This window comes from Hibiscus syriacus, unplaced genomic scaffold (assembly GCF_006381635.1).
Source record: "Hibiscus syriacus cultivar Baekdansim isolate YM2019G1 unplaced genomic scaffold, ASM638163v2 tig00112649_pilon, whole genome shotgun sequence".
NCBI classification, from domain to species: domain Eukaryota; kingdom Viridiplantae; phylum Streptophyta; class Magnoliopsida; order Malvales; family Malvaceae; genus Hibiscus; species Hibiscus syriacus.
The window spans coordinates 724,155-785,249 of NW_024063376.1; the positions used below are offsets into that span (position 1 = coordinate 724,155).

The 61,095-nt window shown below is 35.1% G+C and overlaps 1 protein-coding gene and 2 pseudogenes across 1 annotated transcript; all 3 read left to right on the plus strand.

Moving 5' to 3' along the window:
- Nucleotides 1–20,800: 20,800 nt before the first annotated feature.
- Nucleotides 20,801–26,731, plus strand: LOC120182399 (annotated as a pseudogene).
- A 4,269-nt stretch (nucleotides 26,732–31,000) lies between these two features.
- Nucleotides 31,001–33,763, plus strand: LOC120182411 (proteoglycan 4-like). Its single transcript, XM_039187396.1, has 5 exons — nucleotides 31,001–32,234; nucleotides 32,356–32,535; nucleotides 32,651–32,785; nucleotides 32,976–33,417; nucleotides 33,511–33,763. Exons 1-5 carry the CDS (start codon nucleotides 31,029–31,031, stop codon nucleotides 33,675–33,677), a joined length of 2,130 nt encoding a protein of 709 aa, XP_039043327.1. The 5' UTR covers nucleotides 31,001–31,028; the 3' UTR covers nucleotides 33,678–33,763.
- A 10,235-nt stretch (nucleotides 33,764–43,998) lies between these two features.
- Nucleotides 43,999–45,828, plus strand: LOC120182424 (annotated as a pseudogene).
- Nucleotides 45,829–61,095: the final 15,267 nt, after the last annotated feature.

The following is a 61,095-nucleotide window of genomic DNA, read 5'->3' on the forward strand; positions in this document are numbered from 1 at the left end:
GGATGCCAAAAAGGGTGAACGTACAAAGTGTCGATATATTTTCAAAGAGTGTCGATCCAAAAGGGTTGCACGCATAAAGTTTCGATACATTTATTAAAAGTGTCAATCCCAAAAACATCAAAACCCCATAATTATAATGTAATAGGTAATTTTGTAATATAACCGGTATACATATACCAGTTTTATGAGAGAATAGGTCTATAACATATATCGACACTTCTTAATATTGTGTCGATAATTTTTGTCCAGAATGGATGCCAAAAAGGGTGAACGCATAAAGTGTCGATACATTTTCAAAAAGTGTCAATCCCGAAAACATCGAAACCCATAATTATAATGTAATAGGTAATATATCGGTTTTATGAGAGAATATGTCTATAACATGCATCGACACTATATATATTTGTGTTGATACTTTTTGTACAGAATGGATGCCAAAAAGGATGAACGCACAAAATGTCGATATATTTTCAAAGAGTGTTGATCCTAAAAACATTGAAACCCATAATTATAATGTAATAGGTAATTTTGTAATATAACCGGTATAAATATACTGATTTTATGAGAGAATAGGTCTACAACATGTATCAACACTTTTTAATATTGTATCGATACTTTATGTCCAGAATGGATGCCAAAAAGGGTGAACGCACAAAGTGACAATACATTTTCAAAAGTTTCAATCCCAAAAATATCGAAACCCATAATTATAATGTAATAGGTAATTTTTAATATAACTAGTATAAATATACCGTTTTATAAGAGAATAGGTCTACAACATGTAGCGACATTTTTTTTGATTCGATACTTATGATATATGGAGATCGTTGTCATTCCATTCCGTCTTCGAAAAAATCAGTTGATGTAGGCTGTTTGCTTGTATTCAAACTGAGCTTGACTTGAGGACATGTTAGTTTGTTATGTCCCTCACCGTTGCAGTACCCACATCGCCTAATTTTCTTCTCGACCTTGTTCTTCGGTACTTCTTTTCGCTTGCGTTGTTTTTGTTGAGGGTCACGAACGTTGTTTACTACAATGCTCTGGTTGACTGAATCATTCAAACCAAACGAGTTTTCTAATTCTTCTATTAGTCTTTTCATCTCATCTCTTGCGGTTTTGAAAGACTCGTCTGTCTTTGATGCAATGTAGCATAACCTACTTGACGTTGAACATAGAGCAATGAACCTTGCCATTTGCATCACTTTTTGAGACACATTCAAGTCAACATAACTGGGTGCAGAAGCCTTCGCATCATTAGTCAACCTACTTTGAATCAAAGTCCCGGAAAAATATGTGTAATCCAAGTGCTTCAAAATGTGAAGTTGTGGCGACACGGAAGTCCAACGGTCTCGAAGTTTTTGTAGGAGCAAATTAGGGTTTTCGTATGAGAATCAAAACTAATTTCAAATTTCCTATTTTTTTCTTTGTACTTTGACAAAATATAATGTTGACATTCATCTGATAAGGACTGAATCTCTACCTCAATCCGGTACAATATCTCCCATAGAAGTTCATCTTGGAACGCACGAAAAGATTCGCGGGTAAAAATCACAGTAGCATGGCTTTCAAGGTCGACCAATTTTGTAATCTGGAAAGGCTTCGTATGGGAACTTAAGTAATCCGCTTTCAACTCGTTCATACGTATTCTACTAATTCCATCTTCAATTGCACGAACAAAATCTAAATATGTCTTCTTGTGTTTCAGTGCAATCGCTAGTGAACCATTCATAGACTCGCACATTTGTGTTGAGCGAATATTGGCAAAGAAATGACCGGTTAGATATGTTTGTGCCCATAAGTGTCGTGTATTTCCCTTCTCAATCACCCATGGATGCTTTTCGACGTTGAATTTTGAAACAACCGAACGCCATTGAATATCAAATTCCTCGGTTGTCCACCAGGAAGCCATGCATTTTGAGAATGCTGCTGTAAATTTTGGGTCACCAATATTAGCTTGTGCATTGCGAGAAAGATGCCAACAATATAATATGTGCTTAGCATAAGGGATAACATATTTGATAGCCCTCTGCATTGTCCTATCCCCATCGGTGACAACTGAAATATGTGATTTACTCATCATGGCTTCTAAAAAATTTTGTAGCACCCACTTGAAAGATTGAGACGTCTCGTCAGCGATTATGGAAGTGACAAACACAATTGTGTTATGGTGATGATTGACACCGACAATAGGCTTAATTGGTCGACCATACAAATTATCTTTGTACGTTGTGTCGAACGCAATTACATCACCGAAGCATATGTAATCCGATCTCGATGTAGAATCCGGCCAAATAAGATTATACAATTTCCCTGATTCGTCTACCGAGTATGTCATAAAAAACCCGGGATCATCATGTTTCTTATAATCAAAGTAGGCAATAAGCGTATTCACATCCCCATTGACGATTTCCTTTGCTTTACCTCTTTGAAGTGCATTGTAGAGGTCTTTATGTGTAAATCCAACATTATGATAGCCCCCTGCTTGCTGAGTTAAATAGTTCATTACGTGTGACGTGCCAACACCGACCTCTTTCAATATTGTTGCCTCATCGATATCAGCCTTACTTACAGCTCTATTAGAACGCATAAATGGTGTCATAGTAGGTGTGCACAATCCATGATTATGTTCCTGATAAGACTTACTTATAACCCACTAATCGTTTGTATTTGTTGTTGTAACTACGACTCTAGCCTTACATCCTGTTCTTGTGACTGGCGTATGAGTACGTTGACAATCAACGGTATTGACTTTTGATACTCGAAACCCTTCTTTGGAATAACAAAATTCTTGTGTCTTCACATTTTCTTCCACGTCAAGTCGTGTTGTTCCCTTACGTGAACTAAACCCATGTTCCCGTTTAAATCCCTTGTAAAAGTACCAAGCTTGATCACGTGAACAGAAGAGTTGACCAACCAATCTGTCAGATTCATCAACATTATATACTTCATGGCATTCCTCGGTTGGCTTAACATTTTCTGCATCAGTATGATCCATGGCAAAAATTTTGTTGTGCAAGTTCAGTGGTCCCGGAGTTGATGGAGATATAAGTAAAGGTTCATTGAACATGTTTCAGTCGTGTTGCTTTCAATAGGATGTGGTATTGGTAGTGGTAGTTAAAGGGTGGGTACAATATTAAATTCGCAGTACATATTTAGGTATGTACAATAACTACCTAAATATTTGTCGATACATTTTATACAAGTATCGACCCAAAAAATATCAAAACCAATAATTATAATGTAATAGGTAAATTAACAATGTAACCGGTATAAATATATCGGTTAATTAGAAAACAGGTCAATATAATGTATCGGCACTTGTGGAATTTGTGTTGATACTTATTGTCCATGATGAATGCACAAACAAGGTGCACGCATAAAGTGTCGATACATTTATTAAAAGTATCGATCCCAAAAACATCGAAACAGATAATTATAATGTATTAGGTAAATTTACAATGTAACTGATATAAATATACCCGTTTTATGATAAAATAGGTCAGCTTAAAGTATCGACACTTGCTAAATTTGTATTGATACTTTTGGTCCAGAATGAATGCCAAAAAGGGTGCAACCATAAAGTGTCGATACATTTATAAAAATTATCCATCTTAGAAACATCGAAACCTATAAGTATAATGTAATAGGTAAATTTTCAATGTAACGGGTATAAATATACCGGTTTTAAGAGAGAATAGGTCTAAATAATGTATCGACACTTTGTTAGTTTGTGTCGATACTTTTTTCCAGAATGAAATATGAATGCCCAACCAGGTGCAAGCATAAAATGTCGATACATTTAAAATTGTGTTGATCTAAAAAACATAGAAACCAATAATAATAATGTAATAGGTAAATTTGCAATGTTACCGGTATAAATATACCAGTTTACTTCGAAAATAGGTCAATATAAGCGCTATCTATTACATTATATAAGAGCTACCTAATATGTTATTGTACTTGATAATATTTCCGGTTAAATGCCTATTTTATTATATAAGCGCTACCTATTACATTATATAAGCGCTACCTAATATGTTATTGTACTTGATAATATTTCCGGTTAAATGATATAACATTACCGATCAAAATTTTAATCGGTCACTTGTTTAACTGGTTACGCCGTTTTTTAGTCATTTTTTAACCGCCGCACAGCATAACTTCCCTTATGTTTTCCCTTTTAATAGTTGCTTTAAACAAACACCAATCAAAGAGTGACACGTGTCATTCTCTAATTGGTCATAAATAATTAAATATAAATAATATTAATCATAATATTATTTATTTTATTTTTAAAGATTCTGACGTGGTTGAGCCACATCATCATGATCTTCTACATAGACATGCCACATTAGCTTCTACGTCCATGAGTGCTTGCTCCGTCAGCATCTGGCGTTGACCGTCAGTTAATTAACCGTTTCCATCCATCAAGGGTGATTTTTGACTCAAACTTAAACGTTCAGTGGTCAAATGTTCAAAAAAAACAATATGGGCAAGTTTGACACTACTGTCAAACGTTAGGGTTATTTTGTTGCATTATGCCTATATATAATATGTATGGTGAATGTTGTGATAATATGATCATGCATGTATATAATGTATACACTATACTTATATATATATATATATATATAATGTTATGCATACATTATAAGTATATAATTATATAAATATATAATATATATAACTATACATTATACTTATAAGTATATAATATAAGTATAAAGTATAATATATAAGTATATATATATATAAGTATATATGTATGATGTGTGCATATATATTATTATTAAACATAAGTGACTAAAATAAAAGATTCTAAAATTAATATTCATATTTAATAATTGTGCACACTAAAGAAAGAAGGGAATATTAAAAGTAAGAGAAAATAACCTCAGTGACCAAAAATCCCATATAATATACGATTTTAACCAACTTTTTCCGGATTTGCCAAAATGACCAACAAAATCGCAATGCGATCGCTAATTCGCAACGCGATCTCCATTATCGCAAATCAGTTTCCAGATTCGCAACGCGATTATGACTATCGCAATGCGATTTTCCAATTTCGCGTTACGATTTTCCCAATTCGCATTGCGAATAAGTAAATCGCAACGCGAATTTGGAAAATCGCAATGCGATACTGACTATCGCAACGCGATACTGACTTTCGCAATGCGATACTGAATTTCGTAACGCGATTCTGACTTTCGCAACGAGATAATACATAATCGCAATGCGATTTTCAAAGCGCCATTATTATAGAAACACGTATTTTATTTTCAAATTCCAAACACGAATATTAATATATTGGAACACTGAACCGTCCACAGTATATCCCGTAATCGCAACTCATAACCTAAAACCTAAAATCACAACTCAGTCCCATCTCCATCTCTCACTCTCTCACCCATCTCCAACGAAATCCGTCCCCATCTCTGGCGAAATCCGTCTATCTCCATCTCTCAGAGCCACCCTCACAATCAGAAATGGAAAATCAACCAAATCAATCAACGAGGGTTAGTTTTTTTAATTATTTTCTTTTTGAAATTTTTTGTATTATTATTAGGTTTTTCATATTGAAATTGATGATAGGGTTAGTTTACTGGTAATTTCAATAATAGATTAACAATTTCACTTAGATTGCTTATTAAATCAACCGAGAAACGCAACGCGAAATGAAAATCGCAACGATAAAATCGCAACGCGATTTTATTCTCTCGTTGCGATAGTCAAATTCGCGTTGCGATTTTCATTTTCGTGTTGCGATTTTCATTTTCAGAAACTATTCTTCTTCTGCAAATTGAAACTTGAATGAATTGCATTACTTCAACCAAAAAACAAAGACAAATAAGAAATTCACAGTGTTGCAAATTTAAGTTTGAAGAATAAACTACTACTCTTTATGTTTATTATTGTTTTTGGTATATCTTCACATTGTAGTTTTGGGTATATCTAACTTAGTATGTTTATTGTTTTTGTAGAACTTTTATTCGGCTCAATTGACCTTAAGAAATAAAGTCAGCCTGGCCAAACAATTGCGTTGAAGCTTTCACATGCACAAAGAAAAATGTTTGAGGATACTTGCTTCGGGCCATGGCTGAAAGTACAACATCCCGGTGGAGATGCGATGTTGACACACCTGTTTCTTCAAACCATGACTAGGGATCTACCAGATACTATACAACGTCGTGATGAGGAGATATGGTTTGATTTTCCACCGGCGTATACGTGTTTTGGGCGGGAGGAGTTTTGCATAATCACCGGTCTACGCTTCGGACACGATGATGTAGGTCGGTACACTAGACACATTACCCGCCCATCATGGTTATCCCGGGTTTTTCCTGAGCTGGAGAGGTCGAATCTACACGTGGAAGACCTGACGAGATTATTGAATAAGAAAGATGGTTTTACTCGGATGGATGACGTCGATGTTGTCCGAGTATGCCTTCTAATACTTTTGCATGTCGACTTTTTAGGTAGAGAGGCCAGACAACCTATTCCGAATGATCTAATCAAATTGGTAAAAGACCTAAATGCGTGGAACCTGTTTCCGTGGGGCTTGTATTTATGGAAAGCTACATGGAATAAGTTATCGTCTGCCTTGGATGATCGAAAAAGTTTGCATGGCGATGGTTCCAAATACACTTTGACAGGCTTTATTTGGGCCTTTAAGGTAAGAATTTTTATATAATGTTTCCAAAATTATAAGTAATTATTTAACAATTACTAATGTTTGTTATTATATTGTTTGTAGATTTGGATATTTGAGGCCTTTCCCGCCATGAAGACATATGCAATAAAAACTTCAAATGATATTCCCAGGGTTATTTCCTGGAAGAGGAAACAGACCTTGCAATGGGAAGATTTACTACGGTATACGACAATAAATAATGTAAGTTAACATAAATACTACCATATGTTTATAAACAAGTTATTACTAGTACACGTTTAACTTTGTTTGAGCTTTTATATTGTTAGGAGGCCAACACTTCATTACAGAGGCTGACACCCACGGAAGCTGACCCGATCGACCCGACTATACACCTCCACAACGACAGCCATCACCTATTATGTCACATCATTGAGCCTCTTCTCCACCATCACTGCAAGATAGGCGACCGGAAAAGATGCCACGACGTTTATCTCCCTGTTCTCCACCTCCACGGGATGAGTTAGGGGAGTTACGTGATGAGGTCAATGCCTTGCGTGAGGAGGTCGGTACTTTACGCAAAGACGATGGTGCATGGCGTGTTGAGGTGTCTACTTTACGCGGTGAGGTAGCCGCTCTACGTGAGATGGTAGCATCGTTGCAGAATGAGGTTCATACTCTACGCAACGAGGTAAGTTAAGATTTTCATATTTAACTGATGATAATTTACTCGTAATTCACTTAGATTAACCATTTCACTTAGATTGCTTAATAATTCATTCGGTTATGCCAATACTGTTAAAATGTTTTTGTTAGTATTTGTTTTTGGTTTTGTTTTTGTCTTTTGGTTGAAGTAATGCAATCCATTCAAGTTTTAAATTTGCAGAAGAAGAATAGTTTACTTTCGCAACACGAAACTTACTTTCGCAACGCGGAAATGACTATCGCAACGCGAAATGAAAATCGCAATGCAAAATGAAAATCGCAACGACAAAATCGCAACGCGAAATGAAAATCGCAATGCGATTTGTGTTTCGCGTTGCGATTTTGTCGTTGCGATTTTCATTTCGCATTGCGATTTTGTCATTGCGATTTTCATTTCGCATTGCGATTTTGTCGTTGCGATTTTCATTTCGCATTGCGATTTTCATTTCGCGTTGCGATAGCCATTTCCGCGTTGCGATAGTCATTTTCGCGTTGCGAAAGTAAGTTTCGTGTTGCGAAAGTAAACTATTCTTCTTCTGGAATATTTATATATGTTGTCCTTTTAAATGTTTATATAAGTGCTTACTTCTGGAATGTTATCTGATGCATTTTGTGAACTATGATAGAATAATGACTTGGGTGAATTCAATGCAAGTTTGAAACATATTTGTCTTTGTTTTCACTGTTTAAATATTATGTCTGTTTATTTACTGATTTTTGTATTTAATTATTTAGCGGCCCGATAAGGTGGATGCTTTACGTCGGGTTTTTCTTTCACGACAGAGTTCACGCATCAGACGGCGTGCACGTGCTATTAAGTCTCCGTACACCCCAATAGTGCGAAGACACCGCAAGAAGAAGCCCGACTCGCCTGCTATCCCTCAAGAGTCCACTTCTATCGTTGAAGAGGCCCCTATCATTCCTCGAGAGTCCCCTCCCACCGTTCAAGAGGCCACTGTCATCGTTGAAGAGGTCCCTCCCACCATTCAAGAGCCCGATTCACATGGCGTCATATGTAGGATTCTTGAGAAACCCTTTGACGTGCCGGACATGATGGATTCAAGTTGGCTCTCGTATGAGTTACCGGCCAGTACCATACCGGTATTTGAAGTGGAGAGGAGACAACTACTGGACACAATTCTGGATAACACCCTTTGGGCTAAGACCGCAGTTGATTTTTATCTACATGAGCGGAGCCAGGGGTGTTTCACTGACATATGCAAGCTCAACGATGATATCTATTTGTTGCTTGATCGGTCTTGGTGGGGCGTATTATTAGGGGTCGAAGACAATGGCTATTTTGATGGAGGGGTAAGTCTTATATTTTTCTTATATTTCAATTTGATTATTTTTTTTAAATTTATGTAAGTTACTAATATATGTCTTTTTTTGTAAAATAGCATATCGATGCGTGGGTGTCACGTCTTCTAATAATTAGGAAACTTAAGGAAAATAAAAGAAATACACGATATACAATTATGCCGACGTCTTTTAACGCCGTTCACTTGAAGAATCAACGAGATGAATCATTTGCGTTGGGCAATGGACAAGCTAAATTTATCCTGCATGGTGGGAGGTCGATAAGGTTAGTATTTATTTTAGATTGAGTTTAAAGGTATTCATAAATAAGTGCGCAAATGAATGAATTATTACTTATGATTGCAGGTGTTATCCCTGTTTTGGAACGTAAACATTGGCTTCTCGTCGAGCTTCAGCTCTCATCCCTTAAGGCAATAGTATATGACAGCATGATAAATTACATATCATTGGTTGATTTAAGAGATATTATTAAGGGATGGAGCTCTCATTTGGCTAAATTCTTGGATGCGATAAATTATTGGACTCGTTCTGGAAACAAGAAGCCAAAGAAGCTCAATATTACAGTTAGCAGAGACGAGACCGCACCACAACAAACGAAAGGACCCAGAGGGGATTGTGGTCCTCTCGTATGCTTGGCGTTGGATCGTTTGATCACAGGAAGTATAAAGTATCTACCTCCCACCGATAGAGATAGAGCTGCAGTAGGCTTGTGGTTTCGGCATTATATGGCTAGATCGATATATACGAGACGCTGCCTACCTGTATCCGCGTTATAAAAATGTCCATAAACAATTGGTAAGTTTATAGGCTTGTGGTTTGAAAATGTTTGGTTAAGTACCTAGAATTCAATAATTTGCTGTTTGTAGGTTTTAGATGTGTAGAAAGTGTTGTTTGAGCAAATGTTTGGTTTCTGCAGGTTAATCTCAGAAGTGAGCTGCGTGAAAATGATGTATGGCTGCAAAAGTTGATTCAATAGTAGATGAGGAAATAAGAATTATTGCTTATTTTTTGTTTAATTGATTTGTAAAAGATGATTTGTAAAATTTGATTTGTTTAATTGATGTGAACATAATTCTTATTTGTGCTTGTTTAATTGACTGAAATGTAATGGTTGATTTTGTTGATTTCAATCTGCATTATGTTGAAGGCAAAAATGACTATCGCAATGCGAAATGAAAATCGCAACGAGAGAATCGCAACGCGAAATGAAAATCGCAACGAGATAATCGCGTTGCGAAATGAAAATCGCAATGACAAAATCGCAACGTAAAGCTAAATTCGCAACGCGAAACTAAAATCGCGTTGCGATTTTCATTTTTTCAAACTCAAGTTACTAATACATGCCTAACTGAAAATGTTAAAAGTTCACACATAAAATCTACATAATACAACATTTGCATTTAAAAATCACCTAAGTTAACAGTCCCAAAAAGTGAAGCCAGTTGTGATTGGGATTTTAAAGATGATTGCGATTTTGATTGCCTTTTGCTTGACACCATATGAGCTTTGGATTTTGATGAGGATCCATATTTTGGTAGAGGAAAAGATGATTGTGATGGCACTGGTGATCCACATGTCAACCTTGTATGACCACTTTCCTTGCACCGACTACATGTCGATCTCTTCTTCTCTTCACCTATAGACGGTATAGGATCGTGACTTTTTGGTCGGCCAGGTAGCCTTCTGTCCATGGCTATCGTAATGCGATTTTCCAATTTCGCATTGCGATTTTCCCAATTCGCAATGCGAATAAGTAAATCGCAATGCGAATTTGGAAAATCGCAATGTGATACTGACTATCGCAACGCGATAATACAAAATCGCAACGCGATACTGACTTTCGCAACGCGATTCTGACTTTCGCAACGCGATTCTGACTTTCGCAACGAGATTCTGACTATCGCAACGAGATAATACAGAATTTTTTGGGTATATATCTACGCAGCAGCAACAACTCATAACCTAAATCCCTAAATTGCAACTCATTCCATCTCCATCTATCACTCTCTCCGGTGACATCTATTCCTATATCCGTTCCTACATCCTTCCCCATCCGGCAACAGGTCTTAGTTTCGCATCTCGTTTGTTTAGTAAATTAATTTACAACCATGAAATCATCTAATGTTGATCATGTTTGGATAGATTTGTGTTTTGGAGGGTCATGGGAGAATGTTCATGGTGTTTTACAATATATGCCTTTACCCATGAATCTTCAACTAAAACTGTCATTAAAAAAGTTAACTTATGAAACTCTAATGTTACGTGTTTCAAAGAAATTGAATTTAGAGCCCCTAAGTGGATTTAGGCTATCTTATCAGAGAAATGGTAAAGTTTATTTGTTAACCGACAATGAAGATGTTGAACGATTCATTGCTTACATTAGTGTTTCAAGTGATGATGTTACATTGTATGTTGTTGAACCTAGAAGTAGTATTGTTGGGTCAGTAGCGGGTAGTAATCAACTAAGTTTTTCTCAAAACCCACAACATTTCTCTAATCCAAATCTCAATCAACTTTCAGCACAAAATTCCGGTTTTCGTATTGACCAATTAGACGATGATGAGCCAACAGAAAAAATTGTGAGTACTAGTCAGTATTTGAAATTTGGTCTTAGTCAATACCCGGACTTTAATATTGGTCAATACTCGGAATTTGATGATGTTTCAGAAGAATAAACAGACCCTGCGTGTAATGATTTTGATATTGGTCAATACCCGAATTTTGATGATGAAACAGCCGTTGCCGAGGAAGATGTTGATGATAATGAGGAGGAAGTTACGACTGTGAATGAACATGTTGAACATCCATTCTGTAATTCATATAATCCTGAAGAAGAAAAAGTCCTCGAAGAAAAGAAAATGCCACGGGAGTATAACTGGAATATGCCAGAATTACTTCAGATACCGGAAGAAGAGTTGGTAAAGAAAGCAGTTGATTGTTACACAAAAGTTATTCGTATCAAGAAAGATGATTGTTTTGATACAAAGGAAGACTTGAAGATAGCTTTGTATATGAAATGTGTGGAAGATGGCTATCAACTAAAAGTTAACAAATCAAGTAAAGATAGTTTCGAAACAAGGTGTATGATTGACAAAAACTGTACGTGGCATATGATTGCAAAGAGGATAAAAGATTGCGAAATGTTTCAAGTTAGGACTTTTATTGATAAACATACATGTTCAAGAACCCAAGTTTTTCCTCACCATAGACAGGCAAACAAAAAGGTGTTGGGTGGTTTTCTGGCTGAGTTAATGTTTTTGAATGGCAGGGTATATCGGGGACATGAAATTATAACTGACATGAATGCTCGGTTCAAGATTAGTATCATATTCTCAAGCTTGGAGAGCCAAATGTTATGCCTTGGAATTGTTGAGGGGTCGTCAGAAGCATCGTTGCCCAACTGCCGGCTTATTGTCACAATTTAAAGCTGAAAAATCCTGGGTCGGTAACTCATATCAAAACAGATAGAGATGGATGCTTTGAGTTGCTGTTTATCGCCATTGGTGCTGCGGTTAGTAAATCAATATAATTCTATTGACTCATTTTTGTTAGTTACATGCATTTCACATTTAAATGATTATATTTCTTATGTATATTATTTTGTAGATTCGTTCGTTTATTACTTGCATTCGTCCAGTTATTATAGTTGACGGAGCACATTTGAAAGGTCTATACCTTGGAGTCAACTTATTAGCAGTAGCCATAGATGCTAATAATGGGATATTGCCAATAGCTTACGGGGTGGCAAATCTGAAACCTCTGATTCATGGACATGGTTTATGGGGCATCTTAGGGATTGCATAGGTCCTATTAGCAATCTGACAATCATATCCGATAGGGCAAACTCAATTGACAACGCTGTTAGAAGGTGTTTCCCAGATGCTTTTCATGGACTTTGTGGTGTCATTTGTATAGAAATCTAAAATCAAGGTCTGCTGGTATAAAAATCATAAATGGACATACTGGAAGGTTGTAAAAGCTTATCGGGAAGTGGATTTAATAAGCATATAAACTGTTTAAGACGGTTTTGCCTCAGTGTGCTCAAACACTAGAAGATGTCGGGTTTGAAAGATGGTCAAGAGTACATCAACTTGGAGCAAGATATGGTTTCATGACATCTAATAGTGCAGAATCAATAAATGCTCTAAGTCGTCATTCCCGGAAATTACCCATTACTATGTTAATAGAGTTTTTCCGAGCCTCTATTCAACAGTGGTACTACAAGAAAAGGAACCATGCAGGTATTATTTCTTTAAATTCGTAACTATCATATATTTTACTAAGTATTATTATTTAAATTTACAGGAACATTGGAACATCGTGTTACACCATGGACAGAAAAAAAGATAACGAAACGTGTTGTGAAGTCAACGTCATGGAGAGTTAAACCGTGTTCAAACACTTTGTTTAAAGTAATGGATAATAACTTAAATGGGCTTATCGATCTAAATACAAAGACGTGTAGTTGTATGAAATGGAAAACATTTGGTTATCCGTGTGGCCATGTTCAAACGCTATGGATTGCTACACTACAGAAGTATATCGACAGACTTATGGCGAGATTGTCTACCCTATTCCACATCCTTCTGAGTGGGACATACCAGATGACTTACAAACAGTTTTGCCACCAGCCATGGACAGAAGGCTACCTGGCCGACCAAAACGACACGATCGTATACCGTCTAAGGGTGAAGAGAAGAAGAGATCGACATGTAGTCGGTGCAAGGAAAGTGGTCATACAAGGTTGACATGTGGTTCACCAGTACCATCACAATCATCTTTTCCTCTACCAAAATGGATCCTCATCAAATCCAAAGCTCATATGGTGTCAAGCAAAAGGCAATCAAAATCGCAATCATCTTCAAAATCCCAATCACAACCGGCTTCACCTTTTGGGACTGTTAACTTAGGTGATTTTTAAATGCAAACGTTGTATTATGTGTATTTTATGTGTGCACTTTTAACATTTTCAGTTAGGCATGTATTATTAACTTGAGTTTGAACATTGCTATGATCTGTTCAGTTGTTATCACTTATTAGACATTCATTTGACTATCGCAACAGGGAAATCGCAACGCGAAAATGACTATCGCAACGCGAAAATGGCTATCGCAACGCGAAAATGCCTATCGCAACGAGAAAATCGCAATGCGAAATGAAAATCGCATTGCGATTTTCTCGTTGCGATTTTCATTTCGCATTGCGATTCTCTCATTGCGATAGTCAGTTTCGTGTTGCGACAGTCTGTTTTGCCTTCAACATAATGCAGATTGAAAATCAACAAATCAACTATTACATTTCAATCAATTAAACAAGCACAAATAAGAATTATGTACACATCAATTAAACAAATCAACATTTACAAATCATTTTTTACAAAACAATATAACAATCAAAAAATAATAATAATTCTTATTTCCTCATCAATTATTGAATCAATGAATCAACTTTTGCACCCGTACATTCATTTCACGCAGCTCACTTAAGGATTAACCTGCAGAAACCAAACATTTGCTCAAACAAGACTTCCTACACATCTAAAACCTACAAATAGCAAATTATTGAATTCTAGGTACTTAACCAAACATTTTCAAACCAAAAGGAGTATATATGTTAACAAAACTTGCATTTGACTTACCAATTAACAATGGATACTTTCATAACGCGGATGCAGGTAGGCAGCGTCTCGAATATATCGCTCTAGCCATATAATGCTGAAACCACAAGCCTACTGCAGCTATATCTCTATCGGTGGGAGGTAGAAACTCTGTGCTTCCAGTCTTCAAACGCGCCAAGCACATGCATACGAGAGAACCACAATCCCCTCTGGCTCCCGGCGATTATTGTGGCGCGGTCTCGTCTCTGACAACTGTGGCATTGAACTTCTTTGGCTTCTTGTGTCCAGAATGAGTCCAATAATTAATCCCATCCAAGAATTTAGCCAAATGAGAGCTCCATCCCTTGATAATATCTCTCAAATCGGACAGTGATATGTAATTTATAATGCTGTCATATACTATTATCTTCAGGGATGGGAGCTGAAGTTGGACGAGAAGCCAATGACGACGTTCCAAAACAGGGATAAACACCTGCAATCATAAGTAATAATTCATTTATTTGCGCACTTATTTATGAACACCTTTAAAAAATTTTAAAAATAAACACTAACCTTATCGACCGCCCACCATGCAGGATAAAGTTTAGCTTGTCCATTGCCCAACGAAAATGATTCATCTCGTTGATTCTTCAAGTGAACTGCGTGAAAAGCCGCCGGCATTATTGTATATCGCGAATTTTTTTTATTTTTCCTAAGCTTCCTTATTATTAGAAGACGTGACACCCACGCATCGATATGTGTTTTACAAAAAAAGACATATTACTGAATTACATTAATTTTTAAAAAAATTAATCAAAATCATATATAAGACAAATATAAGACTTACTTCCCCATCGAAATAGCCACTGTCTTCAACCCCTAATAACACACCCCACCAAGACCGATTAAGCAACAAATACATCTCATCGTTGAGTTTGCTTATGTCAGTGTAACACCCTTGGCTCCGCTCATGTAGATAAAAATCAACTGCGGTCTTAGCCCAAAGGGTATTATCCAGAATTGTTTCCGGTAGTTGTCTCCTCTCCACTTCAGATACCGGAAGGGTACTAGCCGGTAACTAATACGAGAGCCAACTCTCATCCATCATGTCCGGCAACGGTGGGGGTTTCTCAATAATTCGATATATTACCCCATGTGAATCGGGCTCTGGAATGGTGGGAGGGACCTCTTCAACGATGACAATGGCCTCATGAACGGTGGGGGGGACTCTTGAGGGATGATAGGGGCCTCTTGAACGATTGGAGGGGACTCTTGAGGGATGACAGGTGAGTCGGGCTTCTTCTTGCGGAGTCTTCGCACCATTGGGGTGAACTGAGACGTAATAGCACGTGCATGCCGCGTGAACTCCGTCGTGCAAGGAAAACCCGACGTAAAGCATCCACCTTATCGGGCCGCTAAAAAAAATTAATACAAAAATCAGTAAATAAACAGACATGATAATTAAACAGTGAAAACAAAGACAAATATGTTGAACATCCATTCTGTAATTCATATAATCCTGAAGAAGAAAAAGTCCTCGAAGAAAAGAAAATGCCACGAGAGTATAACTGGAATATGCCAGAATTACTTCAGATACCGGAAGAAGAGTTGGTAAAGAAAGCAGTTGATTGTTACACAAAAGTTATTCGTATCAAGAAAGATGATTGTTTTGATACAAAGGAAGACTTGAAGATAGCTTTGTATACGAAATGTGTGGAAGATGGCTATCAACTAAAAGTTAACAAATCAAGCAAAGATCGTTTCGAAACAAGGTGTATGATTGACAAAAACTGTACGTGGCGTATGATTGCAAAGAGGATAAAAGATTGCGAATGTTTCAAGTTAGGACTTTTATTGATAAACATACATGTTCAAGAAACCAAGTTTTTCCTCACCATAGACAGGCAACAAAAGGTGTTGGGTGGTTTTCTGGCTGAGTTAATGTTTTTTGAATGGCAGGGTATATCGGGGACATGAAATTATGACTGACATGAATGCTCGGTTCAAGATTAGTATATCATATTCTCAAGCTTGGAGAGCCAAATGTTATGCCTTGGAATTGTTGAGGGGGTCGCCAGAAGCATCGTTTGCCCAACTGTCGGCTTATTGTCACAATTTAAAGCTGAAAAATCCTGGATCGGTAACTCATATCAAAACAGATAGAGATGGACGCTTTGAGTTGCTGTTTATCGCCATTGGTGCTGCGGTTAGTAAATCAATATAATTATGTTGACTCATTTTTGTTAGTTACATGCATTTCACATTTAAATGATTATATTTCTTATGTATATTATTTTGTAGATTCGTTCGTTTATTACTTGCATGCGCCCAGTTATTATAGTTGACGGAGCACATTTGAAAGGTCGATACCTTGGAGTCAACTTATTAGCAGTAGCCATGGATGCTAATAATGGGATATTGCCAATAGCTTACGGGGTTGGCAAATCTGAAACCTCTGATTCATGGACATGGTTTATGGGGCATCTTAGGGATTGCATAGGTCCTATTAGCAATCTGACAATCATATCCGATAGGACAAACTCAATTGACAACGCTGTTAGAAGGTGTTTCCCAGATGCTTTTCATGGACTTTGTGGTGTTCATTTGTACAGTAATCTAAAATCAAGGTCTGCTGGTATAAAAAATCACAAATGGACATACTGGAAGGCTGTAAAAGCTTATCGTGAAGTGGATTTTAATAAGCATATAAACTGTTTAAGACGTGTTTTGCCTCAGTGTGCTCAAACACTAGAAGATGTCGGGTTTGAAAGATGGTCAAGAGTACATCAACTTGGAGCAAGATATGGTTTCATGACGTCTAATAGTGCATAAATAATCAACGCTCTAAGTCGTCATTCCCGGAAATTACCCATTACTATGTTAATGGAGTTTTTTCGAGCCTCTATTCAACAGTGGTACTACAAGAAAAGAAACCATGCAGGTATTATTTCTTTAAATTCGTAACTTATCATATATTTTACTAAGTATTATTTAATTAAATTTACAGGAACATTGGAACATCGTGTTACACCATGGACATAAAAAAAGATAACGAAACATGTTGTGAAGTCAACGTCATGGAGAGTTGAACCATGTTCAAACACTTTGTTTGAAGTACTGGATAATAACTTAAATGGGCTTGTCGATCTAAATGCAAAGACGTGTAGTTGTATGAAATGGAAAACATTTGGTTATCTGTGTGGCCATGTTATAAAAGTTTCTCTTCATCTAAACCAAGATGATTCAAGCACATACGCTATGGATTGCTACACTACAGAAGTATATCGACAGACTTATGGCGAGATTGTCTACCCTATTCCACATCCTTCTGAGTGGGACATACAAGATGACTTACAAACAGTTTTGCCACTAGCCATGGACAGAAGGCTACCTGGCCGACCAAAAAGTCACGATCGTATACCGTCTAAGGGTGAAGAGAAGAAGAGATCGACATGTAGTCGGTGCAAGGAAAGTGGTCATACAAGGTTGACATGTGGTTCACCAGTGCCATCAAAATCATCTTTTCCTCTACCAAAATATGGATCCTCATCAAAATCCAAAGCTCATATGGTGTCAAGCAAAAGGCAATCAAAATCACAATCATCTTCAAAATCCCAATCACAACCGGCTTCACCTTTTGGGACTGTTAACTTAGGTGATTTTTAAATGCAAACGTTGTATTATGTGTATTTTATGTGTGCACTTTTAACATTTTCAGTTAGGCATGTATTATTAACTTGAGTTTGAACATTGCTATGATCTGTTTAATTGTTATCACTTATTAGATATTCATTTGACTATCGCAACAGGGAAATCGCAACGCGAAAATGACTATCGCAACGCGAAAATGGCTATCGCAACGCGAAAATGCCTATCGCAACGAGAAAATCGCAATGCGAAATGAAAATTGCATTGCGATTTTCTCGTTGCGATTTTCATTTCGCATTGCGATTCTCTCGTTGCGATAGTCAGTTTCGTGTTGCGACAGTCTGTTTTGCCTTCAACATAATGCATATTGAAAATCAACAAATCAACTATTACATTTCAATCAATTAAACAAGCACAAATAAGAATTATGTACACATCAATTAAACAAATCAACATTTACAAATCATTTTTTACAAATCAATTAAACAATCAAAAAATAATAATAATTCTTATTTCCTCATCAATTATTGAATCAATGAATCAACTTTTGCACCCGTACATTCATTTCACGCAGCTCACTTAAGGATTAACCTGCAGAAACCAAACATTTGCTCAAACAAGACTTCCTACACATCTAAAACCTACAAACAGTAAATTATTGAATTCTAGGTACTTAACCAAACATTTTCAAACCAAAAGGAGTATATATGTTAACAAAACTTGCATTTGACTTACCAATTAACAATGGATACTTTCATAACGCGGATGCAGGTAGGGCAGCGTCTCGAATATATCGCTCTAGCCATATAATGTCGAAACCACAAGCCTACTGCAGCTCTATCTCTATCGGTGGGAGGTAGAAACTCTGTGCTTCCCGTCGTCAAACGCACCAAGCACATGCATACGAGAGGACCATAATCCCCTCTGGCTCCCGACGATTGTTGTTGCGCGGTCTCGTCTCTGACAACTGTGACATTGAACTTCTTTGGCTTCTTGTGTCCAGAATGAGTCCAATAATTAATCCCATCCAAGAATTTAGCCAAATGAGAGCTCCATCCCTTGATAATATCTCTCAAATCGGACAGTGATATGTAATTTATCATGCTGTCATATACTATTATCTTCAGGGATGGGAGCTGAAGTTGGACGAGAAGCCAATGACGACGTTCCAAAATAGGGATAAACACCTGCAATCATAAGTAATAATTCATTTATTTGCGCACTTATTTATGAACACCTTTAAAAAATTTAAAAAATAAACACTAACCTTATCGACCTCCCACCATGCAGGATAAAGTTTAGCTTGTCCATTGCCCAACGAAAATGATTCATCTCGTTGATTCTTCAAGTGAACTGCGTGAAAAGCCGCCGGCATTATTGTATATCGCGAATTTTTTTTATTTTTCCTAAGCTTCCTTATTATTAGAAGACGTGACACCCACGCATCGATATGTTGTTTTACAAAAAAAGACATATAATTAGTGAATTACATTAATTTTTAAAAAAACTAATCAAAATCATATATAAGACAAATATAAGACTTACCTCCCCATCGAAATAGCCACTGTCTTCAACCCCTAATAACACACCCCACCAAGACCGATTAAGCAACAAATACATCTCATCGTTGAGTTTGCTTATGTCAGTGTAACACCCTTGGCTCCGCTCATGTAGATAAAAATCAACTGCGGTCTTAGCCCAAAGGGTATTATCCAGAATTGTTTCCGGTAGTTGTCTCCTCTCCACTTCAGATACCGGAAGGGTACAAGCCGGTAACTAATACGAGAGCCAACTCTCATCCATCATGTTCGGCAACGGTGGGGGTTTCTCAATAATTCGATATATTACCCCATGTGAATCGGGCTCTAGAATGGTGGGAGAGACCTCTTCAACGATGACAGTGGCCTCTTGAACGGTGGGGGGACTCTTGAGGGATGATAGGGGCCTCTTGAACGATTGGAGGGGACTCTTGAGGGATGACAGGTGAGTCGGGCTTCGTCTTGCGGAGTCTTCGCACCATTGGGGTGAACGGAGACGTAATAGCACGTGCACGCCGCGTGAACTCCGTCGTGCAAGGAAAACCCGACGTAAAGCATCCACCTTATCGGGCCGCTAAAAAAATTAATACAAAAATCAGTAAATAAACAGACATGATATTTAAACAGTGAAAACAAAGACAAATATGTTTTAAACTTGCATTGAATTCACCCAAGTCATTATTCTATCATAGTTCACAAAATGCATCAGATAACATTCCAGAAGTAAGCACTTATATAAACATTTAAAAGGACAACATATATAAAAATTCCAGAAGAAGAATAGTTTACTTTCGCAACACGAAACTTACTTTCGCAATGCGAAAATGACTATCGCAACGCGGAAATGGCTATCGCAACGCGAAATGAAAATCGCAACGACAAAATCGCAACGCGAAATGAAAATCGCAATGCGATTTGTGTTTCGCGTTGCGATTTTGTTGTTGCGATTTTTATTTCGCATTGCGATTTTGTCGTTGCGATTTTCATTTCGTATTGCGATTTTCATTTCGCGTTGTGATAGCCATTTCCGCGTTGCGATAGTCATTTTCGCATTGCGAAAGTAAGTTTCATGTTGCGAAAGTAAACTATTCTTCTTTTGCAAATTGAAAACTTGAATTGATTGCATTACTTCAACCAAAAGACAAAACAAAACCAAAAACAAATACTAACAAAAACAGTTTAGTAGTATTGGCAGCAACCGAATGAATTTATTAAGCAATCTAAGTGAAATGGTTAATCTAAGTGAAATTACGAGTAAATTTATCATCAAGTTAAATATGAAAAATCTTAAACTTACCTCGTTGCGTAGAGTATGAACCTCATTCTGCAATGATGCTACCATCTCACGTAGAGCGGCTACCTCACCGCGTAAAGTAGACACCTCAACACGCCATGCAACATCGTCTTTGCGTAAAGTACCGACCTCCTCACGCAAGGCATTGACCTCATCACGTAACTCCCCTAACTCATCCCGTGGAGGTGGAGGTGGAGAAAAGGGAGATAAACGTCGTGGCATCTTTGCCGGTCGCCTATCTCGCGGTGATGGTGGAGAAGAGGCTCGATGATGTGACAGAATAGGTGATGGCTGTCGTTGTGGAGGTGTATAGTCGAGTCGAACGGGTGATGGCTCTGGTGAGGTGATAGCTCTGGGTGAGGTGATGGCTCCCGAAGTGGAGGCTGCTCATCATCCGTGCCCTCAAAAAAAATGCTTACTAGCTTGCCACCAATCAGTGGCAAGCTCAGCTTCCGTGGGTGTCAGCCTCTGTAATGGATTGTTGGCCTCCTAACAATATAAAAGCTCAAACAAAGTTAAACGTGCACTAGTAATAACTTGTTTATAAACATATGGTAGTATTTATGTTAACTTACATTATTTATTGTCGTATACCGTAGTAAATCTTCCCATTGCAAGGTCCGTTTCCTCTTCCAGGAAATAGCCCTGGGAATATCATTTGAAGTTTTTATTGCATATGTCTTCATGGCGGGAAAGGCCTCAAATATCCAAATCTACAAACAATATATAACAAACATTAGTAATTGTTAAATAATTACTTATAATTTTGGAAACATTATATAAAAATTCTTACCTTAAAGGCCCAAATAAAGCCTGTCAAAGTGTATTTGGAACCATCGCCATGCAAACTTTTTCGATCATCCAAGGCAGACGATAACTTATTCCATGTAGCTTTCCATAAATATGAGCCCCACGGAAACAGGTTCCACGCATTTAGGTCTTCTACCAATTTGATTAGATCATTCGGAATAGGTTGTCTGGCCTCTCTGCCTAAAAAGTCGGCATGCAAAAGTATTAGAAGGCATACTCGGACAACATCGACGTCATCCATCCGAGTAAAACCATCTTTCTTATTCAATAATATCGTCAGGTCTTCCACGTGTAGATTCGGCCTCTCCAGCTCAGGAAAAACTCGGGATAACCATGATGGGCGAGTAATGTGTCTAGTGTACCGACCTACATCATCTTGTCCGAAGCGTAGACCGGTGATTAAGCAAAACTCCTCCTGCCCAAAACACGTATATGCCGGTGGAAAATCAAACCATATCTCTTTATCACGACGTTGTATAGTATCTGGTAGATCCCTAGTCATGGTTTGAAGAAACAGGTGTGTCAACATCGCATCTCCACCGGGATGTTGTACTTTCAGCCATGGCCCGAAGCAAGTATCCTCAAACATTTTTCTTTGTGCAGGTGAAAGCTTCGACGCAATTGTTTTGGCCAGGCTGACTTTATTTCTTAAGGTCAATTGAGCCGAATAAAAGTTCTACAAAAACAATAAACATACTAAGTTAGATATACCCAAAACTACACTGTGAAGATATATCAAAAACAATAATAAACATAAAGAGTAGTAGTTTATTCTTCAAACTTAAATTTGCAACACTGTGAATTTCTTATTTGTCTTTGTTTTTTGGTTGAAGTAATGCAATTCATTCAAGTTTCAATTTGCAGAGGAAGAATAGTTTCTGAAAATGAAAATCGCAACACGAAAATGACAATCGCAACGCGAATTTGACTATCGCAACGAGAGAATAAAATCGCATTGCGATTTTGTCGTTGCGATTTTCATTTCGCGTTGCGATTCTCGGTTGATTTAATAAGCAATCTAAGTGAAATGGTTAATCTATTATTGAAATTACTAGTAAACTAACCCTATCATCAATTTCAATATGAAAAACCTAATAATAATGCAAAAATTTCAAAAAGAAAATAATTAAAAAAACTAACCCTCGGTGGTTGATTTGGTTGATTTTCCATTTCTGATTGTGAGGGTGGCTCTGAGAGATGGAGATAGACGGATTTCGCCGGAGATGGGGACGGATTTCGTCGGAGATGGGTGAGAGAGTTAGAGATGGAGATGGGACTGAGTTGTGATTTTAGGTTTTAGGTTATGAGTTGTGATTACGGGATATACTGTGGACGGTTCAGTGTTCCAATATATTAATATTCGTGTTTGGAATTTGAAAATAAAATACGCGTTGTTATACTAATGGCGCTTTGAAAATCGCATTGCGATTATGTATTATCTCGTTGCGAAAGTCAGAATCGCATTGCGAAAGTCAGTATCGCGTTGCGATTTTGTATTATCGCGTTGCGATAGTCAGTATCGCATTGCGATTTTCCAAATTCGCATTGCGATTTACTTATTCGCATTGCGAATTGGGAAAATCGCAACGCGAAATTGGAAAATCGCATTGCGATAGTCATAATCGCGTTGCGAATCTGGAAACTGATTTGTGATAATGGAGATCGCGTTGCGAATTAGCGATCGCATTGCGATTTTGTTGGTCATTTTGGCAAATCCGGAAAAAGTTGGTTAAAATCGTATATTATATGGGATTTTTGGTCACTGAGGTTATTTTCTCTAAAAGTAATTAGAATGTATACAATACTAAATTGCATTGTATTAAAAAATTCAATAAAATATTTCATTAAACATAAGTGACTAAAATAAAAGATTCTAAAATTAATATTCATATTTAATAATTGTGCACATTAAAGAAAGAAGGGAAGATTAAAAGTAATTAGGAATTAAAAATAGATTTATAATTGCATTGTAATTAGAATGTATACAGTACTAAATTGCATTGAATTGAAAAATTCAAGAAAAGATTTATAATTAGACCATGACTAAAATGAAAGAAATTAAAAACCAAATAACAAAATAGAAAATCCACTGATTGTTAGAGGACTGCATTTCTAATTAACTCAAAAATCTATTGGGAATTAAAAAATACGCTAACATTTGGCGAAAAAAATAAAATTCCCCTCTTCCCTTTTCTATATTCCCAAAAAAAAAAATCAAATTTTCTCTCTTCTCTCTTCTAAATTCTCAAAAAATCAATTTTTCATATTCTAAATTTTGACAAAAAAATCTAATTTTGTCAAAATTTGGTAATTCATCTTCTAAATTTATAAACAATCAATTTTTTCCTCAGAACCAATCTTGCTTTTAAAAAGTTCTCCCACCACTCATGTGTATATACATATATAAAAGTTTATTATTTATTTTAAATTGATGATTAAATTTTAAAAAAATTAAAATTTTCAATCTCAAGTTAAATTATATTTAAATTATTAATTAATTAATTAATACTATAAATAAAATCAACTTATAAATATTTAAATTAATTTTATATAATCTAATAAAACCATTTATACTAACTTTTAAAGAGTAATCATATTAATTAAAAAAATATCAGAACTAACAATTTGTTTTAACTTTTAAAAGTAATCATATTAATTATCATAATTTATTATAAATTCAAAATCTCACAACTTCATCAATTGTAACTTATAAGTCAAGTAAATATTATTTTAATTTAATAATGATCATTTACAGACTGAGTCAATTACAGATCAGGTTTATTATAGGTCAAGTTGATAACAGGTCGAGTAATATCAGTTATTTATTGGGTTAATATCGGGTTCAGGTTCATATAAGATCGGGTGCAAGTCGGGTTCGGTTATCGCATTATCAGTTTCAATTCAGGTTCAGGTCGTTCTCAGTTCGGGTGCAGGTCATAAATTTCCAGGTTCAACTCGGATTAAAGTCAACACAATTCAGACTCGAATAGATTTCGAATTACTACCACCTCAAATTATAAACAATTTTGAATCAAATCAGTTTTAATTAATTTTACAAGTCAGTCAAATTTTTACATCCAAAACGATTCATGGAGAGTGGTCAATGGCTGACTAGTTTTCTCATGCCTAATGATCTCATCTTTGATAACTTCAAAGAATTTAATCATGTTTTATCTAAACCAATTTCAACAATTGAATTAGAACTGAATTTTGGATTTCAATCGAATTTGGATTAGATTTTAATAATAAACCTTGGGAACATTTTAGCACTGTTCAATTTCATTTTTCTGTTATTTAAAGTTTAAACCTTGGGAATCTGTTGTAAATCAATTTATAGATTTTGTTGCTACCAGTCATTTGACCGTCAAAACCGCCATACATCCGGTTCATTACCTTTAACAGAGCCGGCTGGCAACACCATGAACCAAGGGGGTGTCGCCCCCGCCAATGGTGGCTCGGGAACAGGCTCAGTCGATGTTCTGATCCAACAATCCCGAAGGCTTCCGGATTTTCTTCAAAGCGTTAATCTCAAGTACGTAAAAATTGGGTACCACTACCTGATTTCCAATCTTGTAACTCTGTTTTATCCCTCTGATCGCTGCAATATTGATCCAAATTTCTCAAATGAATCTTGACGATTTGCACCGGCTATGGCTTCACCTTCAGTACAATCTAGTCAGCATAATCATTTGCTCTGCTATTCTAGTCTTCGGGTTAACAGTCCATTATGACCCGACCCCGACCCGTCTATCCAGTAGATTATTCTTGTTACCGTGCTCCTGACCATCTTAAAGCTCCATATGGTCATTTCTTGGAGCACTCAAGGTAGACAGGTGATTTTGATGAATCTTCCCTCGAGTTCCAGCGCAAGATTTTGGAGCGCTCGGGGCTGGGAGAAGAGACTTATGTGCCTCAAGCAATGCATAATATTCCTCCGACGCCGTCAATGATGGCGGCGAGGGAAGAAGCCGAGAAAGTTATGTATGGGGCTTTAGATATTCTTTTCCGGAACACGAATGTCACCCCCAAGGATATCGGTATTCTTGTTGTAAACTGTAGTTTGTTTAATCCGACACCTTCGCTGTCCTCCATGATTGTGAACAAGTATAAGCTAAGGCGTAATATAAGGAGTTTTAATCTAGGTGGAATGGGGTGTAGTGCTGGATTGATCGCTGTTGATCTTGCTAAGGATTTGTTGCAGCTGCATAGGAATACGTACGCTGTTGTTGTGAGTACTGAGAACATTACTCAGAGTTGGTATTTTGGGAATAAGAAGTCTATGTTAATACGCAATTGCTTGTTTCGAGTCGGGGGATCGGCGGTTTTTCTCTCGAACAAGTCGAAGGATCGGAAGCTAGCTAAGTATAAGCTTATTCTTGTGGTTAGGACTCATAAAGGAGCGGACGATAAGGCATTTAGGTGCGTGTATCAGGAACAGGATGAAGCAGGGAAGACCGGTGTTTCACTGTCTAAAGATTTGATGGCGATCGCCGGAGGTGCACTTAAGTCGAATATCACAACCTTGGGTCCTCTCATATTGCCGATCAGCGAGCAGCTTTTGTTTTTCACAACTTTGATAGTGAAGAAATTGTTCAATGCAAGTGTCAAACCTTATATCCCAGATTTCAAGTTGGCATTTGATCATTTCTGTATACATGCTGGTGGGAGGGCTGTGATCGACGAGCTGGAGAAGAATCTGCAGCTGCTACCGATATATGTGGAGGCTTCTAGAATGACTCTCGATCGTTTCGGAAACACTTCTTCGAGCTCCATTTGGTATGAATTGGCGTTCATCGAGGCTAAAGGGAGGATTCGGAATCGCAACCGTGTGTGACAAATTGCATTCGGAAGTGGCTTCAAATGTAATAGTGCAGTCTGGCAAGCACTTCGGAACGTACAGCAATCTAGTAATGGTCCCTGGGAAGACTGCATTGATAAGTATCCTGTGAAATTAAGCTCCTAGCCGGTAACATTTTGAGTTAGATTCTATATTTAGATGGCGTATTTCATCGGGAGCCAAATCCTTCATCTGCTTCTTGATGTGTATTTTTTCGTCAGTCAAATTTGGGATACCATTGTGTTTCATCTTTCGCAGTTCCTGCATATTTGGAGTTGTATCATGTAGATTTGCTCGTTTTGTACCATAATTCTCAATGTATTTCCATGTTACATATATCACTGATGTATAATACCTTTGTGATGTTGCTAAAAGTGGAAAAGGACCACAATGGCAATAATTGATCAATTATCCATGTTCTCTTGCTGCTCAAAACAAGTATTCATTTCGAAGCAATTTTATGTGCCCATGTACGATTAATGGTGAAATCAGAGTAAACTTACAGTAAGCAGGAGCCGGCGCTCTGTGCACCAACCATGTGGCTACAGCAGTAGCAATGACCTAACCACGCATAAAATACCGAAGTTCACCAGTTTCTCATTCAGTACTCAATGTGAACTGAAAATTTTGATGAAAAGAGGAAGGCTAGTGGCTTGTTCCAGCTATAACAGAATGGCACCAACAGCAAAAGTACTTATATTGCTTGATTTAACTCCTACTCAAGTTAATGCTGTACTTGTAATCAAAATAAAGATATAACCAACACTAAAGATTGAAGAATTCTTTTGGAAAATGTTGTCATAATGTGTAACTTTCATCATATGACTCCCACCATATGACTGAGAAGTATGCGTAACTTTCATCGGATAACTTAAAGTTATTATCCCATGTTGAGCGTAAGCATTGAAATGTCTTTGTCAATGCAGAGACTGTTCTACCTATCAATTGAGCTCCTCTAAGAAGGAGATTGGTTGCCTCTATCTTGAGAATGAGAACGTTAAAATACCTGATCTATTGAATAAAATCGAGAGATAACCATTAAATTTTTCACCACGAATCTCGGATCAAATCATTTTATGTCATTCTCTAGACCCGGTGGGACAAATATTATACCTATAGAGGTCACCCTAGAAACTACAAAATCCTCGTTACCCAAGACCTTTGGATAGACTCATGTACTTACCGAAATTTTCAAAGAATCCACATCCTCCAACACAAGAGTATCATAGTCTCCGGGCTAATTACAATGCATAGATAAGACCTCTAATAAACTCACATAATTTACCAAAATGAAATCTAAAATATGATAATCAAATTTATTTAACTTGTTAATATATGAATAGCCATAATAACCTTGTGCCTCACACACCAATTAAAGTTACTATATATACGAAACCTTTCATTCTCTCTGTTTTTTTCCTGCTCCTTCATTCTCATCTTCTCCTTTATGCATTCATCTCTTTCATAGAGAATCGACCAACAGTTGTCTCTTCCTCGATCACGACTATCTATCTAAATTAGAAGAGGTGAATCATCAACGATTGACGAGATAAACTTATTTCCATCGATATAACTAAATTTGTATAAATATAAAATATTGAAATAAAAATATTAACTAATAAAATTCATGAAAGGAAAATATACACACAATTCCAAGATCTTCATCTCTATAATATTTATCCCACAGAAGATAAAAAGGAATGACAAATAGTTTTGTATAAAAGAAAGGATATTGTTCAACTAATGATGAATGTGAATACAACATTGTAAAACAACGATCACTATGTTGTATCTATCGACAACTTTATTTAAATCTAATTACCAGAACCAACCGGGAAAATAGCAGACTTGAAAAGTAAAGCAAAAATGTATGGTCCAAATTTAGTGGACGAGAACTGAAAATGCATGAGCCATTAGTAGTATGGCTTGCTAATTTTCCGGCGCTGAGGCAACTTCGGCCTCGGGAGAATCTGCCTCTGTCCCACCTTCCCCACTGGGCATATCTGCTACTAACCCACCTTGGTCAATGAGCATTCCTGGTGCCAGATCTTGTGGAACTGGACCACCCTCGTCGGCGGACATTCCTGGTGCGATATCTTGTGGAATCAACCCACCTTCGTCGATGGTTGTGCCTGTTTCAGGTGCGAGATCTTGTGGAATCAACCCACCCTCGTCAATGGCTGTTTCAGGTGCGAGATCTTCTGAAGTTAACCCACCGTTGTCGATTAGGGTAGGTGATCCGGGTCCAAAAGGCCTTGGACTTGACGGTGGAATCAACCCAACTTCGTCAATGGTAGTTTCTTGTCCTCCAGTACTGTCTGAATCCGCCACACCTTCTTCAAGCGGCACAAGTCTTGAGGGTCCAAAAGCCCTAGGAAACGATGGTACCGGTGAGTCCTCCGCTTTTTCTAAAGAATTCGCTAGGCGTTCTCCAGTGGCGTCTGAGAACTCTGAAGTATTCTGGTTTCCGTTGTCCACTTCATCTTCTCCTACGGTGGGCTGGATCGATAGAAGCAGCATCGATGAGAAGAAAAGAACTAAAGCAATCTTTGCCATTTTTTTGCATGAAAAGAAGGATCGTTAACCAAAAAAAAAACTAAAACAGATGTGGATGTCCGCGATTAAAGATTGATATTTTTGGGTTAATTTATAGCTTTCGTGGGTGACAAGACATACGGTACGGACATCTTTCTCTCCACCATAGTCGGAGTGAGATCGTGTTTTAAGGTTTTCCTTGGTTGGGAACTAATTCACATTATGTATAAATGCTAACTAATTACATTTTAATTTTATATTAATGTGGTTGGATGTACACTGAAAACACAAAACCAACACAATAATGACAACTTTCTCAATATAAATGTCTCCAGACACTTTAGTTAGGACAATGTATGTCTTGATACATTAATCTTATCCATCTTGGAATTATAACATAATCTTAGGTTGCACGAACCAACTTATCTCAATGTTAAAAGAAATGTTGTTGTTCCTAGAGATCACGGGTTCGAGCACCAATAACTACAAGACTGATTGAGCGTTCATTGTCAAATGGTTAAGAGTATATAGAACAGATAATACTTTGTAATCACCTTTAGCTTAATAAATAAAAATATGATGAATAGTTGGGGGATTATTTTTTAACTTTTAATAGTTAAAAGACTCAATAACATAATATACTATTGTCGGGGTTCATTTGTGTACTTTACCCTTATTTATTTAAGGGTTTAGTTTAAAGATGTTTCTAAGAATTTAGTTCAATTTTTATGTCAGGAATTTAAAAGCATAAAAATAATTAAAATAATATTAACGTAAAATAAGGTATACATAGGAGTATAAATGAACAGAGCATTCGGTGAACTGTTCGTGAACCATTCATATTATGTTCGTTAGTTAAGCTATATAAACAAGTATGAACAATTTTTTATGTTCATTTAATAAACGAACGAACACGAACAAAAGTGTGTTCGGTTCGTTTATGTTCACGAACAAATTCGTTTAACCACATATATCCTAAACCTATCTCTGCAATATAAACCCCAAGAATTATAGAGATCTCACAAAGGATTACATCTTTCTCCAAGGTAAATCTCTCTCTATTCTATATGCTAGGCATATTCTCTATTTATAAAATTAAATATTTGATTATCAATAAATAAAATTCTCGACCTAAATAAATATTTACTTATTCAATACACTCAATTAACAAATAATATTCAATCACTAAAATTACAATAAAATCTAAGTTAATTATTAATTATAATTTAAATCAAAATATAAAATTTTAATATTCTAAAATCATATATATAATATATATATTTATTTTGTATTCAACAAATCAATTATTCAGTCAATAAAATATAATAAATAATTTGTGCATAGTTTAGTTCAGTCAGATGACATTATAAGATTGAAATCCACGGTTTTGACATGGTTGTGGAGGTTGCTAGTTGTACTGCAAATCATGTCATATGTTGTTGCAAGGAGTGCTGCTACCAGCCGCAGCTGTTAAAACAATGTATATACATGGATTGGCAAAGGACATTTTAAAATATTTTTTGTTTAAATGTAATAAAAAAATATTATTATTTACTATAACAATGCACTTTTTAAAGTGTATATATGTAGTCCTGTTGCTCTCGAGTTGGTTTATATTTAAAGGAATTCTTTACTTGATGTATTCAATTTCAGACGATCTGTTGGTTTGTTCCTTGCCTTGATGTTGGGACTGGAAACCAAAGTCTGAAACTTCCTCTAGAGCTTGTCTCTTTTAAAATGAAGTATTACCATGCGCTGCAAGTATAAACTGGGGAAGCTTTTTAAGAAAAGAATAACACAATTCCAGGTCTTAGAGAAACAGAGAAATGGAACATATCAAGTCACAAAACTAGATGCTATCCCTATCAGACAAGACATATCTTTGTAAAGATTGCTGAATGTTTCATAAAATAATATTGTCCCTTCACAAATGAAACAAGAAAGTTGAGAATGTAAATCTGAAGAAAGTGACGAGTGTCCTTTTCAAGTCATAGGATTCAAAACCTATATATGCAGCCATTGTATCTTGTGTGAGTATTCATCACCCAAAACCCTCATCGTTTTCCATATCTGTTGTTTTTTCACTGTTAAATATGGGAGAACAGAGGCAATTTTTCCGTTTCCGATTGCCTTGGCTGTCTGCAGCTCCTGCTCCCCGTCCTGTACCTACTCCTCGTCCTGCTGCTGAACCACAACCGCGACCTGCCGCTCAAACACAAGCCTCTTCCCGGCCGACTGTTACCATCCCGATCCAACGTCCACCGTTTCGGCCGGCGGGGATCACCCCAGCACAGACTAAGCCCACACAGGTTCAGACTGAGCCACAACCTCAACCTGCAGCCCCTTCCCGGCCGACCGTTACTGTCCCGGTCCAACGTCCACCATTTCGGCCTGCAGGGATCACCCCAGCGAAGCCTACTCCCACTCAGGTTCAAGCACCACCACAAAAGACTGAACCTCAGCCAGTACCATCTCGTGCCCCCATACCGGCAAGGGCTGCCTCTCTGTCTCCATCCCGTGATGGAGAATCCGCTTTTAAACCATTTGGTGTTGCTGGAAAGCCTTCAGAAGAATCAACCCAACCGAAAGAAGTCGCACCGATCACTGGAGCTGTTAAAGAAACGCCAACAGCAGCAGTAAAGCCCAAGGAAATGGAAGAAGGAAAGAAGGTTGCCGAAGAGCGCAGTAAAGGTTCAACGCATGAAGAGCCAACGGTTACTACTAAACTTCTTTCGGCAGCGGCGGAAGCCGGAAAGAAAACCAGAGAGCTATTGGGGGCTGCAAAGGAAAAAGGGAAGAGACACCCGAGAAAAGAAGACGGTGAAAGAAAGACATGGACAACCTCAAGCACCGACGAAAAACAAATAAAAAGTGTGAGTTCAGCATATCCTAAAGATCGTAGCAGGCCGAGTGATTCTGGTGAAAAACATGTGGATTCTAAAGATGAACAAGTTCCCCTCCACAAAGAGATCAGGGAAGATGTTTCCAAGTTTGTTCGTAAGCTGGTCACCGGGAAACCAAAGCTGACTACAGATGAAAAACCGGTGAGTGTTATAACGCTAGCTGGGGAGAATAGTGGTGCATCTTTTCGATGTGATTCTTCAAGTGACGGAGAAGAAAGCTCAAGGGGAAGGAAGACTATGGATTCAATGATCAAAGAAAGTGCAGCACCCAAAGCATATGTCAATAGTAACACACAGAGCATCAACAATTCAATTATGTTGGAAAGTTCTCTAGAGGGGAGAAATCCTGGCGTTCATCTGGACTTTTTCAATGATGCAAAGGCTGAACCACCACAGGTGAATTTCAATAATTTTTACCATTAAAAAATAAAAAAATTGATAAATTACTATTAATGCTCCCTTTCAATTCTCATCACTTTACTGGCTCGAGTTTCTGTTGCTGAAGCATTCTTCGATAGCTGGAAAGAGCAAGGTTTTAATCATTGGAGGCACCGGATACATCGGGAAGTTCATAGTTGAAGCCAGTGTAAAACAAGGTCATCCCACTTTCGCTTTAGTAAGAGAGAGTTCCGTTTCAGATCCCGTTAAAGGAAAGCTTGTTGAAAACTTCAAGAACTTAGGGGTCCAACTGTTGTACGTAAGTATTTTTCAGTTCTTGTGATGTTAAACACGAACATGCAGCCATGCCTGACAAATCTTCTGGTGGTGGTCTTATTTTGTTAGTTTGATGTTGTTTGTGGGAATGCATGTAGGGGGATCTCCATGATCATGAGACTTTGGTTAAGGCTATTAAGCAAGTTGATGTGGTGATATCCGCTGTAGGTGAAATGCAGTTGAAAGATGAAGCTAAGATCATTGCTGCCATTAAAGAAGCTGGGAATGTCAAGGTTAGTGTTTCCCACTTAACTTACTCTGATTGTTAACTATGTAGAACACTAGTAAGATTATTATAATGTATGCATATCAGGCATTTGTTTGGTGGTCTTTGATGAAACCATTTGTTGTGTCAACATGCAGAGTGCTGTTTATTTTCAAATTCTTCATTCCATTCTAATGGATTTTAGTTTGCTTGATCAGAGATTTTTCCCTTCGAATTTCGGAAACGATGTGGACAGGGTTCATGCCGTTGAACCGGCGAAAACAGCATTAGCTACCAAGGCTCAAATCCGCCGTGCTATCGAGGCTGAGGGAATCCCTTACACTTATGTGGTCAGTAACTGCTTTGCAGGCTATTTTCTTCCCGGTTTGGCACAGCCAGGAGCCACTGCTCCCCCACGAGAGAAGGTGGTTATCCCGGGAAATGGTTATCCTAAAGCTGTTTTCAACTATGAAGGCGATATCGGCACATACACAATCAAAGCTGTTGACGACCCCAGAACATTAAACAAGATCCTATACATTAAGCCTCCTAAAAACACCTACTCGTTCAATGAGCTTGTTGCTTTGTGGGAGAAAATGATTGGCAAAACACTCGACAAAACTTATGTTCCTGAGGACCAATTTGTCAAACAGATCCAAGGTTGATGAAATCCACTGCTCTTTTTGCTTATTCAAAACTACTGCTAATCAAATGTTCTAATTCTTGTTGTTCCGTTTTCATCGATTCTTGCAGAGGCTCCATTTCCAAACAATGTTTTATTGGCAATCCAACATTCAGTCTTTGTGAAGGGTGATCAAACCAACTTCGAGATCGAACCGTCATTCGGAGTTGAAGCTTCCGAGCTGTACCCCGATCTGAAATATACAACCGTGGAGGAATATCTCAGCCGTTTTGTTTGAGAAAGAAATTGAATCATTAATCTTTGTCATTGAACTAATACTATCAATAATGAAATAAACCATCACCAACTGGTATATGCCTGTACTAGTAAGGTTCTTGCTATCATCACAGCAGGATGTGAACCATGCTGTTTTAAATTACTATATTATGAAGAGCATCTCTTTGTTTACTTGCTTATATAATTTCCATACGAGCATGGAATTTGCTTCACCTGTTTACCTACCTCCAGTTATCAACTTTCAAAAGAAGGTAACATTCAGAAAATAAATAAATAAATATGTAGAATTTTGTGCAGTGGGACTCTGTGTACAAGGTTAAGGAATCTGAAGGTTAGCTTTTTTTCATATTCTTTTACATGTTTTTCTTTCATGAAATGGCTTGAAATTCCCATTGAATTTAGTTGAACCTGATAAAAAAAACCATTGCTTTTCGAAATACATCACAGCTTTCAAATTCCTGAAGCCAGCTCCATTTCATGTGTTGATTTGTATCTGCTGCTGCTGCTGTTTCCAATCGACTCACAGACATGGTTCCATTGCTTACTCTTTTCACTCCATATTCAATCATTTTCCTATCCTTTATCCCCTCAGTTCTCTGAACTGCAGAATATACAACAAAAGAAGTCAACAAAACATTACAACACATGTATGTATGTAAGTAAGAAGTTTTCAGCTCTTACAACTAAATTCAAAGCTGGGTTTGGAGGACTGTGACCAGAGAACAAGTGTAGGAATAATAATCGGAAGAGCATCCCAGAAGAAGAATATGAAAACAAAGGTTCTTTCACTCATTTTTTCCAGGGAAAATAAGTCTAAATCTTTCTTTCTGAGAGGGAAATATAGGGAGGGGGGGAATAAATCCTTTAACAAATTAGCTGGCCATGTTTAAGGAACTTTGTTAACATACAACTTAATACTATAATATTCAAATTGTATTACTATTGTTCTCTTAATAAACTAATCAAAGTTGAGTACAAAACATCAAACTTGTGGAGAATATGCGGATTAGTTGTTGTTATTTAAGATCATGATTAGGCATCCATCTGTCATTTCGATATTATCTCACTCAGCTTACATAAACTGCCATTTATAACCTGATAATTGGCTACTTATATAATTTAAAAGCCTTGAATATTGACATATCAATGCTCAAGAGATTCCTGCTTCCTCACTGATGGCAATGTAACAATATTGGGTCAATGGCCTCGGCAACCCCTACTAGAATTGGGCCATTACTGCACACCCAGTAGCTAATAAACCAGAGTTGGCTGCCCCACTCTCTGAAATCGAAGCATCATTTGATTCATTTCTCCATTTCCAGATTTGATTCCCAATCCGGAAATACTCCGAACTCACTTCTTATTCATCGATCAGACCTTTTTTTTTTTTGAAAAAAAAAATGGGAACTCTTGAAAAAGCTATGTACACTGTCGGATTTTGGATTCGCGAGAACGGCCCGGCAATGGATCGCCTCGGTTGCATTCTCCAAGGGATCTACTTTATTTTTCAAGAGCAACGTGAGTTTTATCCATTTCCCTATGTTGTTGAATTTTCTCACTCTCTTAAATATTTACACTGCCGAGTCAAATGTTGTTTCTTCGAAGTTATTTGTGCTTAGGGCTGTAAATGAGACGAGACAGATCGCGAGCTATTCGAGATTGACTCGATCAAAGTTCGATAAATACTCGGATCGAATGGACTTGACTCGAGCTCGACTCGAGTTCTTAACGAGCTGAAATGAGATACTCGATATTCGACTCGAAAAGCTCGTGAGCAGCTCGAAAATATAATATATTAAGATTTTATTTTTTTAGAAATAAATTATTAATAATATTAATATTTATGTATTGATTTTTTTATAAAAAAAAATACAGTAAGATTTCTTGTATTTAAGGTTCATGTTCGAGTTTGAGTTTGAGGCTTCAATCGAGTTAAGTTTAATAATTTTTTTTCATTTCGAGCTTTTTCGAACTGCTCACGAGCTTCAGTTTAGGATTTCGAGTTCGAGTCGAGCTTGAAAATTTTAAGCTCGCGAGTTTTCGAGTCGAGTCGAGCTTAATTTCAAAGTTTTCGAGTCGAGTCGAGCTCAGCAATACTCGAGCTCGACTCGGCTCGTTTACACCCCTATTTGTGCTTATCGACCAATTATCATCTCTTAACAAGGATCTATCAAGACTCAAATTTATTCACCATGTCGACCTAACGACAACCATCATAATCTTAGATCTGAAACCATCACATATAAAGAGTTAATATATAAACCTTTATGCACCCTAAGAAAATGGATTATTCTTCTGATCCATTCACTCACTTCCACAGAGATTTCATCTTCATCTATTTATCACTTACACCATTGACTTATCTTCATATTACTATTGACTGCAATTCTACGCCTAAATTAGGAGTGAACCGTCATCGACCGACGTAACCATGTTATTCTCATTAATAATTTGGTGCGGTGAACGTGAAACCCTTCCTGACATAAAAAAATGATCAAAATGAACTGCAAACAATCTTCGCTACATCCACCCCAATCGATGGGAGGAATGGTTAGTGTAATCATAGGGGGTCTTGGTATAGGTCACCTTCAGCTGGCTCTTTGATTCGTTCCATCTAACCCTTGGAGTTCGTCAATTGTTCAGCTGTCGGTTTTGAATGGGAGTGGTTCACAATCCATGAGATCTGGAGGTGTAGCCAACGGGCTGGCAAGTCTCAACTGTCATTCTCTGCCTTTTACTATCTTATTCATTGGCAAGTCTCAGCTGTCGTTCTCGAAAATTAAAGACTAAATTCGTGGATAGTTAGATTATTTTTCTTTTGAGGCTTTAGTAGCCGAATCTTTTATTTTAAAATTATTAAAAAATAAAAATTAAAAAAATTATAATTATAATTAAAGAAGAAAATAATATTGGGTGAATTCACGAGATAATGTTCTCGAACTTTTTTATTCACGATATAATGCACATTCCAGATTAATTGCTGGGATGGGGTGAATTCTACAGTGATCTCGTAGGACGCCATGCAATCCAGGCGATCTTGTAGGACGCCATGCAATCCAGGCGACATACGGGAGACATACGAGCCATACGGGGTGACATACGAGCCATACAAGCCATATACGAGCCATACGAGCCAATGGAGAGGTCGCCATGCAGTATTATACGAGGAGAGGTAGCCATGCAGACGAGCCAGCCAATGGAGAGGTAGCCATGCAGACGAGCCAGCCAATGGAGAGGTCGCCATGCAGTCTGGGCGACCTTGTAGGTCGCCATGTAGTCCCGGCGACCTTGTAGGTCGCCCCGGCGTCGCCTAGCTCACGAGACCATGCATGCACATGCAGCCAATATTACTTCACGGGCTCCTGCTCCCCGCTGCATGCCTACAGCTATTGATGCCATGTGATCCTAGCTCACGAGACCATGCATGCACAATAATTGAACCATTGAACCATTGCTGTTGGTGAAATAATTGAGGCAGCCGGTTATATATGGGGTGTGCAAATCGCAAGAACATAAAAGAAAGATCTCACATAAAAGAAAGAAAGAAAGGGAGAAGAGATTGCAGCCGAGAAAGAAAGAAAGGGAGAAAGGAAAGTAAGAAGAAGAAAGGGAGATAAGGTAAATTTTTTTATATTTAAATTAGTTTATTATTATAAATGTTAATTAGTTTATTAGTTTAGGGTTATATGATTGTTAGTTTAAGTTATAGTATACATAATTAAAATTATTTAATTAGTATATGTTTGATAGTTATATAGTTAAAAATAATTAATTAGTTTGTTTTGTTAATAGTTAGTTATATAAAAAAATTATTTAATTAGTTTGTGTTAGTTAAATAGTTAAGTTATATTTGTTTGTTGAATATATATTATATAAAAAATTAGTTAGTAAGTTTATTAGTAGTATATTATAATGAAAAAATAGTTTATTAGTTAGTTTTAGTTATATAAAAAATATTTTATTAGTTGTTTAAGGGTTTAGTGTTTACGTTTAACTTATATTTTAAAAAGTTTAGTTTGTTAGTTTATTAGTTTATTATATTATAAGTTATTATATTAAAGTTTAGTGTTGTAAATTAGTTAGTTAGTTTATATTAGATTATATTAAATGATTTTTTAAATATTGTTGTTTAATTTTTTTTACAGATTCATTCCAATGGCTGACCAAATTCCACTGTTGAGGCTTGACAATGAACATATTTCAAGTCATTTGGGAATAATGGTGAAAAAAATATTTGTTTAATGAATTATAATTAATAAATATTTGAATATTATTTTATGATTGTGATAATTTTTTTGAAATATTTAATTGTAGGAGGACGAGCAGCGAGTCCTTCGTCTTCGACTACATAAAGTGCCCAAGCCACACCCACTGATAGAAGAAAATTTGCAAGAGGCTGGATTTTGGTATATAACATTTGTGCGAGATTACAAGTTGGTCCCAGGTTTGATCAGTGCGTTGATTGAACGTTGGAGACCAGAAACGCACACGTTTCATTTGCCGTGTGGCGAATGCACTATAACTTTGGAGGATGTGGCAATGCAACTCGGGGTCCAAACTAATGGGATGCTGGTGGTAATGTCACATGAGTTTAATAAGGTGGAACAACTTTGCAACTTGTTTCTTGGGAAAGCGCCCGTACCACCAGAGTGTAAAGGGTGGCGGGTGAGGTTGTCATGGTTGAAGAATGAATTTCAACTTCAATCAAATAGTACGGAGCACGAAATTATATATGCAACACAAGCATATATATTACAATTGATTGGGGGAATTTTGATGCCTGATAAATCCGGTAGTTATGTTCACACTCAGTATCTTCTTTTTTTAACAAATTTTGAGAATTGTAGACAATATAGCTGGGGTTCGGCGATATTGGCATTCTTGTATCGTGAGATGTGCAAGGCGTCATTGGTCGTGAATGATAATAATACAGTAGAAATTGGTGGATGTCTGTTGCTACTACAATCACGGGCTTGGCATAGACTTCCGTTTTTGACACCGATTAGTCGGACTGCGGTTGACTTTCCACTTGCCGGAAGGTAATATGAATCCTCTATTTTAATATAAAATATTAATTAAAAAATATTTATTTTAATTAAAATTATTGAACAAAATGTCTGTATTTTTGTTTTGATTGATATACAGATGGAGGCATAAAATTGAAGGCACAGGGTTGGTGCACAATAACATTAAAGAGTTCAGGTTGAAGATCGACATTAAGGCCAAAAAGGAGGTATGCATAATCTATATTTTTTAATTATTATTTAAATTAACATTAAGATCGACATTAAATTGTTTATGTAATTTTACAGTTTAATTGGAGACCATACATGAATGAAGAATTATTTGCGTTGATACCGCACGATATTTTAGATGGGTTTCAATATTGGTGTGCTATTACACCATTGATCAATTTTGCTTTTGTTGAGATCCAATTTGGGGATAGAGTGCTGAGGCAATTCCACTTCCACCAACCTATTCCGCGAAGTCCATGGGATCATGACCTCCTCCAAAACTTAGATGGTCGTCGTCCAGTGAATTGGGTTGAGACGCATGACGACCTGCACAGATTTGATGGTCGTCGTAAAGAAAGCGTTAATTGGGTTGAGAAGCATGCAACCTACATTAATGCTTGGAACAATAGGGCTTCATTCATGCCAACTCTTGACGCCATTCAAGACGACGACTTTAATTTTGAGACTTCGGCTTACCTTGCTTATTTTTTGGATAATGGAAAGCCGTTCCTCACAACAATAGTAGAGAGGCGACAATTTTTGAGGTTTAAGAAAAGATTTGGTAAAGCTGAATACTCTCTACCGAGTGGGAGTGGGAGTTCATCTCTACAACCTGAAGCGGAAATGACCGATGTGGATAATAGCGCACCACAATCGTTGCATCATGCAGTTGATGATTCTACTGTCCCGGCATACATACCAGAGTTTGTGCAGCCTGAGGCACCCATCTATTCTCCTACGTTTTCGTCGACGTATGACTTTGAACACATGACAGTTCAAATACCCCCAATGAATGAGGGGGATGGGTACAATACTCCTGAGCCACAACGGCCACAACGTATCAGACGTCCACCCCGACATTATCATTCAACAACACCCCGGCATCGACAACAATTGTAAACTCGATTGCTATTTATTACAAATTATTTATTGAAATTAGACTAGTTTTTTTAACCTTAACAATGATTTTTAGTATCAAATCATTATTATTAGTATTAAATCATTAAATATTTAAATCATTATTAAATCATTAGTATTAAATCATTAGTATTAAATCATTACTAAATTATGAAATCATTAGTATTAAATCATTATTATAAATAATTACTAAATAATAACTAAATAATTATTATAAAATCATTATTATAATAATTATTATCAAATCATTACTAAATCATCAAATCATTAAATATTTATATCATTATTAAATCATTAGTATGAAATCATTAGTATTAAATCATTATTATAAATAATTACTAAATAATAACTAAATAATTATTATAAAATCATTATTATAATAATTATTATCAAATCATTACTAAATCATCAAATCATTAAATATTTAAATCATTATTAAATTATTAGTATGAAATCATTAGTATTAAATCATTATTATAAATAATTACTAAATAATAACTAAATAATTATTATAAAATAATTATTATAATAATTATTATCAAATCATTACTAAATCATCAAATCATTAAATATTTAAATCATTAGTATTAAATCATTAGTATTAAATCATTAGTATTAAATCATTATTATAAATAATTACTAAATAATAACTAAATAATTATTATAAAATCATTATTATAATGATTATTATCAAATCATTACTAAATCATCAAATCATTAAATATTTAAATCATTATTAAATCATTAGTATTAAATCATTATTAAATCATTAGTATTAAATCATTAGTATTAAATCATTACTAAATTATTAAATCATTAGTATTAAATCATTAAATATTTAAATCATTATTAAATCATTAGTATTAAATCATTACTAAATTATTAAATCATTAGTATTAAATCATTAGTATCCAACGACTTCCTGGTCGTTCAATTGCCGCCAAAATACCCGTTCCTTTATCGGATATCAAGCAAACTCCATCTTTGCGAACGACATATTGACGTAGATTGGTCAGAAAGAAATCCCAAGCCTCTGTTGTCTCTCCCTCAACAATGGCGAATGGAATTGGGAAGATAATTCGCTCACCATCTTGAGCAACTGCCATCAAAAGTACATGCCTATATTGACCATACAACCACGTACCATCTACTTGGATCATACGTTTGCAAAATGGAAATCCTTCAATACATGCCTTGAATGCCCAAAATAGTCTATGAAATATTTTCTTCCATGGCAGAAGTTGACCTTCTTCGTCATATGCGGGCATGGTTTGAGACTTCACTATAGTTCCTGGGATAAATCGCTTCATTGCTTGTAGAAAATGTGGTAGATCATTGTACGATGTATCCCAATCTCCATACGTCAACTTCATTGCCTTCATTTTCGCATTCCACACCTTGCCATATTTTACTTGATATCCAAATTGGCTTCGAATAGATGCAGCTAACACTGAACAAGATATCCTTGGATCCTTTTCAACCATCGCCTTCACGTATTCACATATTACATCGGAGTCCAATAGTCGGTGGTCTTGTTCGATGGAGTTTCGCAAACATGTGTGCGAACCATTGTACCTCGTGATGACCCAAACATCGTGCCTTTGATTTTTCGACACTCTGATCTTCCACTTGCACTCTGGGCCATATTTTACACACTTTGCGTATAGGGTTTTCTGGTTGGACTCTGCAACATGGACATCAACATTGCATTTGATGCATTACTCTTTAATCGCCAGCGTAGCTTCATTTTTTCCTCTGAATTGCACCCCAACTGAAAATTCACCAGAATTATCGAATGATTCAGTCATTTGGTACGGAGGTAAATGTGGCATGTCTGGGAATTCAGGTGCCCTCATTGCATCATAGTCTATCTCGTACATGTGAGGAGTAGCTTCATACGGTGCCGGAACTTCATCAATTGCACCTCCACCAAAAATATTTTCGTCGTCGCCCAAAACGGGTTCTTCGGTTTCTTCATCTTCGCTTGAATCATCGTGAATTTCTCCCCATCGATTTTCAGCGTCAATATTAACAACCAATTTCGATATGTTTCTCGTCTCATACTCTGCTGTTGCAGATGTCCCCCCGAGTTCATTTACACTTTCCAATAGTGCCATAAAACTGTTCGGGAACCTGTACGTCGGCTCCTCAACTGACTATATAAAGCCATTTCAGATGGATTTTGAGCCACACCTCTTGATGACCCAGGAACATCACATATGTTACGCACATCAACAAATAACTCAATAACTGCTATATTGGTTGACTCATGTAATCCAACCATGGTTCCAATATCATCATCTTCTTCAAGTGGAACTGCAGCATATCTGACTGGGTTGGGGCATATCATAAACCTATACCTCAAACCATCAACTGCAGCTCGAATTTTTCTTTCTATCTTATGCTTCATTTCTATAAATGTGATGTCTTTTTGAACATCATATTTATTGGTTTTTCAGACTGAAAAGCTACTCCGACCTCATTTTCCATAATCTGTCCATTATAATGGACAATCGTGAAAAAGTTGTTGCTCATTTTCTCTACAAATAAAAAATAAATTAATTTAGATTAAAATATTAGATAAGATAATTTCATAAACATTAAATCATTAAATATAATATAATATACTATTATATATATTAATGATCAAATAAAATTTGTTATTTAACTTGATTAATTGATTAATTACTAATATTATTAATAATGATTTAATAATTATTATTAATCTAATGATTTGATATTTAATGATTTAATAATAATATGATTTAGTCATGATTACTAATAATTATTTATTATAAATATTTAATGATTTAGATTTGATACTAATTATTTAGTTATTATTACTAATAATCATGATTAGTTTGATAATATTTTTTATTTTTTAAAATATCAAACAAATTTGTTAGGCAAAATATCGTAATAATGCGTTGGCCGATTATTTCATTCAATTAATTTTTACTCCTTACTAATTTACACATACAATATAAATAAAACAAAATATTTTTTTTTAAAACAACACTAAATATTTTTAAACACAATATTTTTTTTAAACAAAATTATCTCGCACAAATTAGTTTATATAATCTAATATAAACTTACTATCTAACTAATTTACACATACACAACAACAAAATAGACAACAAAAAATAATAAATTACTCACGTATTTATGCCTTCCTCCTTTCCTTTCTTTTCCTTCTTGTTTCTTTATTCGAATCAATTTCAACATGGGCAAATGTTGTGGAATAATGCCCTGTATGTGTAAACCGTTTAATTTATTTAAACAGCAATAGCTCCCACAAATTAATTTTATATAATCTAATATATTATAATATAACTTAAACTAATAAACTATTTCTTTATTATAATATAACTTAGTTAAAATAACACACTAATTAAGCACTAATTAATTTTTTTATAATATAACTTCAACTTCAATGAACAATCTAATATATGTTTAAAGACACTAACAAATTAATTAATATTTTTTATATTTAATAACTTAAACTAATTAACTAATTAACTAATTTTTTTTATATAATATAATATATAACTTAAACTAACCAACTAATAATTTATACTAACAAACTAATTAACTAGATTTTAGTTTTACCCTAAACCCTAAACTAACAAACTAATAATTTCATATAATAAACTAAATTAAACAATAAAAAATTACCTCACAAACTATGTTTGATCCTTTATCTTATTTTCTTCTTCTTCCTTTTTCTTCTCTCGGCAAAGTTTATATGTGCTTATGCTTATACTCCTGGTTGTTCTTCTGCTTCTATCATAAACCCCATATCATTTATATAAAGCAAAAAATCGTTGTACAGAGTCATTAAAATTTGACTATTGAATAAAATATTATTAGGATTGAATCGTATAACTATTGAGCATTGAAAGTCTTCAATTGAACAGCAATATTTGCTGTATTTAACAGCTAAATTAACGCTGCAATCATACAGCTATGGATGCAACGCATGCAGCTACGGATGCAGGAATCTCCCAGCTAGCTATGGATGCAACGCATGCATGAGTGATACAGTTAAAGCTTGGTCGCGATGCAGGAATCTCCCAGCTATGGAGACTCCATGGCGACCTACCACCTACCCTACCACCTACCATGTCGTCGGGACTCCATGGCGACCTACCATGTCGTCGGGACTCCATGGCGACCTACCATGTCGCCGGCAACCTAGAACCGATCCTTGGTCGCCCCGAGTGCCCCATGCATGAACCGATCCTTGGTGCATGGCCCATGCAGAGGTTTGCCGAGATCAGACCACGTGAACAAAGCGCAGCGCGACCTATCCCATGCCTCGTGCATGGCCCATGCATAGCACCAAAGCAGCATCAGCGAGCAACAGCGGGCACCAAAGCAGCATCAGCGAGCAACAGCGGGCAAAGAACCAGGCAAATAATGATGGACGCCGGGCGTGCATGGCGACCTATGTTGCCACTGTAGAATTTACCCCATTCGAGCAATTAATCTGGCCAGTGCATCATCTCGTAAAATATTTTTTTTGAATGCATTATGTCGTGAGTTTTACCAATATTAACCAGTGTGTTACCGTGTTCCATAATTATGAGCATTCTGTTGTAATCCTACAATAAAATATATCGCATCTCACTCTTAGATAAACTTACACACTCTTTGTGCTGCTCAAATTTAGATTATATAGGGAGAACATGTCATCCCTTCATTTTCATCTATAAATGGTGGTCCGTTTTGTTGTCACTCAAGCTCCAACAACACAATTCAGAACTCATCTTTACCAACCAGTACTTCTCACTTGACTGGCCCTCGTCTCTGTATTTGATCATTGGAGGCACCGGATACATCGGGAATTTCATAGTTGAAGCCAGCGCAAAAGAGGGTCATCCCACTTTTGTTTTGGTAAGAGAGAGTTCCGTTTCAGATCCTGTTAAAGGAAAGCTTGTTGAAAACTTCAAGAACTTAGGGGTCCAACTGTTGTACGTAGGTATTTTTCAGTTCTTTTTGTGATGTTAAACACGAACAAGCATGCATGCCTGTCAAATCTTCTGGTGATGGTCTATTTTGTTGGTTTGATGTTTTGTGGGCATGCATGCAGGGGGATCTCTACGATCATGAGAGTTTGGTTAAGGCTATAAAGCAAGTTGATGTGGTGATATCCGCTGTAGGTCACATGCAGTTGAAAGATCAAGTTAAGATCATCGCTGCTATTAAAGAAGCTGGGAATGTCAAGGTTAGTGTTTCCCACTTAATTCATTCTCAAATTCTTCATCCTTCCTAATGGTTTCTAATTTATTTGATCAGAGATTTTTCCCTTTGGAATTCGGAGCTGATGTGGACCGGACTCATCCCATCGAGCCGACCAAAACGGCATTCGCAATCAAGGGTCGAATCCGGCGTGCTATCGAGGCTGAGGGTATCCCTTACACTTATGTGTCCTCTAACATCTTTGCAGGCTATTTTCTTCCAGGTTTGGCACAGCCGGGAGCCACCGCTCCCCCGCGCGACAAGTTGGTTATCCCGGGCGACGGATACCCTAAAGCCGTATTCAACAACGAAGGCGATATCGGCACATACACAATCAAAGCTGTTGATAATCCCAGAGCATTGAACAAGATACTCTACATTAGACCTCCTAAAAACACATATTCGTTGAATAAGATTGTTGCCTTGTAGGAGAAATTGATTGGCAAAACACTTGAGAAAACGTATGTTCCCGAGGACCAACTTCTGAAACAGATCCAAGGTTGGGGTTTGAACCAATTTGTTGTTTTGTTATTTCATTTTCAAATTGGAAGGCTGATTGGCGTTGTTGGGTTTTGATCAATTATTGCAGAGGCTCCAATGCCGAAAAGTGTTGGATTGGCAATCAGACATTCGGCATTTGTGAAGGGTGATCAAACCAACTTTGAGATCGAACCGTCATTTGGAGTCGAGGCTTCCGAGCTGTACCCTGACGTGAAATATACAACGGTGGAGGAATGTCTCAGCCGTTTTGTTTAAGAATTGCTCTTTCTTATTAAACTAGTATTAATAATAAATTAGTCTATTGAATGGGACATTAGATTCTTTAACCAATGTCAGACGTTTGAATCTTGACGTTATGAATAAAACAAACTAAGATAAAAATTTGAGAGGGTCACCCCATAATAGACCTCTACGATATCCTATTTGAATTAGTTGATTGATAATCATCGAGTATATAAATATGAGTGAAAGTGGTATATGCAATCCATTTATAAGTTTTATGTTATCATTCAACGGAATGTGAATTAGATTTTTTTTTTTTAAAAAAAAAGTACAATTTCTTGTTTAGATAATTTAGAAAGGGTAAATTATAAATTTAGTAATTGAACTATATTATCATTCATACTTTTCTCACTATATTTTTAATTTTTCAATTTAATAATTGAACTTTATACATTGATTTTGTCCTTTTACAATTATATGGATTATTTTATTATTATTTGTGTATGATGTTTCATATTTAATTAATATTTTAATACAATATAGGATTATAATAAAAATTAAATTTAAAAATTATAAATTATACACTTACATTCTCAAATTATACCTCAGACTCTAAGCACTAAATTAATACCCCACCCTCACCCTTGACCACCTCACCCTCCCACCGGCTGCAAACTGTGGGAGACATTCCAGAAATTGTTCTTGTTGAATTCTGGTTTTCTTGAATTGAAGCTCGGGTGGACAAGACACATATGATGGCACAACCCAGGAATATCATGTCACATCCCAGGAATATAATGTCACATCAGTACTTGCATAAAATATTAATCACATGTGATTTAATTGAAATCATTTAAATAGTTATGCGATCATATTAAAAAAATTTAAAAATGATGATCATATCAACATCAATCCCAAAGTTAAGTGGTCATTCAAGTATTTTACCCGTAACTTTATTATGCAACAATTTAATTTAATGTTAATTTAAGATAATTTTGGCTAAAAATGTTATCATGTTTAACTTAAAGAATTATCATATTTTCGGTTGTAACTGAAAAGTTATATTACGGGAGTTTATGACTTACAATCGAAAATATTATGAAAAATGCGTATTTTTCATAATATTTTTTGGTATAACCAAAAATATTATGAATAAGGTAATATTTTTTGTTGTAATCTGTCTAATCTAAAAAATTATTCTGTCAAACCTAAAAAGTTATATATTCTTGATAAAAAATTTAACTGTAATTGACTTTTATCGTTTTTGAACGATATATTAATAAGTTGCATTTTAGAATTTCGGGTAGAAGTAGATCATTTGTTGCAGAAGAAAACTCCAACTGTCATATATTCACTTTAACCTTTATGGGGCCTGGTGTGATATTTGATATATTTCCAAGTTGGTCCTACATCTCATTTGCCCCGAGTTTCATCACGAGCTTTCGAGTCTCATGATATTCCCATGTAGAAAAGCTTAATGGGTTGGAAATTTGGTGCGCTTCCATAATTGCCTTTTCTTGTCGGATTGATTAGTTGAATTAATGAAGACAGTCAGCAGTTGAAATTCAGAATTGTTTCATGACTCTAAAGTGGTTTTGGGCAAACGAGTTTCGTGATCCCTCAGTTTTTGTGGCCAAAAGCTTCTTCTTTTTTTTCCCTTGGCTTTTCAATTGTACCTATGAAGATTAAATAACAGAATTGAATGGGAATATACACTGCCATTTCTGTTATCCCATGTGATGGGCTTGCACTTTTACTTCTGTTGTGTTTTGAAAAAAAAATTGTTAAATTATTTTATATTGTATTAAGGATGACTAAAATTCGATTCCGTTTAGAAAAAAAAATTAAATAAAATTTAAATGATAAAATATGACTCATCAATTTAATTAATTCAAAATTTTTAAATCAATTCAACTAGAATCCGTCAAATACTCACTTCTAATTCCTAAAAGGTATTACAACATGCTTGCTCATCTATACTACAATAAAATATTAACCGTAGGAAGAAGTGACGGATGTTTTCTTCTTCAAACATGTGAATCATATCTAAATTTTGGGAAGGACTTATTTAAATATCATTATGTATGAATTAAATATTTTTTAGGAATAATATCAATTTTAATTTTAATATTTTATATAATTTTTTTTAAAAAAAAATTTGAGGTCTCAAACTGAGACCAGTTTCTAAAAGTGGCTCCGGCCATGCTCCCAGTTGGTCACCCTATACTGTATATAATTCAATAATCATTTGGGTTATATACATTAGTATTATTCAAAAGCATTGGACAATTCAGCTATATATAATTCCCCTATCCCAAATTATTCAAATAAGTACCCTACCAGCTTCCAACTCTGTTTTCCTTTAACTCCTTCTCATTCATTTCCTTCTCTGAACAAGCATGGCTTCCTTCGAATTGGACAACGTCAAGGCCGAGAAAGAAGATGCCTTGTGGAGATACAACATGGAGATGAAGTTGAGCATCGCTCTTCGCTTCATCGGGTTTTTGTTGCTCTTCTTCTTGCTATCATGGCCTTGCTTCCCCAGCTTCCAGGCTGCCGGGGATTTTCGCCGCCGTTTTGTTTCCACTTTTAACAAGCCTCTCTTCACGTTCATTGTCGTAAACGTCATCATCGTTGCTGTTTATGTTTTGTCTACCCCGAAAAAGAGCCATAAACAAAGCTCTACAAACGATATCTACAATGAGTACGTCAGCTCTCGCCGGAGTATACCTGCATCTACCGTCGTCCCGACCGCCGTATCCAACTCTTCAATAGAGGTGGACAAACAAATCGTAAATGGGGTTGCTATTTATCAAGTAAAGCATCGACCTGCGATAGTTGATACAATTGCAGAAACTAAAACTTCCCTTTCAAAAGTTAAACAACATGCTACGAAGATCCGTAGAGTGGCAAAGACAGAGGCCGAGGCTTCTTCCGCTGAAAACATGCCAAAGCAGTACCGAAGAACTCGATCAATGGTTTCGGAATCTCGACCCCGGGACCGGGGAGTTTCGGAGTGTGAGCAGTCGAGAGTTAGGCATAGAGCCGCCGAGGAAATCAATGGAAGAGATGAGCAGTGAAGAGTTTCAGTTGATAATCGAGAGGTTCATCGCTGAAAGAAAGAAGACTCTGATGCAAGAAAATACGGCCCAGTTAGGTGTAGAGAAAATGAATTAAGAACAAAATCTATCTCCATTTTCGAGTTATTAGGTTATTGGATCCTCAAATTCATTACTGTCTCAGTTGTACAGTGATAATATTTTCCCTTCTTCAGTGGGATAAATTAGGTTATTATGATCGTCTACTAATCCATGTTAGTTCACTCTGAAAGTTGAGAAATTCTGCTTTTATTCTTCATGGCTATATAGCCACATGTATATCACACTACTACAATGTTAAGGTGGTAGGTGGTGAAATTTGGTGATAGAGTTTGAAGGATCGACTTAAAATTTTAAAAATTTTAGATGTTTAAATTGAGATTTTTTAAAAAAAATAGAAGTGTTTAGTTTATATTTTTTTATAAAAAAAATAGGTCTAACTACAATTTTTAAATTCTGAAAGGCTTAATGAAAAATTTTAAAGATTATGGGAGGGGTTAATAAAAAACATCAAAAAAAATAAAACTTAATTTAAATTTCTAAATGTTATAAGGGTCCAAATAGAATTTTTAAAAAAGATTAAGAATCATAAATAAATAAAAAATTTATTAATCGCGACAATATTAAATATCATAGTTGAATTAAATTTTATCTATATTCGTTCATCATCGATGATACACCAAATAATAAACAGTAGAATATATATAAATAACCGTAATTAATTCTAAAATTTAATAAAGAATTCTATTTATTTAGAAAATTCTTTAGAATCCAAGTATAAATTTATATTTTGTTGGAGAGGAAATAAAATTAATTTAAAAAATGTAGATATTTAATTGTAATTAATAGCAATCAATATATTATTGGCAATTAAAATATCACTGTTGTGTCAAAGATATTGTAGTTAATTTACCGATTGCTAAAATATATTAAGATAATTAAATTACGTTATCTTAAAAAAAATATTAAAGGCCATGAAATACGTGAAAAGCCATAGAAATGGTGGGGGCATGAAGATTTGCTTCATCAGTACCCAATCATGAAAATTGCACTTTACTCCTGAAAAATGAAGCAATAATTTAGAATGTAGGATGAATTTTTAGGTTAAATGTAAAAATAAGTGTTTAAATTATATTTAAAGTTAATTTTAGGTGTCTAAAATTTTTTTCGTTAAAATTAAGTATTTAACATTTCCGACAATACACTTTTAAGTGCATGTTGTTAAATGACACCTGTCAAATTTATAAAAATTTCATTTTAAAATTTTATATGTTTGACACGTGTCACTTAACGATCGAATTTAATAGTGTTAACGATTCAGACACCTAAAAGTATAACGTTCGAAATGTTATATACATATTTTTAACGAAAAAATATTTAAACATCTAAAGTTAACTTTAAGCATAGTTAGACACTTATTTTTACATTAATTCTGAAATTTTACTTTCAAAACCTTGAAAATCTTTCACCCAAAAGTCAATAACATTTGCTCCACTTTAACCCATGCTTTGTCTTAATACCATCTTTAATAGTATTTTATCATCATTACCTACCCAAACTAGTGGGGCTTTCAACAACTTTAGATACTCTTCCAGCAGAAAATTAGCAGTATTAGGAATAAGTATTTGATTAAATTATGTAATTTTTTTAGTAAAACAAGTTGATTGATGTTATTTTATCATTTATTATTTAAATTTTTAATAAAACTGAACCAAGTATATTTATTTAAATTAAATTAAAATAAATTAATTTTTTTTGACAATCTAGATAAATCTTAAGTCAAAGTACTTAAATTAGAGAATATATATTTCAAAGATAATAAAATTTAATGTGATAGGTTCGATAATTTATTTAATATTTAAAACAAATAAAATTTCAATTAATTCAAGAATAGATTATTGTGTAAGTTTGTTTTGAAAATATTTTAGAATTTGTACAGAATTTTTTATGAGAATTTAGTCCATGATTCAATCCCTTTAAATGATAAATTACCATGGGCGGAGGCAGAGGAGCTGGCAAGGTTCATGCTACTGAAATGGCAAAAATTCATCTTCAATCCCTTTAAAGTTTCAAATTATAAAACTAAAGCACTGTCAAATTGCCTTTTGGTCCCTGAATGATAAATTTTAATTTAATCATATTTATAAAAAATTATATAATTATAAACTAACATTTTTAATCTTTTTATAATATTTTTACTCCCAGAATTATTTTCTTACTCCATCCCTGCCTACAACTAAAAGTTAGAATATTTAATCTTTCATAAAACATATATATTTTTTAAAATTAGAAGGTTATTTCAAGCCAATGACTTAAGAATAAATAATTCTACAATATGAAGGTCCCGATATATCTCTTAAAACAAGTGGTTGAATGTTGGGTGATACAGAGTCAAGCAATGAAACTCAATAGTGCTTAAGAGAGGTCATTTTCGTTAGTCAATCAATCACCATATTACATTCTCGTGGGATTTAAAGAAGTCTATACTCGAAGTAAGAATTAACTTCACGACTTCTACATAATTCGATTGTATTTAAAGCCGTTCAAAACCGTGAGTCTATATCATGTGTGAAGACACCAAATTTTATCCTTTAACATTAAATAATATATGTTTACATTATAGATTATATTATATAATGTATTTTAGTGCATATGCCATACACATAGTTACATATATTGGTTTACATTTTGGCAGGCCCAAAAACAAATTATGTGTGGCCCAGCAGAATGCCCTGGTCCAACTCAGACTCCAAACACGCACGCATACCAAACCCTAGCGTTCTCCAGCGCCGTTCTCCCCTTCAACGAGAGCTCCCCACAATCGCATGCCTCTCAACAACACCGGATTTCACAGCCGCACGGCTCACCTCCAACAAACACCCGCAACCGATTATCTCGGCTCAACAGCAAACAAATCGCAAGTGTTAGTTTTTTACAATGAATCAAATACCTAAAAATAGGGATGTTTGAAGATTATAAATAACATGTAATCCCTAATGTATTTTTTTCACGATGAATACACAATACACATAGAGATTACGCACAAAAATACAATCGCTCGGAAAAAGGCTAGGAAGCTTTGTACTTTTCGACGCAAGAAATAAAAGAACAAAGTATACTTTTACCTTTGATTTTGTGGTGTGGCTTGCATGCTCATATATATATATATATATATATATATATATATATATATATATATATTGTGTTTCAATCTGAACGGCCGAGGATGAAAGGAGGCCCCTTATTTTTGTTCTTTTTCGAAACTTTTCTTTACAGATCTACGCAATCCCAGGACCTTTTCGAAAAAACCATTTTGACATTTAAAAAAGACGTGCGAAGAGGTTTTCAAAAATGCAAAAAAAAAAAGATAGTTATGCCGCCGATGATCGACGGCCGACACCGATTGGCGGCGGCGAGACAGCGGGCCACCGGTTTCTGGAAAACACGGTGGTCATTCTTCATGTTCTTGAAGAACATAAGAACAAGAAGAGAGAAAATAAGATGGGGATGGGGCCTTCATTTGAGTGAAGGAAGAAATGACAAAATTAAAACATTTTTGGGTTTTATATTAACCCGTTTGGACAGTGACCCGACCCACTATACCAACAAGATCCGCGTGTTTCTGTTTAAAATAGGGTAAACTATCCTTTTGGTCCCTCTTTATTTTTAAAGAGTTATTTCGACCCCCGAATTGAATTTACCCTTTAATATTGCTTTGAAATTTGACCTTTAGTTTATGGTCATTTCGATTTAATCCCTGAGCAATTTATTTTCATTTATTTATTATTACTTTTTATTATTATTTCATTTTCTTTTATATATATATATATATATTACTTTTTATCGTTTTTTATATATATATGTACATTATACTTATTATTTCGTTACCTTTATGTATATTATATATATATATATATATATTACTTTTTTTTTTCACATATATATATATATATTATTTACATTTATTTATCATCATTATATGTATATTTTTTTATTTATTTTATTCATTTCATTTTTTATCGTGTTCACTCTTTTTTATTTATTTTGTATATGTCTTATTTTTATTTCTTTGTTTATATATATATTTATCTATTATATACACTTTTACCTTTTTTATTTTATTTATTTTTATTTCCTTCTTATATTTTATTTTGTTATTTGCATTATCTTCTTATTTTTGTTTAGATGTTTGCCATGTATATATTCTTATCATTATTATTTTTTCTCATTTTATTTATTTTACTCATCTTATTCATTTTTATCTTGACCTTATCTTGGTTTTCCTTATTTCTTATTATTTCCTTTATTTCACACGTTTTTACTTTCTTTATTATTATTTTCCTCTCTAACACGTCTTTTGACTTTTAAAGGTTACATTTTCAATCAATCAGGGGTAAGTAATTCGGATTGATATTTTACCTTTTAATTTAACTTTCAATTTTTCTTAATTAAAGACAACTAGAAATTACATAGTACCGAAAGGGCAGTTCAAGAGTGCTAACCCTTCCTTGACTGTAACCGACTCCCGAATCCGACACATCTCTCGCACGATGCAAAGCAAGTAAGAAATAAGGTATCCGGTCAACCTATTTATTTTTAAATAAATGATCGGTGGCGACTCCTAATCCATTTTATCAAGTCGAAGCCCAATTCCGAGGCCCACCCGAAAGACGGTTCCGACAGCTTGGCGACTCCGCTGGGGACAGGTAAGTGAGTCAGACTAAGGTAATTTCCGGTTGTCTTTTTAACGAAAAGGGTAAGTTTAAATTTTAAGGTAACATTTCGATCCTTATTGTTTACTTTTGATTATATTTTTCGAGTAAATAGTTGTAATAATTGTTTTCTAATGATTTCAGCCCTTAAAGATTTTTCATCTAAGGCTCTGAACTCGAGCTCTGAACCCTATTTTAAGAAGGGGTGAAAGCGAAGCCTTCGTGTGAATTTATTCACCATGCGGGCCTAGCAAGTAGCCTTCAGGATTCATATACCTTATGTCTTCGTGTGAATTTATTCACCGTGTGGGAATAAAGGAATGTGTCCTCTCGAGTTTAACTTAGTCCACACAAGCCTGTAATAGGTTTAGGATTAAGGATCTGGCAAGCCCAAGAGGGCACCGGCAAGGAGAACTCGGGTACCGTTTTAGAACCTAAACCGGGAGACTGTGGAGAAATAGAGCCTACCCCGTAACCTCATTTCAAGCCCTAGGACATTTTTACCCTAACCATGTTATTTTTTTCCTCCTGCTCTTCTTTCTTTTTTTGCCATTTTTTGTGTGTGTTTATTTATTCACTAACTTGTTGCCTTTGTGTTTATTTTCTTAGCATTTGCATCATAACAAGAGGCCATTGATCCCTAAAAAGGTGTTTGTTACACACAAAATAATCTGAACTAATGGACAAAGGGGTTGTAATACAAGAGATGAAAATGTAGAGGATAGTCTACAAGGCGACTAAGGTGGTGTTTGTTTTCACTATGCAAGCTCTTCAAACCACTTATGTATGCGTCGCGCAGACCACGCGCAGACATTAAGCTTCGCAGACTATTTATTTTTTAGAAGACAGAAGATCTTCAAACGTCTGCGCGAGCTCTTCTTGGTGCAGACTTGGTTTTATGTCTTCAAAGGTCTTCAAACCTCTTCAAGAACAATTATAAAATATAGTTATTTATTAAAATAATTTTAAATAATTTAATAAGGTTATTTATTTTAAAATAATTTATTTTAAAATAATTTATTATAAAATAATTTATTATAAAATAATTTATTATAAAATAATTTATTTTAAAATAAATTATTATAAAATATGGATTGATTTATTTTAAAATAATTTATTTAAAATAATTTATTATTATGGATTGATTTATTTTAAAATATGGATTGATTTATTTTAAATAATTTATTAGTATGGATTGATTTATTTTAAAATATGGATTGATTTATTTTAAATAATTTATTAGTATGGATTGATTTATTTTAAAATATGGATTGATTTATTTTAAATAATTTATTTGTATGGATTGATTTATTTTAAAATATGGATTGATTTATTATTGTAGTTGTATGGATTGATTGATTTATTTTAAATAATTTATTAGTATGGATTGATTTATTTTAAAATATGGATTGATTTATTATTGTAGTTGTATGGATTGATTTATTTTAAATAATTTATTAGTATGGATTGATTTATTTTAAAATATGGATTGATTTATTTTAAATAATTTATTAGTATGGATTGATTTATTTTAAATAATTTATTAGTATGGATTGATTGATTTTAAATAAAATATTTGTATGGATTGATTTATTTTAAAATATGGATTGATTTATTATTGTAGTTGTATGGATTGATTTATTTTAAATAATTTATTAGTATGGATTAATTTATTTTAAAATATGGATTGATTTATTATTGTAGTTGTATGGATTAATTTATTTTAAATAATTTATTAGTATGGATTCATTTATTTTAAAATACAAATTGATTTATTTTAAATAATTTATTAGTATGTATTGATTTATTTTAAAATACGAATTGATTTATTTTAAATAATTTATTAGTATGTATTGATTTATTTTAAATAATTTATTTGTATGGATTGATTTATTTTAAAATATGAATTGATTTATTATTGTAGTTGTATTGATTGAATTATTTTAAATAATTTATTAGTATGGATTGATTTATTTTAAATAATTTATTAGTATGGATTGATTTATTTTAAAATATGGATTGATTTATTTTAAATAATTTATTAGTATGGATTGATTTATTTTAAAATATAGATTGATTTATTTTAAATAATTTATTAGTATGGATTGATTTATTTTAAATAATTTATTTGTATGGATTGATTTATTTTAAAATATGGATTGATTTATTATTGTAGTTGTATGGATTGATTTATTTTAAATAATTTATTAGTATGGATTGATTTATTTTAAAATATGTATTGATTTATTATTGTAGTTGTATGGATTGATTTATTTTAAATAATTTATTAGTATATATTGATTTATTTTAAAATATGGATTGATTTATTTTAAATAATTTATTTGTATGGATTGATTTATTTTAAAATATGGATTGATTTATTTTAAATAATTTATTAGTATGGATTGATTTATTTTAAATAATTTATTTGTATGGATTGATTTATTTTAAAATATGAATTGATTTATTATTGTAGTTGTATTGATTGAATTATTTTAAATAATTTATTAGTATGGATTGATTTATTTTAAAATATGGATTGATTTATTTTAAATAATTTATTAGTATGGATTGATTTATTTTAAATAATTTATTTGTATGGATTGATTTATTTTAAAATATGGATTGATTTATTATTTTAGTTGTATGGATTGATATTTTAAATAATTTATTAGTATGGATTGATTTATTTTAAAATATGGATTGATTTATTTTAAATAATTTATTATTGTAGTTGTATGGATTATTTAAATTTCAGTATTGTAAAACTAAAATTATTTAAATCTCAATATTGCAAAACTCTTTTAAGTTTAAAAAATCAGTTTATTTATATTTCAGTTCATTTTGGCAGTCTGCAGACGTTACAAAACAAACAGTCTTCTTCTTGCAGATTGTAGACTTTTGGTCCACCTCTTCTGCTACAGATGCCTACAGATGTGGTCCGTAGACTGCAGACCTTTTACCTCTACAAAAACAAACACCACCTAAGTGTCATATTCAATCTAGAAGACGTGGTGCCCACAATTGAAAAGTACATCACTCTACTGCATTATAAATGACTCAGAATGAACCGGGTCTACATCAAGCACAATGAAAGTCTATCATGGAAGAACTGACTGTCAGAAGTTGCAGGGGCAAGATGAAGGGAGTCCCTTCAAAAACAACAATGGCAAAACGATAGTTGAAATTGGAGACCCTTGCTGACGAATTCAAGAAACAGACAAATGAACTTCACATAGTTCCTATCAATTGAGGAGTCCAATGATGTATTCGTTGGGAACATGCTCAACAAAAGATAAATGCCAAAGATGCAGTCATTCGAGACTTCTTGGGCCAGTTCAAAAAGCAACTCAACATTTGCACGGTTCATCCAGAGAAGCCAGAGCGGTTCGACAAGTTATTCAATCGGTGACAGACGAAGGCAGAAGACTAGTCAATATGTCAGAAGCTGTCAGAATATTTTTGTCTCTTAAAAGATAAAACATTTTGTCCCCAATAAGGGTTATTTATAATAACAAGCACATTTTTGGATCAATGCCTCGAATATTTCATGCATCATGCATTCTTGCATATTATGCATTATTTTTATTTTCTTTCTCGTTTTTTCATTTCTAACATGAGGTGTCTCGTAAAGGGAACAAACAAGCTTTGAACACAAATTGAAGATTACCTGAAGTGTGTTTGAAGATCCAAAACGATGAATGAGATACTAGCGCGTGTTAGTAAGATCGAGAAAATTCAAGAGCAACTCATGAAAACCCAACGAGAGATGATTGATCAAACAAGAAGATTTCATGCTGAATCTAGAGAACAGATGACCAAGTTGATGGATATGATAAATGTTGTGATCCATGGAGAGAAGCCACTAGTGGATCCTATGAATGCTGGTGCTGAAGCTGAAGAGCCAGATATTTCAGGTCCGCCCCATAAACCAAATGTGTTTATACAAGGTTCCCCTAGGCCAACCATGGAAAATGAGCTTTCCCTTGTGAGAGATAAGTTTCACTCAAAGAAGAGGGTCACAGAATATGACCAAATGTTGACCAAGAAAGCCAAGAAGGATCAACCTCTCATAATTAGATGTTCTACCCCTTTTCAATCATCAAGACAGGACACTCAAGTTCTATCTATGAAGTCATTACCCAGTAGTATCTCGTCATGGGTACTAAATGAGAAGAAAAACAAAGTGCAGGGTTTTCAATTCTCTTCCTTCCACTTTTCACTTGAAAAATTACGTTCATAAATGCTCTCAGCCAGATTGATTACACCAGGACATACCCAACCACAGTGGCCCCCGAATGAGAAATGGACCTTCAAAGAGATTCCTTAGGTAAACCAAGATGGAATCCCAGCTTGTTCAGCTAAGGTTCCTGGAAACTTTGAGGATCCTTTAGAACAAGCAATCCAGAAGTGCAAGGTAGAAGACTCGAAAGTTGCCAATTCAACAGGGAATGTCTGCGAAGAACATCCGAACATGAGGGCTTCCGTGAATGTAATCTGGGACTGGCCTGTGGGTTTGAGAATGGATGGGGCAGTTGTAGCCAGGAATACACCTCAAACTGCTTCAACAGAGGATTCCTACGAAAAACCTAAGGCGTAGGAGGATCGAAAAAGAAATCCAAGTAAAGGAGCTCCCATGAATGTGGTCCGAGATTGGCCCGTTGGTTTAAGAATCAGTGGAACAGACGTAGCTTCAACACTTATATCAGATTTCGTGAAAGCAAGAGGGATTCTAGGCAGCTCAGGAGGCTTGATGAATATTACGCCAATCACAGCTGCGATATGTGTTCGAGATTCAACCAAAACTATCACCACCGAGGAAAATCGTTTTGGATCTAAATTTGGGCCCAATTTCCAGCAACCAAGAAAGGAAATACTGATAAATCAAGAAGAAGTGGGATTTTCCCAGGAAAATGATCCGGAGGAAGCAGAAATTGATGTGTCTGAGGGTACATCAAAAAGAGCCTCGACCAGTGAAACAAATGAGGAGTGGGTAGCCAGTGCAGATTAAAGCCCTAATTCAACTAGTGGGGCACCCAAATGAGGCCTTATTCCATTTCGTGGCGTCCTGTTTGAAATTGTTTTTTGAATTTTCTCATATTTAGAACTTATTTTTGAACTCTTTTTGGATATTTAAATGAATTTATGTTGAATATTGAACCAAATTTACAACTTGAAATTCCTTGAATATCACCTGAATTAAAAGCTTTTTAATAATTGAGGTTGTAAATCTTTGACAAATGACAAGATTAAACCCTGCAAAACAAAGACCCCTTGGTCTTAATTTAAAAGATACATCATGTTGAATACATTTTAATATTTCGATATAACAAATTAAGATAAATGAATTTTAAGATTTTCCAAATGATTTTCAAAGTAGATTCGATATAATTATTCTAATCTCAAAACATTACTCTAAATCTTTCAAAAATCATTTTTAATCTTTACTCAAGTGTAAAATTAAGTTTTAATCTTAAAACAATTTCAAAATAATTTTACAAAGTATTTCGAACCATTTCAAAGCCAAAAATTCCAGATTGCTCAGAGGGAACCGATTCCCCCTGAATGGTTTGGCTCCAAGAATTCCAATATGCTCGGAGGGAACCGATTCCCCCCAGGGGTATCGATTCCCCCTGTGTAACGGTCGAAATATTTGAATTTTACACTTAGGGAACCGATTCCCCATATGGGGTACCGATTCCCCTCACGCTCCAAGCTGTTTTATTAATTGTTTTCACACTAAAATGGCTATATTATCTTCTCTCATCATCCCCAACGTTTAGAAGTGATTCAAGGTGTATTTAAGCAACCTTAGAATCCATTGATCAAGAACAAGAAACATCAAGCAACTAGAATCAAGAGAGAATCAAAGAGAAAGCATCAAACCTCAAGTTTGAGCATTTCAAGCCTATTTTTCATTCAATATTCATTTTGCTTTCAAGAACACTTATTGTGCTCAATTGTATTCATTCTTGAGTGTTCTTTTCTTTGTTCTAGAATTGAGCAAACAATCTACCTTGTGAGGATTTCCTTGTAAGTTTGCAAATTTGTATTGTTCTCTTTGGGATAGAGTGTTCTCAAGAATTTGGGGTATAATTCTTGAGGGTTTGTAAGGTTACTCTTTGTCCTCAAAAGAAAGACAAATTAGTGAATTTGTGGAAAATCCTTAGTGTGGATAGCTAAGGTAGTGGACATAGACTTTGGTTGATAAAGTCGAACCACTCTAAATCACTGTGCAATTTCTTTCAATTTTCTGCAAAAGCTTCCACCAAAATTTTTATTGCCAATTCACCCCCTTCTTGGCTGATTCCGTCAATTGATTAACTCAACACATTATACTATATATTCTTCTCTTATAGGGACCGAACTAGTTTTCTCTTCTCATGAAGAGTCCATCAAAGGTTTGGTATTCAGGTATGTGTTAGGAGATAACAGAATGGGGCAACTAGCACATGAGATTGCAAAACTAATTGGTTTATACTTTTGTTTAAGACGTTCAGTGATGATCATGATCTTCTCAGATAGAATGGTCAAGTAGGTGAATCTAGTTTAGGTCAGTTGCTTAGGAATTGAACTCTAACGATGAGAGTTTCTGACCTTCAAAAACACCTAGACTATAACAGGTTCTTCTTAACAAACTTAAGAAATTGGACCCGTATACCCACATTATAATATTATTTATATACAATAAAGCTTGAGTTGTCCCTCTAGAGCAATTGGTTAAACTCCCCGGCTTTATGGATAATATTCAGCTAACCTGATAAAGGTGATTATACTATACAATAAAGCTTGAGTTGTCCCTCTAAGGCAATTGGTTAAATGCCCTGGCTTTATGGATAAGATTCAGCTAACCTGATAAAGGTCTTTACATATTGAGCTGTCCCTCTAGAGCAATTGGTAAAACGCCCTGGCTTTATGGATCCAGCTAGCCATTTAATGGCAAATCTAAATAAAGGAGTTTCGGTAAAAATGGACTAAGGGAGTTAAGGAACACCTGTTATAGTCAAATACATACGAGCACTCAAGAATCGAATTTTTAGACCAATATTTCTGCACTACTTTTGTTAGAGGAGCTTACAAAACTTGAACAAATGAAAGATTTCAGAGAACAGAAAAAGAAGTATTCTGAAAGGTCTATCCATTGATTATGTTAGTTGTGTCACTTTGTTCGCCTCCGATCAAAATGTCAAATCAAGAAAAAGGGGATGACATGATCTTCACGATGACTAAATCGATGAAACAAACCTTAATAACCCACCTCTAAACCAACTCTTCGATCTTGATATTTGTCAAAAGTTTGCAGCTATCAAAGATTAAAAGAGCATTTGATTCTTTTGATATCCAATAAACTCTTGTTTTATGATTTGCTTCAATTCTGAAACCTAGAAGGAGATAATATTTTCCAAAACTCCTTATGATATTTTTCAAATTTTTGAAAATTCAAAGGAAGAAAAGCAATTTCAAACAAGATGAGTTCTCTGGAAGCATGT

Excerpts from the sequence above, each read along its gene's own strand:
- LOC120182411 (XM_039187396.1), top strand. The coding sequence starts at position 31,029 with ATGGGAGAACAGAGGCAATTTTTCCGTTTCCGATTGCCTTGGCTGTCT. Across the intron at positions 32,786-32,975 it reads AAGAAGCTGGGAATGTCAAG|AGATTTTTCCCTTCGAATTT; the intron begins GTTAGTGTTTCC and ends TTGCTTGATCAG. Across the intron at positions 33,418-33,510 it reads ATTTGTCAAACAGATCCAAG|AGGCTCCATTTCCAAACAAT; the intron begins GTTGATGAAATC and ends CGATTCTTGCAG.